The 72,089-nt window shown below is 34.4% G+C and overlaps 3 protein-coding genes across 6 annotated transcripts; all 3 read left to right on the forward strand.

The window, feature by feature from the left end:
- The first annotated feature begins 19,480 nt into the window (after positions 1-19,480).
- Positions 19,481-37,085, forward strand: LOC105035577 (uncharacterized). Of its 3 annotated transcripts, XM_019847372.3 has the most exons (15): positions 19,481-19,655; positions 19,906-20,010; positions 20,122-20,411; positions 23,842-24,016; positions 26,676-26,759; positions 26,847-27,088; positions 27,172-27,409; positions 28,107-28,186; positions 28,255-28,339; positions 31,769-31,900; positions 31,986-32,099; positions 32,954-33,001; positions 36,227-36,311; positions 36,524-36,580; positions 36,658-37,085. In XM_019847372.3, the coding sequence occupies exons 3-15, from the start codon at positions 20,191-20,193 to the stop codon at positions 36,795-36,797; spliced, it is 1,701 nt and encodes a 566-aa protein (XP_019702931.1). In that variant the 5' UTR covers positions 19,481-19,655; positions 19,906-20,010; positions 20,122-20,190; the 3' UTR covers positions 36,798-37,085. The 3 variants fall into 3 exon arrangements, with proteins under 3 accessions (XP_019702931.1, XP_010909479.1, XP_073107588.1); XM_010911177.4 differs by lacking the exon at positions 19,906-20,010 and having other exon boundaries at positions 19,482-19,655; XM_073251487.1 differs by lacking the exons at positions 19,481-19,655; positions 19,906-20,010; positions 20,122-20,411; positions 23,842-24,016 and adding an exon at positions 24,025-24,048.
- Positions 37,086-51,195: 14,110 nt separating this feature from the next.
- On the forward strand, positions 51,196-60,008 carry LOC105035578 (uncharacterized). 2 transcript variants are annotated; one of them, XM_010911181.3, is made up of 11 exons: positions 51,197-51,496; positions 51,990-52,178; positions 54,304-54,357; positions 57,167-57,277; positions 57,446-57,508; positions 57,617-57,871; positions 58,532-58,678; positions 58,773-58,800; positions 58,896-58,966; positions 59,345-59,404; positions 59,525-60,008. In XM_010911181.3, the coding sequence occupies exons 1-11, from the start codon at positions 51,287-51,289 to the stop codon at positions 59,591-59,593; spliced, it is 1,257 nt and encodes a 418-aa protein (XP_010909483.2). In that variant the 5' UTR covers positions 51,197-51,286; the 3' UTR covers positions 59,594-60,008. The 2 variants fall into 2 exon arrangements, with proteins under 2 accessions (XP_073107589.1, XP_010909483.2); XM_073251488.1 differs by lacking the exon at positions 54,304-54,357 and having other exon boundaries at positions 51,196-51,496.
- Positions 60,009-64,974: 4,966 nt separating this feature from the next.
- On the forward strand, positions 64,975-65,645 carry LOC105035579 (auxin-responsive protein SAUR77). Its single transcript, XM_010911183.3, has one exon. It carries the CDS (start codon positions 65,066-65,068, stop codon positions 65,438-65,440), a length of 375 nt encoding a protein of 124 aa, XP_010909485.1. The 5' UTR covers positions 64,975-65,065; the 3' UTR covers positions 65,441-65,645.
- The last annotated feature ends 6,444 nt before the right edge of the window (positions 65,646-72,089 follow it).

Raw genomic sequence — 72,089 nt, forward strand, 5'->3', positions numbered from 1 at the left:
AGACAAAGAATGGTGCATAAAAGGAGATTGAAAATTCAAAATTTAGAGTAATTTCTATTGTCACTTTTTTTTAACATTATGCAAATATCATTGTTTGGTTACATACTTTTAATTTAGAGATCATATAATAATGCTATACATGCAAAAATATATTCTATGTTTCATAGTACACAGATAGTATTAGTTACTTTAAGGCCAAATTTGCTGAAGAAATAGATCCAAAAAAAATATAAAAAAAAGAAAGAGGAGGTCCTATGGTCATCATTTTTATTGGCATGGCTGTTAGAGCTTACCAAGGTATTTAGCATTCTCTTACCAAATTATTAAAATAAAACTACAATCTTCATACCCAAATTAACTATGATGACTACCGCCCATAAAAAAAATATGCTTATCAACATGTTCAGCTTCAAAATTTTACATGGATATTGGCATATCAGAAATCAATGATTATCAACAAAGGTTAGTTCAAAACAAATTTAACATGACATACTTGATTAGCATAAGATTTTTTTGATAATTTTGATATATTTTTTAATAAATATATAGATTAAAAACTCTAATCATTTCAATTGTATATGCCGAACAACAACAGCAGATAATTGTTGATCCACGACATGAGGCAATCACCAATAGAAAAACAATACAAAAATTATTGCAATCAAATCCACTTGAATGCTAGGTATATCCCAAAGTTTCATTATCAATTTATATGATTATATAATACAACAAAAACTAAATTCATTTTGTTTTTAGGGTATGAAATTTAAATATAAAGTAAAATTAAAAGACATAGACACGACCTATAGATGGTGGTAAAAGTCATGTTACAGTTGTAGAGTTTCTGTCAAAATTTATAGTGACAATTTTTGGTGTAACCAATGTGGAAAAAATGAATTACCTTTAGTATCATGGTATGACTAAAACATTTGCAAAATAATTTTGACTTGATAATTTTAAACTTGATAGATTATTTCTTTAGATAAATATCATTATGCTATGACTTTGTTAGGTATAAATTGAATATTATTGTTGAGGACAATATCGGTGCAGCAAACTTCATAATATTTGAAAAAATGGCTTAACAATTGATTGGTATTCCAGCATTCAATCTTGCAATGGATTCAGAGACCGATAAATTTGTGCTTCCAGCTATTATTAAGAAGATCACCGACAATGATTACATCTGTCAAATAGTATTTGGTTTGCAAAATCAATATGATAGTAGCTTAAACTTTAAAGTTATCAAAATTTTTAAAGAAGATGAATTTAGATTCGAAAATTTAGAGGGAGGCTCTTTATCAATACATTCATCACAATTGGTGGAAGAATCTATTTTGCAACTCTCAAAAAATAAATTGATCATGATCTGCTTTCTGAAAGTAGCCCTTCCAAAAATCTTTTAGCATAATTGGAAAATATTTTTTTGTTAAATATTCTATAGTATTCATTTCTCATTTATTTACTGAAACTATTACCATTCATTATGCAGGAGGTTGTTGATAATGCCACCCTTAAAAAAATAAAAATTAAGGTGACATAATTTTTTCTAAAACTTCCATATTATTTTAGATTTTCTACAATTTATACAATAAAAAAATTATTAAAAAATAAATTTATAAGCTGCCGGTTAATTTTTTTTTATCTTTTGTTTGATTTAGTGAAGAAACTTTAGCTGATGAAGATTAAAGAAATCTTTATAAAGTTGTTGCCTGTACAAATGAAAACCCGCTGCATAGCACGAGTCACACACTAGTTCTCCATGATAGACAAAAAGAAAGAAATGAAGCTTATATATGAGCTTTAAAAAGTTATAATTGAAATGGTAAAATAATTGATTAGGAGTTGAAAATTACTTATACAGCTGAAGCCAAATGTAGATTAATTGAAGTGATTAATTGACTAAAAAAATAAAAATATGGAGGCAAATAATGGTAAAGATTACTCTTTTTTATCTTCATCTTTTATATGTAAAATTATATGTAAATTCCAAACTCATCGTTTCTTTGAGAAGCCCAGTTGCATCTGATAACAGTTCCAAAACATCAACTATTTGATAAAATAACATTATAAATTAAAATACATGTGCATTGGATAATACTGAAACATATACTATTTGTTTGCTGGATATATATCATAATCTAGAATGATGCCTAATAAATTTTTCTGCTTTTTCTTAACTTTTGTATGGTGCTTTATTTTTTAGACAACTAGCTTATAACCTCATACCATGCATGGGATGTAAAAATATTTTATTTTGTTAATTTATTAATATCTATTGTACATGGTATAAATTATAAGTTATTTGTAAGCTATTTTATTTTTAAAAATTTGGGATCTTCAGCCTTGTTTCTTTTCCAAATCTTTATTTTTTTAGATAATAGATATTATCTCTAATTTAAAAAAATTTAATATTTTTATATATTATTGTTGAAAAGTTAGAGAAATATTTGAACTTAATTGATTGATGTTGGACTCATTCAGATTCATATTTATCTATTCTTACTTTTTTTTATTTATCTTTTTCTTAAAAAAGTATATCTACAATGGTCGATTTATTTGTTTAGTCACTGCATGTGTACAATTTTTCATATGAAATTAGTCTAAATTTTAAAAAAAATTATTGTTAATATTTTATGGACATGAAAATGAAATTGATAATACAACATGATGTTTGCCATATTAACACGTTAAACTTAATTATTGTTATAAAGTATCATAATATGTTTGTCCATAGTCTCATCAAATTTGATAAGTTCAAAATCTTTTTTAATTCTGTGTTAATATTTTCTTATTCTAAATCATAATCTATTAATATACATATATGAATTATAAGTTATCTATAACTATTTTATTTTTTTTCTAAATTTGGGGTTCTCCAATCTTGTCTCTTTTTCAGACCTTCATTTTTTTGTAGATAATAAATATTATTTTTAATTTAAAAAAATTAAAATTATATATATATTATTATTGAAAAGTTAAAGAATATTTGAACTCAACTGATTTATATTAGACACATTCAGATTTACATCTGTCTATTCTTGTTTTTTTTTTATTTATTTTTTTCTTAAAAAAAGTATATCCATGAAGGTTGATTTATTTGCTTAATCACTACATGTGCATAATTTTTTTATATGAAATTAGTCTAAATTTTTTAAAAAAATTATTATTGATATTTCATGAATATGAAAATGAAATTGGTAATACAACATGATATTCACCATTATTATTATAAAATACTATAATATGTTTATCCATAGCCCTATCAAATTTGATAAGTTTAAAATCTTTTCTAATTCAATATTAACATTTTCTATTTCTAAGGCCTAACCTATTAATATTGATTTTAAAAGAAAAAAATAATAATATCCAATACTAATAAGTAGCAATAAATGCTAATGCTTTATCAAAGATCTATACATATATATGTTCCTTTGAACTTTTCTCCATCCAAGAAAATTTTATATATAATTAAATACTATATATGTGGTATATAGAGAGACTTGGCCCACTTTCCTTCTCATGAAGTTTTAATAATATCGGTAATTGATTGTAGGCCAAAAAAAATATTTTTATAATTTAAAATGGGCAGATTTGTAATTTCAAGTTTTCTAAACTTTAAAAATAAAAATTAATTATGATACATATGGATTAAGATTAAGTCTATATTAAATTGCTAAACACCATCATTAAGAGGGATGGTCCTATAATCTAAGCACAATAACTTAAGAGAAAAGCAATAATTAATGCTCTCGAATTAACAAAAATTCATTCAATTAGAATCTTAACGATCAATAATTAATCAAGGGTCTGAGAATATGAGGATTAGAAAAGATAGTTGGGCTAGCCAAACAAATGAATGGAATAGACATTAATAGAATAGTATTTAAGCTATATTAGATTTTAAAATATTTAGTCATAAAAAATATCGTAAAATATTTAAAGGCATTGTAATTCTTGACTCATCACTATGTTCACATCAAAAGGAGCAATTTAATATGTACTTGAAGGGACCTTGAAAAGAATGCCATGAGCATTTTCTATGATGGTGACAAATCAGATGGTAGGTATTATACATCATTACATGGGCCACGGATATAGAACCAAGGAAACTTATCTCTATTTTTGAACGAATTTTAGGGATTACTATTATTGGCCTTCAAATATGTACAACATGGAGAACAGTCTTGCTAATCAATCTCCACCTCAATCTCTCACTCCTTCCTTCTCCTACAATCGATCTCTACCTTCTATCCTAATCCCACCACTCTTTCGCTCGCCTCCTCTCCTTCTCGACCTCAACTTCGAGCTCCTCTCTAGCCAAAATCCCAATCCCTTCTAGATCCCCATCCAAACCCAAGAAACCTCAATTTTCTTTCCCTTCGACCTCCCTCAAAACTCTAACCTCTCGAATCTCAGGCATCATCATTTCGACATGACCCTTTCAGAACTCTAGATAGACTACTCTCCAATCTCAGATGCCTTTGTGGCCCCTCACTCCATCATCCTTGCTAAGCCCAGCCTCCCATTGCCATCATGTTGCCTTCCTCACCATTGTCTCCACCTCCTCCACCTTCCTTCTCATTGTCCTCGTCCTCTTCCTCCTCTTCTATTTCTACCACTCTCTCTACCATGCCTGCAACCATGACTGCACCTTATCTCTACCACTCCCTTACATAGTGACTTTTTGAGAGATAAGGTATAGATATTTTCTGGAAACAACTGCTCAGTGTGACACACAAGATAAGGAGTGGATTAGTTGATGTCGGCTCTTCTCTTTTGTAGATTAACTTCCACTAATTGATGGCAAGAATTCTTTATCAAATCTAAGTTACTAATATTTCCATTTTTTAGTGTTTGTTTTGTTGTAACTATGAATCATAAATTATGTAACTTTAAGGTGCAAAAGAAATATTTCAAGTTGAACTACGGTAGGTCAAATTGTAGTAGTTGAAGAGGCATATATGTTGCACCCACAATAGCTGAAGTTGCTATAATTTCAGCTTCATGAAACTTAAATTACCGAACATTCATAGCTACCAACAATGAAGCAGGCCCATAAAATTTGATAATTCTTTTTTCTACTAAAGTAGATCATTATTGATGCATATTTTTAATTCTGCTAAGGGTTAAACATATGTTGGAGTTCACGTGGTTCAAAGCAAAATGGAGTTGCAAGACAGACCATTAAGAAAGAAAATGCTTTGATGGAAGGAAGATGCAATGGCATGCAAATTGCTAAAAGAAGCTTGTTTCTGATGTAGTTTGTGTAACTGTTAAGATGCATTAGTCATATTGTATTTCCTTGTGGATTGTGCATTAACAATTTATGAGTCATGCTAATGCTTGTTGTTGTTAAAGCAAGCTTTCACTTGGTCTGAAACCGATTGTAAGATAATTTGGCTAATTATAGGCTATATCTAGAATGTGAAATGTTGATAGATAAGAGTTTGGAAGATGTGTTTTGTGAGATTTCTATTTCTTACGCAATTGAGCCCGATGCTCCATTGTTTGTAAAAGACAAAAGTCAAGCTTTAATGAAACATGCTATGGGCAATCACATTATTTGATGAAAAGATTATGTATGCATCTATATACATATTTTTTAATAGTGACTTAAGCTCTAAAATAATATATATATATATATATATTATTTATTTATATTTTTTTTTTACAGATTCAGATCAGGATATGATGGATGGTGCCAAAAAAGATAGAGATCGTCTTGCTGATGGCTTCATAAGTTGATAGACTTTTTTGCAAAGTTAACTTTTTGGCATCATTAATTTAAGTTTACTTTATTCTCTTTTTGGTATAGCAAAAGTGAGCTTAGAACTTATGTATAAAGTGCAGGAGATCAGTTAAATTTATTTATTCTATATTTTGAGTTTTAGTATTTATTTTTTTTATATTCAAAAATTTGATGGTGTATAATCTTATTTTTTGGATTTTGATGAAACTAAAAAGGTTGTTGGGTTAATTTTTTTGATACTACCACTACGTACGTTCAATTCTCTTTAATACAATGGTGAAGATTATCTTATTTGTAGTTGTTTCATCTTTTTAAAGCTATTAGTCTTCATATATTATTCAGTGATACAAGATGCTTAAATAAATTATCAATGCATCATTTCTATTTTTATTTATTATTATAGGTAATCCATATTTTAAAATTGGATAGGACAATAATGTCTTAAAGTTGATTATATATCCATATTTTATTATTGACAGTAGAGGTATATTTATACCCACACTTTGGTAACTCCTACGAATTCCAATTCGTGTGTATTTAGTTTCCACATTTAATAAAGGAAGGTGGATACTAGGTCTATACCCACATATACACTCTCATCTATATTAAATATTATGTAGATAAAGCAGGGATACACACATTGAAAGAAATAATGTGGATATAAGCTATACCCAATCGGACAAACTCACATTTAACCAAATGTATGTACTAACGTGGGTGTAGGCCTGTCCTTATATTTTTTTAGGCTTTTATCCATATATCTTTCATATGGATATATCTCAATTTTCTTATAGTGTAAAATAAAATATCAAAGTTTGTCTCTAATTCACTCTTCTATATCGAATCTCCAACTTAAGCTAGTCCTTTGAATCTGTGAAAATAGTAAAATATAGAGCAATGAGCTAGACAGTCAAGTAAGCAATGAATACTTTGACTAGATAATTCATGTGAGAATAAGAGTTATAGATATCAAAGTATAATTTGTCATTAATTGGTGCACAAACATAATCAAATTTATTTTCAAAATATGAATCAATAATGTTAGTATCTTTCAAATATATATTCATATATCAATTTTGAAACCATTCATATTCAAAAATTTGATTCAAAATAAATTCTACTTAACTCATCAATTTTTAACTATAACCATACTTATATTTTATGGTTGGATGAGAATATCACACTTATACCTCATGGCGGGGCTAGAATACCACCTTTATATCTTGTGGGAGGCTAGAAAACTATACTTATATCTTGTGACTGGATCAGAAATAGAATCATGAGCTCAGAGTGCCAATGTATAACCTCCAATTGGCAAGATTCAAAATATAGTTGGGCTAAAAGTCTAAATCCAATTCGTATCAAAATTTTTTTCATATATTTCATAATCAAATCAATATATATATATATATATATATATATATATATATATAATTTTAAATCAATAAATAGTTATAGCATTAGTTTAAGAAATATTACTTTGAAACTTCATATCAATTTTCATTCAAAAATATTTTTATGAGATTTGTAAATTACATATAAATCAATTAACAATTGATTTGATTTTCAAAATAATATTATATAAATAAAAAATTTAGAGAAGATAGATCATTACTTACCTCACATGTGCTCCAATGTATCTACATAATCCTAAAAATTTTTCTTTCAAAATCAAATATCCAAAATCATACTTTTTATCCAACTTTAATCATAATTATTTTTAAAATAAAAAATCCTAAATCTTCATTGGACTGGCTATGTGGCAGTCCACAAAATCCAATCGATTTAATTTAGGATATCAAATCGATTAATTATAAATCAAGAGTCATGTTAAGATGTAAGATACAATCGATGGTGAAATCTAATGATGCTCGATCCGATCAAGATGGAGACTGATAAACTATTTGATAGTCAATGGTCAAGATTCCTTCATCAAGATTATCAAAGCTATTAAAGGATCTTTCTAAGATCTAAAAAATTCAAAAGAGATATAATCCAAAAAGAGATATTTTAGAGAGAAAAACTTATAGAGAGAGAAAAAATTTTTAGAGAGAGAAATTAGAGAGAAAAAGTGGATAGAGAAAGTGGAGATGCAAGCTCTGAGAAAAGGAAGAGAGAAAGGAAAAAGAGAGAAACTCTTTCTTTTTTTTCTTTTTCTTTTTCTCTTTTTTTTTCTTGTTCTCTCTTTTTCTTTCTTCTTTTTTTGCTGTCTTCTTCTTTTGGTTCTATGGTGAAATAGGAGATTATTTTTTTCTTTCACCTCAAAACAATAAAGCACTGATGGTGCAACTATGGTCGGTGGTGGCTAGGGCTATGACGATGTAATTTGGAGATCTCAAATCGACAGCCGACGATGACTACCGACTTTGGAAAATCAAAACTAAGGGGCGGAACAACCAAATCGAAGCAGAGGAGGGTTTTTAAACCAATTCTCGATGATTCTTGATGGAATCCAACCGACGATGGCTTGCTAGAGATAGGAGAAGACCTTAAAAAGAAAATTAAATAACAAAAAGGAATCCATACCTCATCTCTGGAGAGGATATAAGGCCGACACGAAGAGGGCATTCGGAATAAGATGAAGGCTTTTTCTGATGAGGTTTCGTAGTCGGCCGGTGGGGCTTTCATAAGGCATTTCATCCTTATAGATAAAGAAGGAGGGGGAAGGAGTTAGACTCTCTCCCAGGCTTGTTTTTCGACTCCGATCAGGAGTCTAATGGGAGAAAAGGAGTTCAATGAAAGTCTCTATTTTTCTTTTCTTTTGATGCTTTAGGTTTCGTGTAGGGTATTACATTCCCCCCTAAAAGAAAATTTCATCTTTAAAATTTTTCTTGCACATTAAATCCTAAAAAATTTATTTTTTTTTTTGCCTCAAGTCAGTCGTCCTCTAATTTCAAAATCAAATTTTTCATCATAATAACTTTCAAATCAATTTCATTTTGATTAGCTTAAAAATAATTCTGACTACTACGCTTCTACTATGTACTCTGATTCAAATCCATCAATACACCTATGCTAAATCTAAATTTTTAAGTTATCACAATTAATATAAGTTATCATCTCAATATCCTTAATATTTATCTACTTACACTTATATCTGATTCTCTGTATTATAATTTATTCAACTTATGCTCTTATACCATATTAATTACTCTGATACCATATAAATTGTTCTGCCTCTGATCAAAAATTATAAGCTGAGGATCATGACAACCGCCATATACTCATAAAGAACTCTTTCATAAGTATGTAAGACATCTTAGTACGATATCAAAAAATAACATAGAATAAAATTTAAATAATTAATATTCAACTTAAATTTTAATAACTAAATCAAATATCTTACCAAATAATATTTCATAATCTTGTATCAAATTCAATACATTCTAATCTAAAATAAAATATCAAAGTCTACCTCTAATTTATTCTCCCATATGAAATCCTCGAGTCAAGCTACTCATCTGAATCTGCAAAAATAATAAAATATAGAATAATGAGCTAGATAGTCCAATAAACAATGAATATATTGACTAGATAATTTATGTGATAATATAAGTTATAAATATCAAAGTACAATTTATTAATAATCGATATTGAAATGTAATCAAATTTATTTTTAAAACATGAATTCAATAATGTCAATATTTTTCAAATACTCAAATACATAATCACACATTGGATTTTGAAACCATTCATATTCAAAAATTTAAGTCAAAATAAATTTTACTTAACTCTTTAACCTTTAACTATAACTATACTTATATCCTATGGTTGGATCAAAATACCACACTTATATCCTATGGTCAGGTTGGAGTACTATACTTATTATACCCTATGACGGAATTGGAATACTATATTTATATCCTATAGTAGGATCAGAATACCACACTTATACCCTGTGATCGGATCAGAAACAACATCATGAGCTCAGAGTGCTAATGCGTAACCTTTAATTAGTTGGTTCGGAATATAGTTGGATTGAGAGTCTAAATCTAATTCGTATCAAAATTTTTTTCACATATTTCATAATCAAATCAAAATATGTTATATATGATTTTAAATCAATAAATAGTTATAGCAATAGTCCATGAAATATTAGTTCAAAATTTCATATCAATTTTCATTCAAAATATATATTCATGAGATTCATAAATCACATATAAATCAATTAACAATTGATTTAATTTTTTAAATAATATTATATAAATGAAAGATCTAAAGGAGGTAGATCATTTTTTATCTCACATGTGCTTCAACGTATTCACATAATTTTATTTTTTTTTTCAAAATTTAATATCAAAAATTATATTTTTTTATCAAACTTTAATCATAATTATTTTTAAAATAAAAATTTTAAATCCTTATAAGGCTGGCTATGCGATAGTCTCCAACATTCAGTTGATTTAATTTAGGACATCAAATCGATCAATTACAAATCAAGAGTGATGCTAGGATGCTAAGATGCAATCGATGGTAAAATCTAATGATGCTCAGTCCAATCAAGATAGAGATCGACAAACTGTCTGATAGTCAACTGTCAAGATCCCCTCATCGGGATCTATCAAGACTATTACAGGATCTTTCTAAGATCCGAAAAATCTCAAAAGAGACATAATCTAAAAAGAGACACTTTTAGAGAGAGAAACTTGTAAAGAGAAAAAATAAAAATTTTTTAGAGAGAAACTACAGAAAAAGTGCAGAGAGAAAGTCAAATTTTTAGAGAGAGAAAATGGAGATGCAAACTCAGAGAAAAGGGAGAGAGAAGAGAAAAAAGAGAGAAACTCTCTCTTTTTTTTCTTTTCCTTTTTCTTTTTGTCTTTTTATTTCTTTTTCTTTCTTCTTTTTTTGCTGTCTTCTTCCTTTGGTTCTATGGTGAAATAGGTTTATTTCCCCTTTCATCTCGAAACAATAAAGCACTATCGGTGCAGCTGTGGCCAATAGTGGCTGGGACTACGACGATGCAACCTGAGGATCCCAAACTGATAGATGGTGATGACTATCGACGTCGGAAAAATCAAAACTAATAGATAGACCAACCAAACTAAAGCAAGGGAGGGATTTTTAAACTAATTTCTGGTGATTCCTGATAGAATCCGACTGGCGGTGGCTCACTAGAGGTGGGAGAAGATCTTAGAAAGAAAATTAAATAGAAAAAGAAAATCCATACCTCATTTTCGATGAGGATTTAAGGCCAACACAAAGACGGCATTTGGAAGAAGATGAAGGCTTTTTCCAGCAAGGTTCGACAGTCAGTCGGTAGGACTTTCACAAAGAATTTTGTCCCTTTAAATAAAGGAGGAGGGAGGAGTTAGACTTCCTCCCAGCCTCATTCTGCAACTCGATAAGGAGTCCGACAGGAAGAAAAGGAGTTCAACGAAAGTTTTTATTTTTTTATTTTTTATTTTTTGGTGTTTTAGGTTTCATACAGAGTATTACACTATAAACCACACTTTAGCTTGTGGTGGCAATCCATAATAATCATGCTTTAGCTCATGATGGTAAATCAGAATATTTGCACTTCAGTTTGCAACAGCAAACCAAAATATTTGCGCTTCTGCCCACATTGATAAACCAAGATGTCATGATTCGGCTCATGACTGACAATCCAAGATATTATGATTCAGCCTATGACCAATCATTCATATTATGGCTAGTCCAAATCCTCTTATATAATCAATACACCATTCAATAATTTATATTATATATCTTGCTCAATTTCAAAAAAGAAAATCAGATATCATATTTCCATCAACTGAAATATTCAACATGTAATACACATGTAATAAAGAATCTATATCCAAATAGAGCTAAAATTGTTGTGCATGGTATAAAAAATATATACATATGATCATGTAAAGAAATTCTTACTTCTATCAGTCTTAGACTCAAGTACAGCTATCGATCAATTCCTCAATATTACAAACTTGAGATTAAGGTATTCCACTCGACATCTTTTTAAGCAAATAATTTCACTTCTATGTAACTAAGATTAAACATAAAAATCATATGCGATTAAGGATGGAGAAATTGTGAAAAAAGATCTAAACATTATAGGTTCAGAACCCCTCCCATAGTTAATCAATTGATCTTGATTTACTTAAATATCTGGACCCTCCATTTGTCTATAGAATTCTAGAGAAAAAAAATCCATGAAGAGAGAAAAAATTATAGAGAGAAATTAGAGAGAGAAACTTGTAGAGAGAGAAAGTGAAGAGAAAAGATGGAGAGAAAAGAGAGTGAAGAGAAAGAAAAATTCTCTCCTCTTCTTTTTTTTTTTTTCTTTTCTTCTTTATCTTTTTCTATTGGTGGAACAAAGGACTTCCCGTACTCCTTTCTTGGAAGATGCGAGAGCTTCTCTCCAATGGTGGTGGTGGCCGGGGATATAAGACACGGGGCACAGCTGGGCGATAATAGATCGGTGTGGGACGGTAGGGAAGATCTAGGTTATTAAATAGAGTGGAGGGGAGGCCAAATCCTCTCTGAAATTGAACTCTTATTTGGTGAATAACATGATGTTCAAATCAATATTTATCCAAGGATAAAACTAAATAAATGGTATCTAAAGTTTTACGCTCCTCATTGCTCAGTCTCATGCCCCACATGCTCCTCTGGATATTTAGAAAATAGAAAAAAAGAGTGAGCTGTATATGCTCAGCAAGTTACTAGAACCTCTAATTCAATTAAATATTTTGTATGGAGAAAATAAATTTTTAGATTGTATGATTTTTCATAAAAATATTTCAATGAATATAAAAACATGTCATATCCATCAATATAGATTCAAAAAATATGTTTGGTCAAAATAAATTTTCAAAAAAATAAAAGATTGACCATCTATTCTCATTCTCTTAGTTCTATTGACTATGGCCATGATCGACCCATGACTAGCACCGAAAGAGATTAGATCCTGACTACAACATGTCATTCATTGATCATTATATTAATGATCATCCTACTAGCTTGAGATCTAGATGAAAACAATCTTTGATATCATACCAAGAAATATGCTCTCATTAATATGTGCCAACGATTAGTCTCATCTGACCATGTCTGAAAGAAAACTAGATCTTAACTACAACACATCATCGATTGGCACATGTCAGTAATTATTTCACTAAAGACCTAGAAAAAGACTAAATCCTTAATTCATGTGATCATAGTCAAACTAGAGAGCAGAGGAACCACCACACAACACATTTTTAATATAATAAAATATAATTCATGTCCAAGTAAATCATGTATATTCGATTTAATATTTTATAAATTAATTCTTCTAAAGCACACAAGGTACTTAATTTAAACAAAATATCATTGTAATAGATAAATTTCAAATTAGACTATATGCATGATAAAACATACTAGAGGTAGAGGTAACTTACAATTTTCATCCTAAAACTTCATAAAACTTCACCAACAAGAAAAATTAACTAAAATCTAAAATAATTAATCACCTTATTAGACTTCTAAAAAGTAGTAGATGACTAGATTTATCTAATAGTAGGTTTTAATCTAGACTATTGAATCTAGCCCAACATGTAGGGGTCTCAACCAACCTTTGAATCTTAATAATTTTCTAGTACATGTATTTAGATAGAGTTCATGGTTACTTATATGCAAAAGATTCAGTCATGATCAAATCTCCTCGCTATCAGGATCCATGTTTCCACTTGACCAAATTAAAATTCCTATGTTGGATCTAGTTCATCAACTAAAGAAAAAAATAACCTAATTAAAGAAGATTAGGTTCGATCCAGGTAAATCATTAGATATAGAAGTAGAGAGATAAAATTAGTCTGGGTTAGATTAGAGTTGAGGTTTTTTTCGTTGATGATCACAATGTCTGGTGTATAGATCAAAGAAGAGAAATTAATGAGCACAAAGTTAGAAATTAAATGAATAATTAATTAAAGAGAAATTAATGAGTATAAAGTTAGAAATTAAATGAATAATTAATTAATGAAGGAATAGAAAGAAAGAAAAAAAATATAAGAGGGTCATAAAGGAGAGGAAGGATCTGTACCAAAAAAAAAAAGGAGAGGAAGGGAGGGAAAAGAAAGAGAGGGAAGATAAAAGAAGAAGGAGAAGAGAAAGGCTTGGTGGTTATCAGGGGCACTCCGGTGATAGTGGTGGCCAACAAAAATAGTTGAATCCCAAAAGAAACACCATGAAATAGGATATTTGTTTGGCTAAAAATTTGGAGGGTTCGGGCTCCATTCAAGAGGAAGTGAAAGAGGGCAAAGGAAGGAGGCTTATTGGTAAGCAACGAAGATGGTGGATCTTGGTCGACGACAGTGGATTCTGATAATTCTAGGAAACACAATCAGACTGAAAAATAGAGCAATAATGGATTTTAGGGAGAGGAGGGGGGGCGGTTTTAGGCAACTTTGCTGGACTATGGTGGTGCATCGGCTATCGGAGAGGAGCAAGAAAGGAGAGGAAGATTTAGTGATGCTCAATCGCAGGGGAGTAGGGAGATTTAAAGGATTGTACCATAGAAGATTAATTTGACTTAATGGATGGATAAAAATGATTGTTCGCCGATTACAGTGGCCTCCAACAGCCGTCAACCGTTTGCACATGCTCCAGATATCCACATCGACCACCATTAGGCGGCCTTATCTCCCATGATGGGGATCGGGCAAGGATCGCAATCTTCCTTATTCCGATCCTTTTTTTTTTCAAATTTTGAATTGAAGTAGGCTGGGCTTACAACTTTAGTCCAAAATTGGCTTAGTTGGGCCGGGCTTCATAGATTGTGTTCTCTCCTCTTTGCATCTGAAGAAAGAGATAAGCATGCTAGAAAGCTTATTGCCATCTTTTTCTCTTGCTGGGATAGTTGGTAGAAGGGTGAGAAGTCCTGTGACTAGGTTCGATAAATGCATGGGTATGCCACTGGTATAGGATTAGCTGGAAAGTAGATAATGAAAGAATGATGATAAGAATAACATAGACCTAGGTGACTTGATCTTTACTCTGTATCTGGTCAGGATAATGAGAGGAAAAATGGATAGGATTGAAAGGATGGATATTAGTCCTTATCTATTATTTGGTTCAAAAAATTTTAGAATGGATAAAAAAAAAAAGTTACCCATCCATATTAATATATTTAAACAACATATTCACCTAGCTCAATTATATTTATCAATCACATGATCAAAAAGCGAGGCTAAACTTACTAGCATTCATGAATACTTTTGGGGCTCTATGAATGATAGATGATGCATATCCAATACTATCAGTTAATCATGCAAATAAAATATCTATGTATCAATTCCACTAATTTTCAAAATTACATACAAATAGCTCCTCTTTCTCTCTCTTGCATGCTCTTCCCCTATCTTGTTTTTAGTCTTGTGCATGCCTCAATCTAATTACTATTTAAGGTACATCTTTGAAACTAAACAGCAATAGCATCATCAGGTGTCAAGTTGGAAAGGGCCTAGGATTCTGAAGGATCAAACAATCTAATCTCTACACCCTACACAACACCAACCCCCCCCCCCCCCACCAAAAAAAAAAAAAATCTAATCAGTTATAGAAAAGCATTGTTAGAGAGCCAATCAACAGGCTATTGACTTTTCCACTCAGGTTGGAAGCAACCATGGAACCGACGCACTAATGAAGGTGCTCACAGGTGTCGCGGCAATTGTCAATCTCACGGTTAACTGTACGTTCCAACCTAGCTAATGTTGGAGAATCCTTTGGTTCACCGGTAGGTATAGCATAATGAAAAAAATATTAGAGAGCTTTGTAGATTTTTTTTTTTTCCTCATACGTTATATTTGACATTTTGCATAAAAAATTATCTATTATTTATTTTTACCGTACTCTCTTCCTATAGCTAGATTATTTTTTTTAGCTTAGTCATGATTCATTGGATCATTGCCTCGATATGGATCAATTTGATCACTGTGGATAGGGCTAGATTGGTCTAAGAATGAGATCTATTGCATCAAAAAATCAAATTTCATATCAAATTTTTAGAGACCATAATGTTCCCATATGATGCTTAATTAATGTGTTCTATGTTTTTGAAAATAATATAATTTTTGGATTCTATATATGGTGCCCCACTAAATTTCATATTTTGAGTTTTGAAATGAGCTAAGCAAACAAAATTTTATTTTGAAACCGACTTAAGCTTAACTCATCTTTCAATTTATAAAGAATTAAATAGAATGACTGTAAAAAAAAGTTGATGTAGAAGTTGATATCTATAAAATTTAGTTTATCATAATTATTTTTAAAAAAATTATGTTCTTGCTTAACTAGAAATGTAACTCAAATAAAGTAAGGCCCTCATTAGTATAAGAATGGGCTGTATATTTTAGTTTGTAAAAAATCAATGAAAGGATAGGGGACTTGGATCTTATTTTCACTAAATTTTTTATTTTTTAAAATTTTAAAAATATTTGAATTAAGCGGTGGAGGAAATTATTATTATTTTTTTTCTTCATCGTTGGGTCTTATACAACTAGAAGAGAGAGAAGATACAAAAAAAAAAAAAAAAAAAAAAAGCTTCAATGATTTGAAGAAGATATTTTCTAAATCATTAGTAGTGTTAATGCTTCTCCGAATGAAAAACTTTTCGATGAACAGGGCTTGGATGCCTTGGTATTAAAGCAATATGTCCTTTTAGTTTATATTGTAGTTGTGGCTTTTTAAAATCTTTCATATGCACTGCACATGTCAGATATTTGTGATATTTGAATGTCCAAGAATGATGCAACCAAATTACGAATATGAATCCTTTAGTAACTGAAAAAGCCATAGCAACTTGACTTTTAAAACATATTAATTCCTCTTCTCTCTCTCTCTCTTTTAAGAATTTTTAGCCAATTTCCTCATAGAATAGTATCCAAGAGATTTGAACTATGTGTTATACTGACCACAGCTAGAAGTGTCCGAAGCAAGCTTAATCCCCCCTTTTCCATGGCATACCATGGACCCTTTTCCCCGTTCAATCATGGTTGGTTAGCCATGACCACCTATTATTGCGGCCAATTCTCTCATCATCCGATCGTCTGAAATACACATCTGCAAGAAAATCCTCACTGATCGGAGATGCCTCCGACGGAGATCCTCCGACGGTCAAGTCAGAGAGGAGACTAGGCAACAGTGAAAAATCATAGGCTCAACGAGAGAGAGAGAGAGCTTGAGAGCTTAAGAGCTTTTCCAGAGCTTACCAAAACTGTTGCCTTATCCGTATTATAGTGGAATGCGGTATAGTCCCACCATTAATGGTGCAGACAACTGAAGGTTGTCAAATCGCCGGAGGCTATCAAATCGACGTCGGTTGTCAGGTCACAGGATTAACCATATCCCTGAAAGGACAATACCCAGGATGGTCGCACAGCATGTCCTTGACAGGACAACAGCCCATAGCGGTTGTACGGCGTTTGTGCGGACTGGCTGACTATATGTCGGTATTCGGCTGCCGGAATGTCGGTGATGACTCGAAAACACCGTCGGCTGATCTGGTGTCTTGTGAAATCGGACATCGGCTGCCACCCCGACAGTGAGTCGGTGATATGGAAACTGACCGTTCGACCGGTTGGAAACAGTATTGGTCTGTTTGGCTGGCATGCCTTCGACGAATATCGTCGGCAGTCATTATCGGAGTTGGATCCGATCGATGGGTAGAGTCGGACGACGGTGGACCGTTTCAAAGATAAATCGGTATATAGGGATCAGTCGATATATCTCAACACCTACCAGACAAAATTTTATATATGCCAGGCCTATCAAAAACCAAATGTTTACGGTGCCCAAAGCAATGATCAAATTGAACTCTATATTTATTACCTAGAATCAGTGTGTCTGCTTTTTAACAACATTGGCCTACCAAAAGATAGCCTAATGAACTTTACCGAAAAAAGATAGCCTAATGAAGGCCATTATGTCAACCATCATTGCTCAAACCATGCACGTTATCATAACTCACTCCCTGGAGTCCTCATAATTGCACTCTTATCCAGCTATTATCATTATTAACTTCAATAATACACATTCAAACAATCTAACACCACCTCTTTCGTAAACTTAATTAATACAAAGTATGAACTGGCTGGTGTTTTTCAATCAAAGAAAAAGGTTGGGTCCCACACTCATCTGCAAGTGGTCCAATAAAGCACACTTTGTGATGTGATCCTTATTTACACGAATTTTAGTGCAGATCCAATAGGCACCGGAGCATCAACCTAATACGACTCCTTTTCATCAATGCACATTGTAAGTGGGTTTTTGATGTTGCCAAGTGGAGGCGTGTGGGCTGTCCGATTCGTAGGGCCCTGTAACGTGGGGCTAATTAGTTGTTCCCTCTCATCCAGAAGCGCGTCAGGACCACCCCGAGTGCCGGCTTTTCCGGCATGGACGACGCGACGTGTCCGCACGTTCGCCGACTCCAGCCGTCCTCCAACGCGCAGCCACGTGTCCGCCGGCAAGGGTATACCCAATCCCCGAGGGGCGCCGCCACGACCTCGCATCGCGGGCATAAATGCCCGAGAGAGTTCTGTGCTCCGTCTCCCCCGTATTAACTCACAATGTCCTCTGAACCGTCCCAAGATGAGCACCGAAATCGTGTGAGACGCCAAAAAGCCGGCCTTTTGCCCAGTCGTGGAGACTTTCGGCGACGCGGAGTAGTATTCCTTTTCAACTCTTAAGAGCCGCCCAGCTGGAGCCCGCTCTCTCGCCAACGCGCTTTAAATTTCCTCAAAATTACCAAATTACCCTTACGTTATCCATCAGTTCGGATCCGCTAACTCCCGGTGAAGGTACCTCTTCCCGCATAATTCCGAACAGTTCCTCCTTAGGAGGCCCAAATTGTTCACCAAACACTTCTCCCCTCCAGGCAAGGCGGGGGCCACTGCGAATTCGTGACTTCTGGCTTTTTGCAACCAAGTACTCGTGAGTCGGGCCAATACCTCTCGTCTACGTGCTTTTCTAACCCCCCGAAAGAGAGGGCATTTGGGATCAGCCTTGGGCTCCGTACGGCAAAATTCTTTACGCACCCTGCGATGCAGAAAATCCGGCTTCTGTCTCATCCAATTGTCCGAATAATCATCATTTTTCAATATATATTTAATATTTATAAAATAATTTTTTATTTAAAAATTTTATATAATAAAAATATTTTTATTTTTTAAAAATATAATATATTTATATAATATTTTATATTATATAAAATATTATATTTTTTTAAAAAATAAAAATATTTTCACCATTTAAAATTCTCAAACGAAAAAAATAATCTGCAAACATTAAATACACACCAAAAATAATTAAATAAAAATATTTTTTTATATTATAATATTTTAAATTATATTATTTATAAAATATTATAATTTTTTTAAAAATTAAAAATATTTTTATGATATAAATTTTTAAATAAAAAATTAATTTATAAATATTAAATATATATTAAAAAAAATAAACATATGAATAAATGGGATGAGATGGTCCTCTTTATATTGGATTTGGATTTTCTGTGCAGCGCGGTGCACAAAGAATTTTTCTTGGGCACCAATAGCTAACTCGATCCGGTCCCTCAAAGTGAAAGGGTATTTTAGCGATTTTACTTGAACGAAAATAATGGCAATGTTTATTTGACAGTTTTAATACGTAGCTCTCGCTTCGGAAAGTTCTGAAGGAAAGTATGCGGTGTGTGGGATTAAAATAGGGAGTGGGAATAGAAGTTCGCTTTAGAGAGCGACCGGGGGTATAATTTGGCTTATCTTTTGTCGACCGCGTTCTAAGAGAAAGGTGGGGAGGAGGCGGTACAAGGCGTAGTTGCGGAGAGTCAAAGCGACGGTACTTCAGCTCGAACCGGTGGCCGATAGAGATTGAAAGGGGTAAAAAAAAAAAAGAAAAGAAACTCCCGATTGTCGACGATTTCGAGGTCCAGGTAGGGTTAATTTCTGTTCTTCTGCTGTTCGTACGATCTGTATTGGTGTTCTCGTCGCCGAATTTGCTTTGGGATTGTCGTAAATCCCGTTGGTTATTGTTTTCTTTTCCATCTTCTTGTTTTTCTAGGGTTTGATTTGTTTCAGAGGAGGCGAATTTGCGATTGTTGCCCATTTCTAAGTATTTTGTTCCAGATTTCTCGGTTCTTGTTTTGGAACTTGACTGTTCTTTTGCGATAATTCCGTTTCCAGATCGCAAAAGAAAACGGGACATATGTTGGGAAATTTAGTGTGAAATCTGGAGTTTTAGGTGTTGGTCCTGCTTAGAAATGCGATTTCGCGCTGGTATTAGATCAGGTTCGAGTTTTTGTCTTTTATGCATTAGAAGTCATGGGTAGTTTGATGTGCGTTTTTGTTGGTATTTGATTACTGTTCGCGCTGGTTTGAATGCAAGTTATTGTTTCTCAGCTGTATAGGTTAATATTTTGATCGCATACAAGAAATTGTGGTTTTGGTAACGATGGTGTTGTGATTGAGATGGATTCTGCGAGGAGCTGGTTCCAAAGGTTCCAACCTAGGGATAAGTCGAAGCCTAGGCCCACAAAGAAGATGGATATGGACAGTGGGAAAGATTTGCAGAAGCCTCCAGTCGATGATGCACCTTCAAGCGCTACAAAACAAAGGGTTGCTGCTGCAAAGCAGTACATTGAGAATCATTACAAGACACAAATGAAGTCATTGCAAGATCGAAAAGAGAGGTGAATTCCCTTTGCTGCTTCTTTCTTTCTTTTCTTTTCCCCCCTCCTTTTCCTTCATGGTTTAAGGGTTTTGTACTTAAGAATTGAATTACATGATGCACAAAAACAACAGAAGCTCATTGAAAGGAGTCTGATATACGTGAAAGTACTGATTATTCAATTTTGCATTATGTCATTTTTTTGCCTATTTATTGATCTCTATGATGGTTATATGGTTATCTTTCTGTACTGGGTCCTGTGAGTTCCTTTGGTTCAGGCAGACCATATTGTTGGAGGGTGCGCGTATTCTACCATCCTTCTCTTTTGATAAAATTAAGATATTATGCGAATTCATGTTTTTTTGTAAGTCAAACATAAATACTTTTATGACACTAGTTGTTTGGTTGCACATTGAAGTTTCATGAAAGTTCTAATCATGAAATTGGATGTGTCGAAATCATGTTTCTCTTTAGATCATCTTATGTCTTTCCACTTTATACCTTCTCATTTTAATGACCAGATACCTTGTAAAAGAGTCTCGATTTTAAAACTACAAGCAGAAAATATAGGAAAATGGCAAAATCATGCTTCTGAAATACGAACTTTCAAACTCCTCCCATTATCTTCGGAATATTCCATGTGTTTGACTGCTTTTTGGGTTCAGGTAGATTTGGTCTTCTTATGGAAGCGTAGGCTTGTGATTTTCCTATTGCCGTTGTTGTTATTTGTTTTGTTTAGTATGAGAGAATTCTCAGTACAAATATGGAAAAAATGTCATATGAAACGGCAAAATAGTTAAAATCCTTCAAAAGATGCATGGTATGTTCTATACCACAAAATGGAGACTAAGTTTCTACTTCAGAACCTCCTACCGTGCAAGGTGGACTTTGAGATTTGGAAGTGGGTTATGTCATATACCGCTTAACACATGATGGCACTTTCTCATCTCAAAATCCACCATTGATGGGAGGTGGTTCTGAATTGAAAACTTTATTCCTCTTCTCAGCTAACCTAAACCACATCCTTATACACAACCCTTTTTTTTGGCTGATTTTTGCTTTTATGGTAGTTGTTTTCATCTCATGGAAGCTCAAACTAGGCACTTGTTTATTGCCTTGCTATTTATTTTGATTGGTGAGTGAGGACATTTAGTATAATGGTAAATAAGTATATGTTGACTAAAAATTTATTGCTGTTAGTCAATTTATTTTATGAATCTTAAGGACATCATTGATGGATAATGCTCTAGAAGCAACTCTCTATCTTTTCTTTGCAGCTATAAGTTAATTTGGGAATAGGGGACTTCATGTCACTGCTAGAGATGTGATAGGCAGATGATGTTGCGTAGGAAAGAGAGTTGGAGTTTTCCAAGTTATAATAGACTTCCATATTGTGACTAAGCTTCCAGGTGAGTCAGTTGTTTGTTGGATTGTTAATGAGAATTTTCTTTTCTACCAATGACCCTCTTCCTCCCTCCATCCTTGCACATGTGTGTTTCCATGCACATGAGCTTCCTGAAGTCAAACTGTATGGTGTGGTTGACTTAATATTTTTGGCCCAACGGTGGTCTTCTAGCAGAGGAGATATTCAGTCTTATGTAAAGTCTTTTTTTCTTCCTATGGATTTGGGCCAGCCCACTCCAAAACCAATTCTGGATGGTTATGGATATTAGGCCTAGCTCAGCTTGTCAGTCTATTATCTAACTGATTTTATTCGCTCAATCTACGAATCTAATGGGATTTTCAGCCCATTCATTTAAATAGATCCTTAAGGTCTTAAATCTTGTGGGATAGGGCCGTCTTAGTTTCTTAGTGGAAAAGGACAGTATGCCATCCCGATGTCTTGCAGGACATCCTACCATGTTTTGAAACCATGTTTGGTGTACATTCTATGGAAAGAAGTTATGAAGGGATTGGAGTTTCCTTCCGTGCTAGGGCATCGCTTGCAATCATTCTATTTTTTTTTTTCTGGTCATTTGGATTGTTGATGACTGATGTCTTGAAGGATAGATGAGTTGGAGAGATAAGGGAGAATAGGTGTAAAGTATGCCTTGTCTTGCTTTGAAACTCTTGAATGTATAGCAAGAGAATACAAAAGGAAGTTGAAAAGACGTGCTTTGCCTAGAACTGAAGTTTACCCAACGCTTGCAGTTCATTGCCCATAATCCATATATATTTGTGTGATGGAAGTAGAGAGTAAAAGACACAGGTGCTTTACGGGAGAACTCAGTCCATGAATCTTGCATGTGTATGGGTGCCTGCATGTGGGGTTTGAGTGGAAGGACTTGATGTCAAGAGGTTAGTGCGAAAAGGTTCTTTGTGGATTCTAACTTTAACTATCCAACAGGGCAAACTTGTGATAGCTTGGAGATCTGTCTCAATGCTGATTTGACACCTTTTAGTGCGTGTTGTACGTATCCCATCTATCATAGTTTTTTAACTCTTATTCTCCATTAATTTGGTAACAATCTCCATTCTTCTGTATAATAACTTCTATAAAAGTAAATGTTATCTGAATGTCGTATCTCTGGACTATTTATTTTGATTGATGCCTTATATTACTTTCTTTCCATGTAGATTGCATTCTATATACTTTGTCTAGTTGTACTAGCTTTTAAATCTTTATTCTTCAAAGCTGTCTTTTATTAGTTATCATTAGCATTAAACCCTGATTTTTTCTTATTGTTATGTATTCAGTATCTTCTTCAAAATATCAACAGTTAGTTTGCTTATGGCAAGTTAAGACATATAAAGCTTAAATGTGACATTTAGTGTATTTTCATTATTATTGCAAAAAATAAAGGAGATAAGTTGTTTTTCTGCAAGTACTCTTTTTTCTCATTGAGAAGGTAGTCTTCATCATTGACTCTTTGGTAATTCAGCTACATTGCCCAATAAATTGCTTTTATTTTCTTGACTTTCATTTTCTATCTTCTTATAGATTGATATTGAGAGCTTACTAAGGTTATGCTAGTGATAGTTTGTTTGGTTCTGTACATCATCATTATGTTACGAATGGATCACTAAATATAAGTCACTTGAATAAAGTGGTGACTCAAGCTCTTCAATGAAGATAGATCACTCACAGGTGTATATATATGATGTAATGGATCCCATTACTTGCCAACATGTTTAATGCATCGTGAAACCTAGACCATCATTGTTTGTATGATTTTAATTAAAAATGGTTTTGTAAAGCGCTCATTTCCATTTTTTTGCATTTTAAAAATTTATATATTTCTCGAAGCTACTTTGCCAAATGATTTCATTATTTTTATTTGAATCCTTTAAGGTGCTGCCGTAGTATAGTATTTATATGTTCAACTTTTATTTCTAATAATGATAATTTAACTGACATTATCATCTTTATCTTCATCACTGAGTACACCACACCCCCAAAATATGTCTGGGTTAACTTGAGTAATTTTTGCTTTTCTGTGTGGTGATCTTAGACGCTGGATTTTGGAGAGGAAGCTTGCTGATGCTGATGTTTCTGAGGAAGAGCAAAACAATTTCCTTAAGCGTTTAGAGAAGAAGGAAACTGAATACATGCGTCTTCAAAGGCACAAGATGGGAGTGGATGATTTTGAACTGCTGACCATTATTGGAAGGGGGGCATTTGGAGAGGTCGCCATCTGCCTAGACTTCCTGCTCTTGTGGTTACTTCTTCTCATATTTTGTGTTGAATATAATCATATTTCAATTTTGATGTTATGAAATAATTCACTGTCTTCTAACAATCTGTTCTAGAAAAGATCGTTTTAATCGAGCATGATACCATATTACTGAGATATTCTTGTTGATATCGACAATTTACAATTTGATATATTTCTGCCACTATATTTCTTTTATCTGCCCGTGCTTTCTTTCCTTTTTTTTATTTGTGATAAGCATTGTCTGTGTTGTTTGCATCAAGATTACTTACCTTTCATGAGTTTAAAATTCTATGATGGATCCAGCTTCACCTTTTTGTGTAACTGTCCTGTAGTGGATGTTACACTATCATTCTGTTCAAAATGCTATTTTTTTTCTTTTTTTTTTTAATGTACAGTATTTTATTAGGAAGTATCAACTTTGTAGATTCTTGTGTATTGTAAATCTCATAGGGCGGTTATGCCTGGTTATGTTGACATGGCAACTATACCTTCCTATAATGCTGCTGTTTATGTTTTAGGTTTTTCTCCCCTTTATAGACAGTTATTATATTAGTATCTCTTTATGTAGTTACTTGTTTTGATGTTTACATCTCTCTTGATATGATGGATTTAGATTGTAAATACCCACTTATTTTGGTGGAGTATCGAAATTTTCTTTGTAGGATATAATTTTCTAGCACCAAGCATGTGCATTTTTATGTGAGATGTAAGATTGGTGATTTCATAGTTAAGGTCCAATTTCCACTTTCTTTATTTTTTTTAAAAATGAACTTGAATGGATCAATAGGATTCCATGAGTCTAATGGATGGAGCCCATTGGAGAGTTTGAACGCTTAGGGCAAAAGTGGGGTGGCTCCACAAGAACCCAAACAATGCACATTTTTAAAAGCAGATTTGAGGGCTCCTGGTGGAGTCCAATCCCTGAGCATCGGCATTATAGTAATAGAGATGATAGAATCCAGCATATGCAAGATCATGTGTGGGCATTTGTGATTGAATTAGAAAATGACTCACTGTGCAAGTTCTGCGTCATGCAAATGAAATAGTATGTTTTTAATAGAGGGGCAGTAGAGGGGGAGCTACAATTTTTCCCCTCTGGTGAGAGGTGTTCGTTTGATGTGGAGTGAGGACCTTATTTTGATGATGTATGATGGTTTGGTAGAATATTTATTTTAGGTTTACTGGATAAATTTTCTCTTATTTTTGAATGGTAGACCTCTTATGTTTCTTTTAAGGAATTAGCAGGTAGCCCAAAAGAGTGTGCTACAAAAGAGAGAGTATACATATGAATGAGAAGTTGGATAAAAGGAAAAAATTGCAAAATGAAAGGACAGGGGGGGGGGGTGCGTGGCGCAGAGAATCCACGAGATTGAGTGCGAGTGCGACTTGGCCTCTAAAGAAAGGAAACAATTTCACGTTTACTGAACAGTGGAGTGCATGGATCTTGTTTTATTTTTATTTTTCATTTTTGGAAAAATGGAAGCCTTTGCGACATCCTTTTGATGTGTATGGGGATGTTGGCCCCACCAATTCAAGAGATTTAGGCTCTGAGGCTGGCTTCAAAGCCTTTCTTGTTATATAATGATCTAAATCATTTATTTGAACAGGTTGGACATCAGCCTAAAATTACAACATGGGTCTGTGCTATCAAGATGATCTAACTTTCCCCTGCTTATAGAGTAGCTAAGTGTTGAATTTGATTAATCAAATTAATGAAAGTAGGGATCTATGATCCTATCATTTTATTACACAAACTTTTATATATAAGTGCACCATTTTAAATGTGGTGTATATGGCTTGCATATGTATGCATTATGTATGTGGTCCTTGTACCTACATTCTGCTACTTATGCAGTTGGGCTGCATATGGGTTGAAAATGGTTTGCTTAGCAGTTAGCATTCTACAGGCATGTACATTAGGATCAACATTGTGCAGCTGTATGCAACTACATATGGAGCCCTTTTAGCATTGTATGGCTGCATATATGGTCACTCATATACAAACCAATGCAATTGCAGCCGGTTGAAAGGCTAATGCATGGGTTGGATGTGGGTTTTGAGCAGGCCAGATACGTGTGTGTTTATTAGTTTAAGTTATTGCCAACAAGAACCAAGTACTATAAGCACTAATCATGACATGCTGTTGTTTTTCATATTTCTATTACTTATAACAAATATTGATCTAATTATTGTTTATACTAATTGTGAGGTGTAATTGTTATAAATATTTCGGTTAGTGATATGTGGTCCCTTTACGGCCACATACCCCAGCCACCTCTTAAAAGATTGGGGTATGACATATTAAATGGACATACTTGGTACGGTTGGTAGCATATAGGCTTTTGGAAAATAACCTATTTATGTGATTTCTATTTATAACAGTCCTCCATAGACATGTTCAACAATTCTTTGGTTATAATTTATGAGATCGATTTTGAGTTACATGAGTTATTTTGCTCTTTTTGTTTCTAATGCTGTATACTTTTATTGAGCCCTTTTAGTTCGCAAATTGAAAGATTAATCAACATAGGTTGTAAATTAGGGTCTGGAGTTTGATACCTTATACTGATTCGGAGAAAAAAATAGACTTTGCTGAGTGAAATTTCTTATCATTTGATGCAATCAAGCAGGTGAGACTTTGTAGAGAGAAGATCACTAGGAATGTTTATGCAATGAAAAAGCTTAAAAAATCTGAAATGCTTCGGAGGGGTCAGGTATCATTAACGGGTCAGCTGTTTCCCTTTTTTTTTTTTTTTTTTCAATTACCTTGATAATCTGCTGACTTATGTTTGTATTGTAAGGTGGAACATGTGAAAGCTGAAAGAAATCTTCTTGCAGAGGTTGACAGTGCTTACATTGTCAAGCTCTACTGCTCTTTTCAAGATGAAGAGTTTTTGTATCTTATCATGGAGTATCTTCCTGGTGGAGACATGATGACTTTACTTATGCGCAAGGACACATTGACAGAAGATGAGGCCAGGTTTTATGTTGCAGAGACGGTTTTAGCTATTGAGTCTATTCACAAACACAACTACATTCATAGGTATTCTTTTTGCGGTTCCATGTTATGGGTTTGCAACTTGTAAGAAGTTATACCGGTAGAAATTATTGTGCCTGCCTTTCCAGGGATATAAAGCCAGACAATTTATTGTTGGATCGAAATGGCCATATGAAGCTTTCAGATTTTGGGTTGTGCAAGCCTCTTGATAGCAGTAGTTTTCCAAATCTGAATGAGCCTGAATATGCAATGGGAAGAAATATCAAGCCTCCATTAGAGAGTAATAAGCAGCTGAGCACCTCTCCCGCACCCAAGCGTACACAGCAGGAACAGTTATTACATTGGCAGAAAAATAGGCGGTTATTGGTGAGTCATTTTTTTTAATTACTTCATGCTCTCCTGTAGCACCTAATGGTTTTAGTTGTACATGTAATATATCTAATGCTAAATTTGGGTATATCTCATGATTTGCATTAGGCTGTTTTACTTCTATGCCCCTGCAAAATGGCTTATTGCGTATTACCCATTTTTATGAGAAGAGGAAAAAAAATGCTACAAACAGTAGGTTATGTGAAAATGCATTAATAGGAATCTGTGATAAGCATAACCAAGAATGCCTTGCCCTATCTATTTTGATTGTTTCAGTAAATACTAATTCCTATTTCACCAGTTATAAGTTAACTAGCACAAACTGAAGGCCAAAGTTACTCTTCTATCAAGTATCTAGGCATTCTAGTAAGAGAACCATCGGTGTACTTTTCTTGTGCACAAAAAAGATGTTCTTCCAATTTTATCTTCAAACCTTGCTTGAAAGTTAAAACCTGGTCTACAAGTTCTTATTTGTACCAGCCGACATGTTCCTTGGTTCTTCCTGGTATAGGATATTATAGTTGATAGAATTATCATTTAAATGCGTACATTTGTGGACAGGATATTTTGACAAATGACAACCCTTTTGTATTTTCATGCTCGCACTTCATGTTTCATCATATTTCTTTGACAACCACGGGTGGGTATTAGCTGTAGTTCTAACATTTGTTAACATGTTCTTTTGTGATTACAGGCTTATTCAACTGTCGGTACCCCTGATTACATTGCTCCAGAAGTTTTATTGAAGAAAGGATATGGGATGGAGTGTGATTGGTTAGTTGTCTATTTTATTCAATGCTTGAACTTCCTATCGGTTTCCTGACTGTACATATATCTGTTAGGTGGTCACTTGGAGCAATTATGTATGAGATGCTTGTGGGTTACCCGCCATTTTATTCTGAAAATCCAATGTCAACCTGTAAAAAGGTATCCAAGTCAAGTTTACTAATTGCTTTGTTAGCTTTCTGGGTAATATGATTATTTGGGAATTTAGTACTGTTGTTTTAACTCATTATTTTTACTGCCGAACTCATATCATGGTGTATTTTCATGTGGGGACCACTGTTGGTTATTGTTCTAGTACTTCCTGACCATTACATTAATTCCTATAAACTCCCTGTAGCTCAAACTAGAACTGCAAATGAAAATCGTGCATGAAGTTTAATTTTGATGACACAAATTCGGGAGCATGAATCATTTTTCAAATATACCCTATCAACATTAAACTTAGCCTCACATGTCCATATTGACATGGCCTTCCATCAGTTGTCATGATAGATTTCCTTCTTTGACACTTGATAGTGGGAGTTGGGACCACCATCAACACATTTAACTTGCTCAATAGTCCATTATTCACCTGTTAAAAGATGCCTATAATTAACCTCATAACCGCCTTAAGGCACTTATAAAATCTGGGCCTCCATATTGGTCCCTTGGCATAGCAATTCATTTTTGTGTTTTTCTTCAATATCTGTCTATTTACTGAACAAGATATCCATCCTTTTGTGTAAAATGATGACAACTGTAAAATTTCTTCCTTTTGTGTGCTTTTACTGCACATTTGAAAACCATTCCAACACACTCCTGTTTCATAGATGCCATACCACAATCACCATGTTTACCCCGAATTTTTCAAATTTTTACCTTGTATCCCCAATTTTGCACCCATATTCTTTATTTGACTGCTTTGCACTGAGTTGTAGACAAAAAAATCGCATTAACGCCTTGTACCCTCTTTTCCTACAATGGCATACACCTACCCCTAGCTTATATGACAATTTCCTGCACCAACCTTAGCACTTAAATCTAGAAACAACACCATTCTTTTGTTGCTCTCACATTTCCCTTGACAAGTTAAATGTAATCACTCTTAGTATTTGTCATGATACACTTTCATATACCTTTCACTACCTCTGCCTAGTTTAAGCAACTCTCATGACCTGGTCTCAATCTTCCAATGTAAAAGAAACTAATCCTAGCCATTATTCTAAAGGGCTTTAATAGGCAGGTTGGTGGCCTAGTGGCTCTCTAGCACCTAGGTGCTATGCAAGCACCCAGATTTCAAAGTGCCTTGAAAGTAATAAACTATAAAAGCAAATAAATAGAGGAAAAGAGCCTGAATGATTTTAATACAACAAATGAAACATACCATGTCAAATAAGATGTAGTAAATCAATGACAATTATTGACTTGGAAATATTCAATCCTAACTTCTAAATCAATCTCAAGTTCTCAACATTCAGACTCAAAAATGATGGAGAATGTTAGGCTGGGCACTTAGGCAGCCTGTCTAGGCTGCCAGGGCTGTCCTTTAAGACAGTGATCCTAGCCAATGTCTACAGCTGCAACTCTAAACCCATGTCAATTATACAGTCTTCCCTCTTCCTACACTTTAAATGACTAGAACTACCTAGCAAAATATTTGTCCTATAACACATTGCACAACCACTTTATTGAAGAACTCCAATTCTAATGCCTGGCATTAATAACCCACTGATTGTACTAAAGATAATCTTACATTCTCTCTCATAGTCTATAAATAACCCCATCATCCTCGTCCTTCTTTCTCATGTTTGAGAAACTCATAGGAGAGAAACCACCTTAATGCAAAGTATCCTTTGGCTTCCCCTCTTTCTTTAGCTTAGCAATTATTTATTGTCTACTCTCTCTCCGCTCTGAACTCCAGAGAAGATGCTCAAAAAAAAAGTAAATAGTGCATCAAAATTCTAATAATAGTAAAATCCTTGGCAAGCTAACTATAACTCTATATATCTGTGGAAAATCTGAAAAAATAAGAGAGCTCCCTCGATCCAGAGATCCTTCATGAGGCAGAAAATTCCTTCTAAAATCTTAGCTTCTCTGGGTAGGTTCTCCATTTGCCTCATCATGGTAAATAATTTCTCTAGTCTTCATAAGATATAAGCGGAAATCCATTTCTTCAGTGGAGTGTACCACTAAAAGGGCTTTTCTTATATCCATAGGATATAAGAAAGATGCATGTCGTTATCTAGAATTCCTATGCAGGGCCAATTTGAGAAATCCTGTAGGATATGGTGGAATAGGCTAGAGAGAGAGAGAGGGGGGGGGCGGGGGCAGAAGGAAGGGAGGAAGTGGGAGAGGGAGATAGATAGTGCCGGGATCCTGCAGGGATCAGGCCCCATCTTCCTCCCCCTCTCTCGGCCTATCTCACCAGATTTTTCCAAACAGACCTGTAAAAGGCATTTTATAGAACATGACTTATTCATTTTGAGTTTATCTATCTCTTTATGATTTAGTTGACTTGATTTTCATGATTTCATTGCTGGTGCTTCTCCATGACTAATATCTTTTCACCTTTTTTTCCCCCTACAAGAATGCCTACTTTGGAGGCACTTACTCTAGGCCAAGTTGATCTCTTTTGGAAGCTTATATATCTTGTTCTCATAGTTACATGAATCTATCCTTCTCCTATGAGTTTCCAGTATCATGTGCATGTATCTAGTGACCCTACTTGCTAACACTTCAGTGGTGAACCATAAGATGCCTCTCTGCAAAATTGAAATTCCGCCTGAGGTGACTATTTTGAGAACCATTGTTTGGCATTCAGTTTTCTACTCTCAAAATCAAGATTCTAAATACCAATACCGAACCCTATGCCATTTTTCTATTGGAATGGTGCGGTATGAGTACTGATTTTATGTATCGAGACTGATAGCTTCAAACAAAAAAAAAAAAAGAGAGAGAAGGAAAAAAAAAAAAAGAAAACTGTAGGTATGCAGTGGTACATCTGTAAGGTACCATCGGTACACACCAGTGTGGCTAGTGGGAATTTGGTATGCAAGGTTTCAGCATCTTGGCATCTATGCCAAGGCCGGTTTCTTGATGGTACAATTCGTTAGTAGTCATATCATCCCGTTCTGGCGGTTTTTTAATCCATGCTCAAAATCAAGACTTCTATTAGGAAAGTACCCTAAAATGTAAGATAATGTAGATTTGGTATTTTCCGAAAAGCTTGGAGAAGTGATATCAAATTAACATATGAAATTCACCAGTGATGTAATTTTGTTGCTCCAGAGTATATTAAATTAATATGGTGCTTGCAATAGCATATGTAAGTTGTGCATGAGAATGCTTTGGTCAGTTTTGCGGGGAAAGATATACCTGATCAATGACAAATGTCCAGGGATTAGAATTCAAATGTTCTAGAGCTTGTAGCAATTGATTTAGACTTTACGCAGGGTCCATGAATGTGAAGACTCTCTTGATTTTCAATCTCAATCTCCATCTCCATCTCCTGCAATAGTTGGGTACATAGATAGAGTTTACTATCTGAGCCTGGCTTGTTATCCTATTGTTTGCCCACTTTGTGTCTTGCAGATTGTAAATTGGAGAAATTACTTAAAATTCCCTGAAGAGGCAAAGCTTTCACCTGAAGCTAAAGATCTCGTCAGCAGACTTCTGTGCAATGTAGAGCAAAGGCTTGGAACCAAAGGAGCCCATGAAATAAAGGTTTGCATTTATCAACATATCTATTCCTATTAGCTTTCTTTACTGTCTGGTGCAAGGTTGATACCAGGATAATGGTCTACTTTAGGCGCATCCATGGTTTAAAGGCATCCAGTGGGATAAACTGTATCAGATGAAAGCTGCTTTTATACCAGAGGTTAAAGATGAGTTGGATACTCAGAACTTCGAGAAGTTTGAGGAGGTAAGGCATTCTTCATGTCGGCTGAATGTGTTTTTTTTTTTTATTAAAGAAAAAAGTCTATGTATCCTCATGTATTATGAATTACATACACAACCCATTATTAAACTCTTGACACATTACATCTTTAATACCTTCAATATTTTTTTTCTGTTTGGGATGCTTGCCTACTGTGTATTTGGGGCCTATCATTTTGCCTTTGTTACTTTGAATAGAAATTGCTTCCTTTCTGTGTATGCATTCTTTGCTTTTGCTTTTCAATTTCATTCACCAAGTTTTCCAACGTTCCCTTCTGCATTTTTATTCTTTCCTGCTGCTAAGAGTTGTTTCATATTCGGTGTTTTTAACCTCCAGAATGGTCGATTCTAGAAAATTTATGCAGTAGTGTGTCTTGTTAGTAGCATTTCATGGAATGAAATGCAAGTTGCCTGACTTATCATTTATTGTTGGTAGGGCAGGAGAATGCCTGCATGATCATGTTTAATCAGTTGTGATGGCCTAATGACCTTTGAGTGTTGTAATAACTCTCAGTTTGGACTTTGTATATCAGTGGTATAATTAGGTTTAGAACTTTTACACCAAAGTGACGAAACTCTGGGTTTGCAAGTATATTTGTAGTTCTTTCATACTCAAAATTTTGATTTACGGATTTTAGTTCCCTGGTCTTGTAATGTAAACAAGTGTAAAATGATTAAGACAATGATCATAAATTTTTTTAGAAAATGTCTCTTCTATTTTTATGTTTCTTGTAATTTTTTATTTAATTCAAAAAAATAAAACCAGTATTTTGGCATCTTCTAAGAGCATAGATTTTAGTTTGTTCTGCCTAATTATAATTTGTTAATATCATGGTTCAGACTGCAGCACCGATGCAAACTTCATCAAAGTCTGGCCCATGGAGAAAGGTATGTTCCACTTATTTTGCTTTGATGATGTATACAGGACATGTTTGAGTTATACTAGTCATTGCACAATTCTTGTCCTTTTTATCAGTTTCCGTGAAGTGTTTATAGGTGGCCATATTTTGAAAAATTGAATGCCATTTTATTGAGATTTCTTGTTTCTCAAACTATGTTTTTCTCCCCGTTACCTCATAAGGCACGGGGTTTGAATCTAGCAGATACTAAAAGCTTTCTGAGAACCATTCATATTGCTCTTAGGCATGAAGAATTTATTAACTGTAGCTTACTCTTAATAACATAGGAACAGTATTAGTAACATTAATATGTTTTTTCTATATATACATATATATATATGTATGTATATACATATATATGTATCTACACACACACACACACACACATATACATACATATGTATGTATGTATGTATGGATGTATGTATGTATACATACACACACATATATATATATATGTATGTATGTATGGATGGATGTATGTATATATACACATATATGTACGTACGTATGTGTGTGTATATAAATGACAAAACTAAATCCATTTTACTTTGAATCGTTATCTTATATTTCTTTTTACATGTATGTATGTATGTACATATATACATATACATACATATGTATGTATGTATGTATGGATGTATGTATGTATACATACACATATATATATGTATGTATGTATGGATGGATGTATGTATATATACACATATATGTACGTACGTATGTGTGTGTGTGTATATAAATGACAAAACTAAATCCATTTTACTTTGAATCGTTATCTTATATTTCTTTCACTGTTTGATCTGATTCAGAATCATGCCCTCAATCATATTAATATTGGTTAGGTCCTTTGTCATTGTCTGTATGTTCTTTTAGATTTTCCATCATCCCTCTAGCCCTTTAGATGTTCCATCATCTTCATTCATGTTTAAACCTTGCTATATCTTGGGATTGTTTCATGGTTAAATGTTCTTTGTTTGGAAAAATTTTGAACATGGTTGAGATTAAGAACAGTTGTGGATAATTTGCACTTCCATGTGGAAGATCATACTTCTATTGGTGGACTGGCATTTGGTAGATGATAGAAAGGCCTGCTGGCTTGGAGATAAAGATCTTTAGTTGATGACACACGTCATATTGGGATATCATGTCCTTTATTGCATGCCTCAGTTGCGAGCCTGTGTAACACGTGAATTTGGCTTGAATCTAGCACTTGACTGTATTTGCATAGCTTGAGTTTTGAACTTGATGCTTTTTACATGTGATTAAACCAGTTAGAGTGAGGGTGACCTTGTTGAAACTTCATTTGACTTTTACTGATGCCATAAGATTGTCATTTCTAGATGAATTGACTATGTACTGGTGAGGAAAATTTGAGGATTGGCTGGATTGATAATTCAAACGTTACCCATCAAAGAAAAGACAAGATGAGCTTCACCTACCAAGGGTTTACTTTGGACATTCCATTTGCTTCTGCTTGTTCAGATAGGTGGGCCATTGTGCTCCGTCTCCCTGTTAGCAGAGATAGATGACTTTTGATGGCTTACTACAGTAATCAAGCTTGTTCATTGCAAATTCAAACAATTGATGTCAGTTGGAGTTTGGCAAAGTAGGCATCACCTCTGAGATTATGGTAGGAAAAGTTATACTCTAATTACAACTACAAAGACTGTTATTTTCAAGTCTGATACAGAGCATGTTTCTAGAAATGGAAATCTGGGACAACCAAGTTTAAGAGTACATAGTGTAAGGTTATTCTGCTCATATTTCAGTTAGCGGCTTTGTTGTTCCATAGATCATACCAAGGTGATAGTTTGGCTCCCTTGCTTGTAGTTGGCAGTTTATACTCTGGAAGTATTTACAACTTGGTGAGGTTTTCCCTTTGGTATATTGGCATTTGGTGCCACCACACTGACCCTTGGCATTGTTTTTTGGTGGGAGACCACAAGTGGGAGGGTGAGTTTGGTAGTTAGGCATTGGTTCCTTTAACATTCTCAGAGATACTGATATAAAGATCTTCTTAAGAAACCTCCAAGGAAAAGGAATTTTGAATTCTTCTATTTTAAAGAGGTTAAAAAGAAAGGTACACCTGGTACCGGTCCCATACCGGTGCCACCTTTTTACTGTTATGCCCAATATGGGGGCTGGTTTGGTATGTGCATCATATTGCCTGATTTGGTATGTTGTGGCGTACCTCATTGAAAAGAACTTAGCATGGAGGTGAACAAGAAGATATACCGGACCGAGGATTTTTTGATGCAGTGTATGGTTTTTGAGCCCTGTTGTTGTTTTGTCTTTTGTGTGCTGTCTGTTGATATTGCGTGCTTGGCCTCTATTGTTGGTAAGGCACTTCCTTTGTTCTTCTCTGTTCACCTAGTAGTCCTCCCTCTAATTCATTTCTTATGCAATCCCTACTTCCCCCTACAAGGAACAAGTGTCTGTCACATGGATTTTATTCCCTCAATCCAGTATGGGGATGGGGTTAGCTTGTAGACAATGAGCCTATATTCCTTGATTTTGAATAAGATGGTGGCGATTTGTTGGGTTTTGAAGAGCACGCTGGATATGTTAGATGCTGGGTTATAGAATGATCTTATCTTGAGGTCTTTCTTCAATTTCGTCACTGTTGCCTATACTCTTTTATATAGTTGAAGTTTGCACATGACATTGAGTTGTAGCGTATAATAACAATAGTAAATTGAATGAATATAAATACATTTAAAAGAAAATTATTTAGAGTTACGTGCTTATAAATGTGAATATGTTAGCAATAATAAGAGGCAACATGAAATCAAAATAAAACAATAAAAGGAATAAAAAGTCTGTAGTTACATCGTTCAGCTTCTCATGTTACCACTAATTATGTTTTGAAGTGAATTAGTAGCAATATTTGACAGTTAATGCAGAAGGGCATGACATTCCCTAATCAAGCAAAGGTGCTATTAGGAACAAAATGGTGACTTATAGGGACTTTGAAATTAGACAAAGTCTTAGGATTGTTAGGGATACTTTACATGCAAAAAATAGATAACCTGATTAAGTTTTGTAGGACATTTGTGTTAATAATTTGCTATCTAGGATTTAGGATTTTTTTTTTTTTAATTGACAAGCAATGGTGTAGGTTGTAGTAGTCTGATTTTGTAATATTTTAGTGTTATTAAGCTTTCTTCGTTGGTTACACTGAACTAAATATTTCTTTCTTCCTTTTTCGCAGATGCTGAATTCCAAAGATGTGAACTTTGTGGGTTATACTTACAAAAACTTTGAAATTGTGAATGATCATCAAGTTCCAGGCACTGGTTGTCCTCTCTCTCCCTCCTTTCCCCCCCCCACAAAACCAGCACCGTCACTTCTCCCCCCAACCCCCACCCACAAACCAAAAAAAAAAAGAAAAAAAAGAAAAAGGATAAATGACAAAAAAATGACACTCAAGATCTCATTTCATAACATCTTCAAATTACTATGTTTTATTGCCTTGAAATAATCTTATTTTAATCATTTTAATTTTCAGTTGAGTTGAAGAAAAAGTGTAACAAGCCAAAGAGGCCGACCATCAAATCATTGTTTGGTAATGATCACCATTATAATTCTCACTTGGTACTTGTTTTCATTACTAGATCCCTTGCTGAATGCATGTAGTTGCAGAGTCAGATACGTCCGATCAGCCAGCCAAGGGAAGCTTTCTCAACCTGTTGCCAACTCAATTAGAGGTGTCTGAAAGCCTTGAACCGTCTCCTCATTCCAGCATTTCTTCTCCAGATCAATCTCAATCTCGACATAGATAGTGAAAAGAGTTTCACAAGCTAATTGTTAATAGTCAAAGCAAATTAAAAGGAAATGAATTTCCTGTTTTGTTATACTGTCCAGTGAGTTTTTGTAACCCAGTTCATTCCATATGCTTTCGTGTTGAACCTTCCATCCCTCTTCCATTACCCTGGAGTCAGGGAAGGTGAGGTATTGGTTTGGTTAATTGTGCAATTGCTGTTTAAGGGTGGAATTAGATTCTTTAATTCTTGTAATTTGGATCTTTTAACTGATGGAGAAAGCTTAATATCGTTCGTATTTAGACTCTATATTAGTTGCAGTTGTAAGTGGATGTGAAAAGGGCAATCACTTTCTTTTGGGTAGCACTTTCAAGGAAGCAGTGTACAAGGAGCAGTGTATGAAACATTATTTGAAGGAGAAATTTGAAGATGCACTGAATCGGTGTTGAAGTTGTATTTAGTCGGACAAGTCGATGGCCGCTAATATTAGTTCTCTTTAATTGGCTCATCTGTTCTTTTGGCATATCTGTTCTCTGCTGTTGGCCGAGGACTTGAGCTGCATCTGTTTTGCTATTTTTTTAAACTATTAAGTCATTTAAATCAAAAATTTATTTTATTAATCATGATCTACTTATGTTAAATATTTCGGAAATTGAAAATCAGTATATGCTAGCGCTTAAATCATAGCAACATGTTGTCTTGTATCATTAAAACCATCTATTTTTACACCAACGCCAAGCTGATGCAATAGCTTGGAAGGATGCGTCATTGATTGTCAGTAGTTAAAATCTTTTACTAGAAAATTAGCATTATTTGTTTTCTCTATACCCATGTGCGTGCATTTTGGTGTGCTCATGTGTGTGCATGTAAAATTGCGTTAGTTCTGTTATTATCAACTATTTCTGATGAACAAAATAGTTGTTATACTGCGCGAGAAGTAGTAGTTATGTACTTTATATATATATATATATATATATATATTTGCAAACGCATAGAGAAAATAAAGAGATCGGAGGAGGGGAATAAAAAAAAAAAAAAAAAGAGAGATCTGGGCGATATCAAGGGATCCTCTCTAGCCTGATGGGTGTGAACACAGGATTTTTTTTATAATAATTATTTAAAAATTTAAAACCAAAAATCTAATTCCAAATAGATGGGAAAGGCTGACATGCCCCCCTCTTAGCTCAGGAGTGTCGTAAGTTAGTACTTGGATATGTTAAGGGCGAATTTACATCCAACCTAATAAAAAAAAGGTCTGAGACTAGTCTTACACAGTAAACTTCAAAATCCTCATCATGGCAGTCTATTATAAAATAAAATATAAAAAAGGGGGCCCCATCCATCTTATCTTATTCTTGAAGTGCCCTGGTCTTTGAAAAAGAAAATAAGAAAGAAAGATGATACAAATTTTGTTTGTTTCTCTAAAGTCAAGTCGGAAAACTTCTACCTTCCATATTTCTTCTAATCATAATGTCCAATACATAATAAGTACTCTCATGAGAAACCTACTAGATATTTATTGAGTCTTCAGATTATTTTTTGAGAAACAATTACTTTCTGAGAATAGAAGAAATTCTTAAAAATATTAATATGTTAACTTCAAGTCTAGACATAAGCATACTTTCTCTTTAATTAACAAAAAAAATGAAACTTCTATAATTTACAAAGATTTTCAAACCATAAATTCTAGCCAATCCTCTCTCTAATCTTCTTTCTTTCTTAAATGCCAACACTTTTGCACTGCACAAATCATAATTCTTTTTCATGCGCATGGCATGTACCTATATATTGAATAGTAGTATTTTTTTAGTCCATATGTAATGCAAGTGGAGAAAATTCCTAGGCATTTGATTTTGGTGTAGTTATAAAATATATTACCACATGAGAGAATATATGAGAGAGAGAAATAAGTGGAGTTTTGGGTTGACATTGTGAATTTTTTGTTTTTCTGTTGAAGGGCGAGAGTCGGCTAAATTTAGGGGTTTTGAAAATTCAGATTTGGTAAAAAAGTCTACTATATGATAGGATTGAGAGTCCAAAGAGAACGAGTTGCTAGGTTCAAGTAAATATTTACATATTGATGGTTAGTTCCAACTAATTCTCTCTTTTTCAGTATTGGGCTGCCAAGTTCAATAGGATTTTGATTTTTTCTCTCCCTAAAATATCCATTCACTTTAAATAAATCATAAATCAACTCCCACTCTTTGACGTATCCAATTTAAACCCTCTTGCGAGTAAGGGCCTGTTGTAGTAAAAAGAAAAAAAAAATCTTCTCTATTTCCTTTTGATTCTGGGGTAAAGTTTCTTACAAAGAGTTTTCTTACTTGCCTATATTTTCCTTCTATTCTTCTTCCTCTTGTAGGAATCTAGATGACACTCATCTATATTACAATGCTTATAGATGGCTTCATGTCAGCGAGTTGCATCATGATGTTGCCATCTATAAATTCTTTTTAAATTTTACTATTGGATTAGATTGCCCATGCATAACCACACTAAGCAAGCCTCTATTTCTACATGTAGAGTATTAATGAAAAATGATCCGATCAAGAAGAAGAAAGATTTTCTTCAATTTGCTCAACTTGAATGTCTCAAAAAAATTGAAGAATATAGAAGAATTATGAAAGTAGAGCTTAAATCTTATTTTCTTTTATTGATTGATTCTCCATACAAATTGAGGTATATAGCCTCATACAAATTGAGGTATATAGCCTCTGTTTATAAGAGTGAGGTTATCTCTTGCATAATCTGAATAGAAATTTTCTTCCTAATTTTTGAAATAATTTTCTAATTTCTAAAAGAATATCTATTTTTGAACATTTGGGTTAGATTTCTCTTCCTAATATGAATAGGATTAAGTCTCTAAACAAATGATTAATATAAAAAAATCATGAAAAATATTTAATTCTTATACTCGACTTCTATATTAATTTTATCTTTTATTGCTTTACCTAATACTTCACATATTGGAAGATAACTTTTGATAAAAGTCTCCTCCTCTCAAAGAAAAAATTTCGATTGGACCAGCCAACTTCAAGTCTCAAATGATGGAATTTTGGCTCGATTTAGGCCCTCAGAAAATTGGTCCAAAGTTGTAGATCTCAAAAAAGATATCTATTAAAAAAATAAAGATCATTTCAATCAGATATCGTATGACCAAGTTATACCTCTCAAAGTTCAGCATACGATTCTACTTCCTCATACGATGGATTTTGTTTTTAGATTCTGTGCAGTCTTATTAGTAGTGGTTAACACGATCTATGTCTAATCTAATAATCTTTATGGATATCTCTAGTGGTTAAAGTGGTTCAAATCGAGCCTATTAATCCTTCTAGATACTCATAGTGGCCAAAGTGATCTACATTAAGTCTGTGATCCTTCTGAATATTAGTAGTGATCAAAGTAGTTTATATCAAATTTGATGATCCTCCTGAATTTCTGTAGTAACTAAAATATTCCACATCAAATTTGATGATCCACTTGGATCACAAAAGTCTAATTTTGGAGGACTAATATAAATGCTAGATCATTAGGGCGACATTGGAAAGTGATAGGGTGGTAATAAAGAGTATATTGCAACGTGATGTTGGCCATACAAGTTTATCTTGCTTTGTAACTTGATTTGGTTATGCCATATAGAGGTTAAGATCAAGAAGGATGACGAAGCCATCTTCTTAGTTCTGGATAGAAAGCATGCACCTTCTCAATTACTATCTTGGTTTCAAGCTTTTTCTGAAAAAATATGAGATATAACTTTTGTTGATTTAGAGTTCATAACTTTTTATCAAAAAAAAGCTAATTATTTATATTTTTTTATAATTGTTTGTTGCCTCAGCTTTGGACAAAGATATTTATGAAGAGAATTCAAGTAGCAACAAAGATATGTATAGTTAAACTTTATTAATGAGGGAGATATTGAAATCCACCCCCTCTTCCCTCTTTTTTTCTCCCGAGCATATAGAATGGTATTTTTCTAATCTTTAGAAGTTAACAAAGCCACCAATCTAACTCTAAGTCCACCATTTTGAAGTTTCTAACTTGAGCACAGGTTTGGTTGACTTAGGCTCAATCAGGTTAAGTTGGGCTTGGTTGACTTAGGCAAAAATGAAATACAAAGATATTTTAATCAATTCAGATTTTAACTTCAAATAAAATGCAATTATGGATCTTGCATAAAAAATTATTTAATTATTAATTTTGAATTTTTTTTTCTAGAATATACATTTAATGGTTCTCGAACAATTTTCTTGGATTGGAGTATAAGAAGAGTGGTTGTCTAAATAAAGTTATATTGGATATTATTGCATCTAAATATGCATTAGCATTATAAATTTGTGTGCCACCCTTCTTGTACTTAAACCTAGGAGAAAAATCATTCAGGGATTTGAGTTAAAATTAAATTGATGCTAGTTAACTCAAACTTTATGTGTGTCTCTATGTCAAATATCCAATATATATATATATATATATATTAACTAAATATGCATTAAGGGAAAATCATCCAAGATTTGAGTTAAAAATAGATTTGATGATAAGACTAACTCAAAAGCGAATCATGCATATAAAGTTTGGATCAAGTTACACTTTTTCTAAATAGGATGATGGAGAGCCCCATGTTGATGATTCAAGTTATTACATGCGATCTATTACTTCTACAAAAATTACTTATACATAAAAAATAATATGATTTTGAGACCCCTAGCCTATGTATCGAGTAGTCAAAATTTGAATAGTTTAAATAACATAAAACAAATTTTTTGACTACTTGATATATAATCTAGGAGTCTCTAAATTACATAATTTTTTATGTATAAATAGATTAGAGATACCAGATCACATCTAATGATTTGAATTATCGATATGAGATCCAATCATCCTATTTTTTTAGAAAAAAATATAACTCAATCAAAACTGACATCTCAAATTGGAGGAAATCAATTGCATTACTAAATAAATAAAAATCAACAACATCTTAGGAAATATTATAATGTTTAGCAAATAATGAATTATAAGGCGTTAATCAATCATGCATCACACCTCCTCAAACAATAGCAAGCATTGATGAAAATAGGCCAATGCATAATTGAACTAGAGAACAACCTTAGATATACTTAGAAGATCAAAGGCACAACACTCCGTACAATGAACAATAGAGATGGGAATAGAAACGAAGGCTCAACTATAACTGGAAAGTCTTATTGCACTCTCTTATAAAGCCTGTATTGAAGCCATGATAGGCATAGTAACCTGTTTCCTTGGCACACACATTAGTGACTACTGCTATTGGTGCCTAATCTGGCTTCTGGGTGGTAGCTTTGAGGTAGTTGAATGCCGCTATCGAACCAATCAGAAGTGGATGGCTAAACTAGCAAGTCCCTTGCCAGAATTATTTTTGATGAGGCCCCTTCGATGTTCAGGTCAGTCATCAGGGGATAGTAGAAAGAAGAGAAAGAGAGGAGCTTCAAACCATACTGGAGGGTTCTCATTGTCTTCTATTTATAGATGGGGGCAGCTGGTCTTCTATACAAAAGAGGTAGGAGTGGTTGAGAAAATCATGCTACTTCTGCCATACATGGTCGAGGTTAGCAGTCATCGGATGGATTTGGAATGTATCCCAAATGTGAATTGGATATAGTAACAATCTGATACATAATGACCACTGAGAATCTTGGTCTGCTATTTTGGCTCAGCAAGCATCTAGGAAAGTAGGTCGGTGGATGAATGAGACACGATGAACATCGATCATACATGAGATAAACTCACATTTTGTATTAGATGCCCCTCACTCTTGAGTTCAAGCTAAAATGTAGCTCAGATGAAGAGAGTAAGAAGTTGACAAATTATTTGATAGATAGGGTCAGACCATTTTGCTCATTTATTGTAGGGATGCATGATGAGGCTCGACTGAGTGAAGCGAACCGTTGTCTATCTTAGCACACTATCAGTGGCGATCCATAAGAGCTCGATTCAACCAACCTCGAGGCAACACTATTGGCCATCAAACGGGGCTAGCCAAATTAGTGTTAGATCTGAGCCGCTTCTGCTTTCTATAAATAGGGGTCTGTTCACTTTTGCTCCCACTTTTTTTGTTATGCTGACACTTTGATGATTTTTGGCTAGGATGCGGTGGTTCTAGAGCTCTTCCAATGATCCTTTTAGCACTCCTCTGATGATCAAGCTCTGGTAATTGTCAGCTTTTCTAAGGTTGATCCATTTAGCTCAACTCCCAATCCCCCTTTGTTCTAGCTTTAACTTTCCTTTCTTTTCTTCTTTTGTTAATTCTTTACCTCGGGATGAGTGGTATCACAAGCTAGGTGGGAAGCTGGTTAATCGACTAGGACCTCCCTCAGAGTCATGAGACCATGTCTTCCTCAGGGTACGAGTCTGAAGAATTGAAGATTAGGGCTGAAGAAGCCTTCGGTCCCAAATACTTGTAATCGGTCCTTGGCCCAAAGGATTTAGAGCTGACTCATCTTCAATTCTGAGTTCCACTTGAATACCGTTGGGAAGCCCTAGGCCACTTCATGAAGTCCAAGGTCGTGAGGTTGGAGATGACCGAGGTTTAGTAGATGGTGAATGTAGTTGAGGAGAGGGTCAAGAAAAAGGCTCAGGTCATCCTAACTGAGGTTGGGACCAATATTAGGTGCCTGAAAGAGGTGCTCAAATCAATCGAGGAACAATTGACATTGGCCCATGAGAAGACTTGGATGATCAAGGAAAGGGCTACCAAGGCAAAAGCCAAGGGGACCGAGTAGGCCCACAAGGCATTGGAGGACTTCTGAGCTTTAAAGGAGCTCGCCAATGGGAAGGCTGAGTTTGTGGCAGAGTTCTACAACCTCAGACTCCAAGAGTATCGGACCTAGGTCGTGAGCATTATTCTGATCTCGACCTCTCCTTCCTAGGTGATGAGGACTCCCTCTACATGCTCCTGAACCCAACCCCCAAAGAGCTTAGTGTCTTTTGTGTCGATGAGTTGGCCGCCACTGCCACCAAAGAAGCCATAATTCAAGTTGGAGAACCCACCACTCTAGCCAAGGTCTAGACTTAGGCTTTTTCTTTTTCTTTTTTGTTTTTGTAACTATAGTTCGATAGTATTGAATTGATTTTGTAGTCAGCTAGGCCGACCTCTTATGTACATATTTTGAAACAAGTTTTTCCTTATCAACATCCTTGTGTTGATTTTCTTCTTCTCTTTCTTCCTTTCTTTATTTCTCTTTATTTATTTTTTTTTAAATAAATACCAAACTAATTTGGTAGTCAGCTTTGCCGACCTTTTGAGGGGATATCGAGCGAACCTATTGGGACTCAAGTTCTTGAAGTGCTTGACCTCGGCCTCGCATGTTACTTTCCTCTGTTGTTTTTGTCACTTGGGTGATGCTTAGCGTATTACCAAGTTTCTAATCTCGATTTTTGTTTATAGACAACTAAGGTGGTCGGAAGGAGGGTACATTTTCATTGATGACTTGAGATACATCAAGTTTCATCGGGGGCTTTTCTTTTAGCTCACCAGGGCTGTAGATTTGTTTTGGTATGAATTATTATATTTTTAAAGTCCTCTTAAAGGATTATGCCTTGCTTTTTGGTCGGCTAATGCCTTCGGTTCAGCTCATTTTGATATAAGGAGCTGTGCTTTTGAAGATCATCTTATGGGATTGTTTCTTGCTTCTCGGTTGATCGAGATTTTTGGCTCGACTTATTTTGATATGAGGAGCTATGTCTCTGAGGGTCATCTTATGGGGTTACCCCTCATTTCTAGATCATCGAGATTTTGAGCCCAGCTCATTTTGATACGAGGAGTTATGCTTTCGAGAGTCCTTTTAAGAGATTACCCCTTGTTTCTCGATCGATCGAGATTTTGAGCTCGGCTCATTTTGATACAAGAAACTATACCTCCGAGGGTTTTTTTAAGGGGCTATCCTTCACTTCTCAATCAGTGGAGGTTTTGAGCTTATCTTTCCGAGGCATGGATTCCTATGCAATTTTGACCTGCAAGACTTGAATGCAATAAAAAGCTTTTTCTTTGCTAAATGAATGATAGAGAACGGATATTACATCATTGGTAAGATATTCAAAAGTTTTCCTAATTTGAAGTTCAAGGTAATGGGTTTCTATCCAACCACTTAAGTCGGTAGGTCTCAGTTGCATGACTTCGTTGATCTGGTATGGTCTTTTTCAATTTGAGGCTAATTTTTCTTGCTTGGTCGAGGCACTTTGTCTCTTTGCAGAACTAGGTTACTAACTCGAAACACCTTCTCTTTGACGTAAGAATTATAGTAACGAGCCACCCTATATTGGTATGCAACCATCCATATCTGAGCTCACTCTTTAGTTTCTTCGAGCAGGTCTAAATTCATCTGAAGGTACTTTGAGTTGTTTTGCTTATTGAAGTTCTCTATCCAAGGTGAAAGAATGCCGACCTCTAGTAGGATAATGACTTCTATTCTGAAGGCAAGATTGCAAGACATCTCTCTAATGGAAATCCGTTGAGTGGTTCAGTACGCCTATAGCATATTGTCGAGTTCTTTCATCACAATTTTTTTGGCTCGGTCCAACTTTATCTTCAAGCCTTTTAGGAGAGTTAAGTTAGTCACCTTTGCTTCTCCATTGGTTTGATGGTGGCCAATCGAGGTTAGCAATATGTGATGCCAAACTCTCTATAGAAGTTGCCAAACTGAGCATTATTAAACTATTGACCGTTATCTGTGATAATAACTTAAAGCAAGTTAAATCGGCAAATGATGGCCTTGCATACGAAGTCTCATATTGTGGCATCCATAATGTGTCATCTTTCTTAACCCTAGTTCATTGGGTACCCCCACCTCGTGATGTGGTGAAGGTGAATTTGGATGCTTCCATCAAAGAATGCTATAGCAAGGTATGCTATTTGCAACATTATAAGGCAGCTTATAGAGGCAGGATGTGGTAATTTTTTCAAAATCTATTTCAGTTGTGGAGCTTCACGTTGCATAGGAGTGATCAGTGGTGGTAATGCTTTTCTTTTTTGTTGGTAGAATGACAATACTTTCTTTAATGTAAGAAAATATGGCTTGAAGGAGACCAAGCTATAATTATAAGCTGGATTAATAACCACCAGAAGCTAGATTAATGGACCTTTTTCTATTGAGGGCTATTGTTAGGTTCTCTTCATTGTAACTTATAGCAAAATATATTTATAGACAGGCTAATATGCATTTGATTGGACGGATGATAGAGGTATTAATACTGAATTTTATCTTGAGTCTCGTCGATCATTCGAGTTTTGTTTACTTTTTAAGCTGATACCTCTGGGGTAGACATGTTCAAATCCTAGGCGGTCCGACTTGCCTAAGCTTGGAGCATTTCAAATAGCTTGTGTCTGATTTTTATGCTTGGCAGGCCATGTCGAGCCTGATATTAGAGCCCACCTATTAAATAGGTTGGACTCAGGTTCGCCTTAACCAGGCATGAGTCCCCTCCTCCTTTTTAATTAGAAGATGAGTAATTTTTTGTGCACTATGTGCAGTGCAATAAAATTAACGTAGAACATACTGCTCAATCACATTGGAGCATGTAGTATACTTAATGATGGGATAGATATTTAATGCCACTCAATTTTTTTTCTCTCCAATTTTCAGTGATAAAAATATCTTTTTCTTCGTAGAATAAAGAAAGAACAATGTTATTACTTCCAAATATCTTGTATGACTTTCTATGAATATATATGATATCCTGAATAATATATATGACTTTCTATGTCTTTATGATATCCTGAACAATATATATCACTTTCTGTGAATATATATGATATCCTAAACAATATATATGACTTCTTGTGAACATATATGACATCCTGAATAATATGCATGGCTTCCTAATATCTTATATGATTTTCTGTGCATATATATGATATCCTGAATAATATATATGACTTTCTATGTATATATATGACATCCTGAACGATATATGTGGCTTCCTAACACCTTATATGACTTTTTTTAAATATATATAATATCTTGAATAATTTATATAATTTTTTATAAATATATATGATATCTTGAATAATATATATAGTTTTTTAATATCTTATATGATTTTTCGTTAATGTATATGATATCTTGAATAATATATATAATTTTTTGATGTCTTATATGACTTCAGAAAGTCATATATATTATTTGACTTCCTAATATCTTATATGATTTTCTGAAATCATATAAGACATCAAAAAATTATATATATTATTCAAGATATCATATATATTGATAAAAAATTATATATATTATTCAGGATGTCATGTATATTGATAGGAAGTCATATAAAATATTAAGAAGCCATATATATTATTTCGGATGTCCTATATATTCATAAAAAAATATATATATTATTTCGGATGTCATATATATTTATAAAAAATCATATAAGATATTAGGAAGCTATATATATTATTCATGATATCATATATATTCATAAAAAATCATATATATTATTCAGAACGTCATATATATTCACAAGAAGTAGTATTGTCAAAATGGACTGGCCCGACCCGACCTAGCCTATAAGGACCTAAAATTTGATGGATGGGCCGAACTAGGCCCAGCTAAAAAATGAGACACTATAGCTGGCCCAGCCCAATCCTTTAAGGGTCGTGGGCTAGGTCGGACCAGCCTATGGGCCTTGAACCTCAAATGACTGATAAAAAAATCAATAATCTGATAAAAAAATCAACATATCCTCAATTGAAAGTTAAAACATCATCAATTCAAGCATCTAAAATTCAAAAATTCAACCCAAACATTAATAAAATAGAAATTAAAAGTTTCAAACATCACCAATTCAATAATTCATCACACCAAATCATGTAAAATACTAAAATTTAATATCCACAATAAATCATATTTCACTATCTTCATTGGGCTTTTCCTCAAGCTGCACGATATTTGAATCTGCTTTTGATATACTTATCTCAAGATGATTCTCTTTATCTAAAATTTACAAAATAAAAGAATTAAATAATCAATCTCATTGAAAAATAAAAATTAATTATTAATTAAAATATTAAAATAAATCTAAAGAACATAAAAAAAATACCATTTGGAGCAAAGCCATGCAACCAATTTCGCATGCCAATAAGAGTTTGGATATTTTCAGAAAAGAGAGAGCTTCTATACTTGTTCAAAATACAACCTCCAATATTAAAGACAGATTCAGATGCTATTGTAGTAATTGGAATGTTAAGCACATCACGTGCCATAACTGAAAGATCAGAAAATTGTGTAGTATCCTTCCAATACTTGAGTACCTCCAAATTACTAAAGCAGTCATAATCAAGTGTTCGCTCTTCTAAATAAAGATCCAATTCAAATTTGCCATCATTAGATTTAGTTGCACTCTTATATTTCTTGAACTCTTAAAAAATTTTAAACATATTTACAACAAAAAAGAGAAACAGATGAGATATCAGACATCAAATAACATATAGCTGAAAAAGAATTTAAATTTCAAAATAATAAGTTTTAAAGAATGTTTAAAACTTACACTCAAAACTTTTGTATCTTTGGTTTTAGCTCCTTCACTTGACCTAGATAAAATATTGGATTGAGAATCACTTGCACTTGCACTTGATGATGCACTGGACTTGCTTGCATATTGTTCATAGAGCTTGTACAATTTTATTTTTGACAAAATCTCTTTTCTCTTCAGCAATAGAAGGATCAATCTTTGAGTAACAAAATTTTAAAAATTCAAGTTTCATGCGTGGGTCTAGAATAGCTCCAAATGCAAATACTACACTATACTCCTTCCAATATTTATCAAACTTTTCTTTTATTCTTTGAGTCATGTCCCTGATAATCCCATCTTCACAATACAAATTATCATTCAACATACATTCAATTTTTCAAACTTGCAAAAAATATAAGTTGGAGGTCGGATAAGATGAGCCAGAGATCTTATTAGTAGTCTCATAAAATGGTTCCAAAAATTCATATTTTTTTTCCTCTCCTCCATTCATCATTTGTTGGACAATATTTGAAATTTCTATCAACCAATTGGAGACTAGCAAAAGTCTTTTCATATTTGAGTGCACTATCAAGCATCAAATATATTGCATTCCATCTGGTTGATACATCTAACCTTAAACCAATTCCTACATCAAGACCCATTTGCTTAACACATTCTTGAAATTTTTTATCCTCCCATCTGATCCCCTCACATATTTGACACTCTCTCTGATTTTATACAGGGATTCACTAGCCACCTTCAAGCCTTCTTGAACAATAAGATTCAGTATGTGAGTAAAGCAATGCACATGAAAGAATTCTCCATCACATAATAAGCTATTTTGCAAACGAAGATGACCTTTCAAAATATCTACCATGTTGTCATTAGATGAAGAATTATCTAAGGTAATAGAAATTTTTTTTTTCTCTATACCCCATTTTTTCAAGTAATTAAATATAGTTGAAGCCAATTCAACTCCAGTGTGGGGAGGTTCCATGCAAGTAAAATTGAGAATTTTACTATTTAATTTTCAATTTTCATCAACAAAATGAGCAGTTAAACAAATATAACCCTCAATAGTGCATGCTGTCCATACATCAAAAGTCAAACATATTCTATTAGGAATCTTAGCCATAGCTTATTTAAGCTTCTCTTTCTTTCTCAAATGAATTTTTTGAACATCAGCCACAGCAGTATTCCTAGAATTTATCACCATATCTGGATTTATATACTTTGTCCAAGCTCTAATCTTATCATATTCAACAAAATTATAAGACAAGTCATATTTAATGATAGCTTCGTAAGTATTACATGAGAAATCATTTGATCTATTTTTCTAGATCTTATTTTTCCTATTTGATCAATGATCATTTCTCCCACATTATGATATTCAACCATTTTATAACTTTGCAAATGATGATGCAAATGTGAAGTTCCATAATTTGAACCACCAGGTTTAGGATCAACTTTATACTCATGCTTGTAACCATTACATGTTGCTCTTTCAATTCCATCTTTTACTTTACCAATTTTTGCGAAAAAAATTCAAACATCTAATGTTCCTATTTTCTGTTTCTTATTCATTGATCCAGAAATATTAGATTCAATTCTAGTTTCGATTGAAATTTCTGATGATTGAGATTCCATAATTTTTCAAAAATCCTCCATAAAAATCATAAAATATAATAAACAAAAGGATAATATCATTGATTCAGTCTATGATAGCTAATGAAATAGTTATTTAATTAATAATTTAATATTAATTTAACATCCTCTGTTAAAGCAGTAAAGCAGAGGGAGAGTCGGAGAGAGAGCTTCATCACACCGAGCGAGCCTGAGAGGGAGAGAGGGCCTGGATTTTGGTCCTGGAGCTTGAAGCAAGATGGAGAGAGACCGAGAGAGGTAGGGAGCTTGAGAGGGAGATGGCAGAGAGCCTGAGAACTCTAGTCCTGAAGCCTGACTCAGAGCTAGCAGCACTGACGATAAAGGAGGAGGAGGAGGATCGCCTGGAGGTTGGATGGAGGGGCGTCCGTCGGTGGAAGGGAGGAGGGGCCCGGAGGAGGAGGGGGATCATCCGGAGGTTGGATAGAGGGGCGTCTGTCGGTGGAAGGGAGGAGAAGGCCGGCAATGTGGGGCTTCGTGATCGGATTCGAAGGCCGGAGGCGACGGTATCGATGATGAGAAGGAGGAGGGGACGAAAGGGAGAGGAACCGATGGAGGCGGTCGTACTGCTGCTCGGCAGAGGTGATCGTCCTACGGCGATGTGGGGGCAGTGGGGTGGCAGCGGCGGCTGGCGATGTGGGACAGTGGGGCGGCGGCGGTGGCTGGTGATGTGGGGCAACGGGGCTCAGGATTAAAAAACTAATAGGGTTCCAGCCTCCCAGCGCCAGGGATTAGAATTTGAAACGTAATAGGGTTTTTTTTTAAGATTTTTTTTTAAATTTCCATGGCCCACTTGGGCTAGCCCGGCCCAATCCATATTAGCCCTTGGGCTGATGTGGGGCGGACCAAACAGGCTCGATTGTTATTTGGACTATTCATATGGCAGTCCAGTCCATCTCATTTACAGGGTTAGGCCGGACTGGTCCTATGGGCCAAGTCCATTTTGATAGCCCTAACAGGAAGTCATACAAGACATTAAGAAGCCATATATATTGTTTTGAATATTATAAAGACACAAAAAATCATGTATATTATTCAGAACGTCATATATATTTATGAAAAATAATATAAGATATTAAGAAATAATAATATTATTTTTTTATTCTATAAAAAAAATATTTTTATCATTAAAAATTTTAAAAAAATTAATAATATTAAATATTTTTTTATTATTAAATATATTATATATTTTAATATAAACAATGCTTCTTATTAATTTTATTGCGTTGCATGCGGTACATAAAGACCAGCTTACATGATTCATAAGTCACAGACGGATTATTCTTCACGTGAACTGCACGTGCCCTCTATCTTCCATTTTTCTGTTTTTCGTCGCCTTCCCGCTGCGCGAGCTAAGGGGGGTGGCAGAGATGGCGGTGGCTAGGGTTTTGGGCTCCGCTCTCCTAGGTTTTAGGAGGAGCCCCTCCTCCGTCTCCTCGTACTCCTCGTGCTCCTCCCCTCTTCTTCTACAGTGGCAATGGAGGCGGCTCTACTCCTCGGGCCCGAGGCTCAGCATGAGCCTCAAGGCCGGCATCGTCGGCCTCCCCAATGTCGGCAAGTCCACCCTCTTCAATGCCGTCGTATGCTCTCCAAGTCTTAAATTTCGCATCTCCCCCTATTTTTAGCTGAAGTGAAGCGAGAAAAACAGCTCCTTTATGTTAAAACCTCGATGAAGGTTTTAAATTTCCGTGAAATTGGATGATTATAGTTCCTTATTTGAATAACTCTATTACTTGATCTTGTCAGTAGGTAGTTTTCTGATGACACCCTTGATTACAATGATGTGTTTGATGTTTTGACGCTGAGATATATCTGTATCATTTCTTAGTTTCCTGTGGAGGATTTCTCACTTTGTCTAAAAATAGATATTCCATTGCAAGTACTGTGCCTTACTAATAGTCTTTGTGCTTACTATCTTGATGTCTCTCACTAGCCCAAATTTTACGCTATCTGGAATTAGAAAAGTGTTTATGCTTGATGCTATCATATCCTTAATCAAATCCTACTTTACAATTGATGTATCATAGGCTTTTTGAGGAAGAAGTTAGATTGTTTGAAGATCCTAATTTTTAGGTTGAGAATGGAAAAGCCCAGGCCGCGAATTTTCCTTTCTGTACAATCGAGCCAAATGTTGGCATTGTTCCTGTACCAGATCCACGACTGAATGTGCTTGCGGAGCTCAGCAAATCTCAAAGAGTTGTTCCAGCATCTATTGAGTTTGTTGATATTGCCGGTCTTGTCAAAGGAGCCAGTCAAGGAGAGGTAACTTTGTTGCTGTCATGATATTTAGGCCTATGTATTCTTGGTTTTATAGTGGCTTTGTTCACTGTTCTGTTCATGCATTAGTATATTCTGTCATGTGCATTTTGGTCTTCAAGTTCTGAGGACAAAGCATAACATACGTTGATAAGGGCATCTTCCCATCCCACCCTGCAGTATATGTGAAGAAACCTAACATCTGTTGGAAACTCTGACGTCATAATCTAATGTTAGACTGAGAGAGATCTGATATTATGGTTGTCTACTTAAACCGGATACTAGTAGGTTATATAAGTCCTGTTGATAAATTAGTGTATATTATTGCTGCATTAGAAACTGTTTCTTAATGTCACTTACAATATCATACGACATAATTATCCTAAATAGTTATTTAATGAAAAAGGAAAAAATACCTCTTTGAAAGTGTACTTTATAAGACTTTATGTTCTAATGGAAATGGCCACACTATGAACAGAATCATAATCAGCATACCTTTTCATATAGTCTTGGCCTAAGGTAATGCCTGTCCCATAAGGAAATCCTTAGGTTAATGTTCCTACTTTGATTAATACTTTCTTTTCTCTAACTCCTGTTTGACTAACATTTCAGAAGTTCAGCCTCACATGGAAGCCCTGATGAGAAGAAACTGTTTTTGGGTTCTTTTCAAGAATGAGTCACCATAATTCCCTACCATGGGCAAAACACCATTTTTTCCCACCAATATTTTTTGCTTGACTTTTACAGTTGCTCTCTAAGGTCTTGCTTGATGTGTAAGATTATTGTTTGTTAAAGGAACAATTAAACTCATTACGATAACATTCTATTGAGATGTTAGGCAGCAGTTGGAATGATACAATAATAATTTTAATGTATTGATTAAGTATCCATGGAGTGCTTCAACCCTTAATTTACTTAGGATGTTGTGGGAATCACATTCTACCGGGAGTTGGCATTATTGACGTTGCTTCCCTTGGAGTTAGTGTTATTAGTTGTCTTGTTTGTGGGATCAAAAAGGAAAAAGGGCAACTTCCCCTTTTGCATTCCTTTGATTCTTGCATACAAAATCTTTGCATGGCTTGCTTGCAATATTATACTATTTGATTACTATGTCAGTTAAAGTTTAGAATTCAACCTTCTTGTAGAAGAAGAGAAAAAAAGAAAAATATTGCTTGTAATCTTCTTGGTCCTTTCGGTTAGTATCCCCTCATTCCTTTCCTACATTTAACTCAAAAATTTCCAAAGTAATTAATTTCCATATCTCCTTTGCTACTTTCTTCAACTTACTATCACTTCTAACGACATTCTAAAAGATATAAGATCAACCCGACTCATACTCAGCACTTAGGGAATTATTCCAAAACTTCAGGTGAAAAGCTGATGATCTGCACCAGCCTTGTGTTGTTTGCACATAATGCTTATGAAGATCCTACGGAATTCTCGTGAATACTTTTTTTTTTTGTTTGTTTGAGAATCATTTTTTGTAGGCAACAAGAAAATATAGTTCTGCTTAAGCTGGCTGTCTGATAAAGAATATTACTTCTAAAAGATACGTTCAATGTGAACCCCTCATTTTGAGGCTTCCTTTAGTTTTATCTTTAGAACATGCCCCTAGCATCATTAATTTTTTGGATGCTTGATTTGGAAGGCCCTGTAACTGAATTTCTGCAACTGGTCCGGTGATGATGGGCCAGAGATTAGCTGTTTGGAGTTGGAATGTCTATACCACTCCTATCAAACAACTTCAGAGTTGATTTCTGTATGGTGGAATATCTTCCTTGAATATCACAGTTTCACATTTTTCCAGCTTGTATGAGTTTGAGCATGTGGGAAACTTTGCTCTTTATCAATTCTAGCATACCTCTTATGGGGTCTAGAGCATTTGGTGCATATTTCATGGATATGTTATTAGAATGAAGCATCACTGCAACTTAAAATTGATTGGTTATTCAATCAATATGCTGTGACATATCATGTTATCTGTTGGTCTTCTGTTGTATCTGTTAAACTACAGTATAGTAACATATTTTTTTTACCCATTTAAGAGTAATAGTGCTAAATTATATGCATAACCAAACCTCATTCTATTTTTGATTTGTTTTTGTTGTTTGACCATGTCTTGGCACTCCAGGGATTGGGGAATAAATTTCTTTCACACATCCGTGAAGTGGATTCCATCCTTCAGGTTCCAAATTTTTTTAATCTATGCATATTTCATGTGTTGCTTGTTTCTTTAATTACACAATTTAGCAACTCTTTGAATTTTTTTTTCTCTCAGTTTGTTTTTGCGAATTGATGCTTGTAGTCATGATGACAATTTATGCAAAGGTGGGGAGACAGTTCACTGCAAGGTTTTAAGTGTTGGCCAAATTGATAAGTTTTAGCTGAAGTCATTGAACTGTTTGAATAGAAAATACACCAAGGTAGATATTTAGGTTAGGCACATGATCAGATAAAGTCCACTAATTTACATGGCTTTTTATTGTGTTGTTGAGGATGGAATTCTTTAAATCAAGCATGGCAATATCCAATGTTGGAATATGATTTTCTGTTTTTCAACTTTCTATAACAGTTCATTTGATAATTAAGTTACAATATCGCAACTTACTGGACGTTCCTAAGAAATCCAAGCTGCATCCTATCTTTCTGTTTGCTCTTGCCCATTTATGGCTGTAAAGCTCTTCCCCTAAAGTGCGATGAGCAATCAATTTATTTCTGTGGCTAAGCTTGATGACTTGGCTCTAAGATTTTTCAACGCACCTGTGCTTAGAGGATAAGCATGGGACTTAGTATCTTTTTCTCTCTCTATACAAAAATTTTAAAATACTGCTTGTATAATTTTGTAATGATACTTCATTGCTTCTAGTTTCTTCTTGTCATGCATGCTGATAACATAAATTTAAACAACAATTTTATGGTCTTTCTTTTATTATAACATAAGATATGCTTTGTTCACTTAACTAAATATTATTTTAATTCAACTGCTAATTAAAAATGCTTTTTATTTAGTAGTTGTGACAAATAAATTATTTCTATTATTCTTTGTGATAATGGTAAGTACCAGCTGTTAGTTATAGCTGTTGCTTTGTTCTTGAATAACACATGAAGGGTTGAGATTGGCAATATTCTATAATATTAAGTAACTTGCCTCCCCTGACATTGGATCCTAGCTCAACATCTGATAGGAGAAAATACTAGTATACTTGATTTACATTATGTTATATTAACTTCAGCCTAAAATTGTCAAAACTACAGAATAAAGAACTATAGCACTATATACTCTAAATTGTTGCACAAACTTTTCTTAGCTTCTTTCTGGTATTCTTCTCTTTTTTTTTTTTCCCTTCATATTTTAAAATTTTTTCTTGATATTGTGACCAAATCTCCTATACTTAGAGTGAAATGCCTGAAACTGTTGAAATTACCGAAGTCAAAACTCTATAGACTTGGCCAAAGCTGAAAGCTTTTAGACCTTAGTTCATTGTTAGATATGAAAAGTAGAGTGACTATGATGGTTATGATCCTTAATGAAATAAAAGGAATGTGGTGATGAGCTGTTCAACTACCCACATAAGTAGTTATTACTTATGTTGGAGCGAAACCATATAGTTTTCACCATTTATCTGAATATAGGCTGAATTTGCTAGATTATTTAAGTTACTCCACATTTCCCTTATGATGGCATTTAGGTGTTTTGGTCCTACTATTTCTCGAACCTTCCAGAACATGATGTAGCTTCCCTCCTTATTGTTACAACTTTGGACCTTTTGTCAACATCCTCAATCATTGTTGTTGGTTTTCCCCATCTTATGCCTTGAGAGGTGAGAACTGCTCTTCCTCTATCTACTAAATGGCCTATGCACCATCTTGTTCTTCCCATCTGTAATCAGTGTGTGTAAAGTTTCTTTATTGCCAATATTCATTTGATCCACAAAACCTTCCCAACCAGTGGACCATGTACATGTAATATATATGTATATGTAGATATGGACATGTATATGTGCACATGCAAATAGGTGAATACACATGCACATATATGTACAAACTTATGCACATATAGGTGTGCATTTATTGCTTTTATGATACTTACATGATAACTATGATAGAGACTAATCAAGTGTTGTTAATATTAAGAAGAAAAGCTTATCATAAATTTGACCTGCCCCAAACCCAATCTTGACCCAAAACACCAAAAGCATGAGGTTGAACTTTGATCTAAACCAACCAAACACATCATCACCATTGGGTCTTGAATATAGAAATTCTAGTATATTTTGAAACGATGCAACCTAATTAAGTGGGTTGGGCTTTTTATTTAGATGTTAGGTCCAAATTTTAGTGGGGATGGATCGGATCAAGTAAACCCCCAAGCGGCATGACTCGTTTGCAGTCCTATTGAGTTCCTTGTGGGATTGCTCTTCATCAATCAACCCTATACCTATTGCCATATGGAACATTGGCTTCTAAGCTTTAATGTGGAGGAACGTTGGTTTCTAACTTTTAATGTGGACTGACTCACTTATAACTCGTGCCTTAGGACTTAAATATGAGTACTTTATTAGACAATTCGTCATTCCTCAGTTGTCTATGTCTCATTCAAGTCTATGGAAAGCTGGAACAGTCTCTTTGCAGTTGTATGTGCTCAAATGTTGTAAATAATAAGGTAAGCTTCCTATAGGCTAAATGGTCTTTTAAGTTTCATGGTTGAGTCTTCTCTTGTCCAGTTTTCTTGCAGCCATGGGCTGGTTGTATAACATGATTTAAGCTTCAGGCATCATAACCCAGTTTTAAAAGCTGACCCATGCAGATGGGTCAACGCTTATAGGTTGTGGTATTTTAATATTTACTAATTCATCACAAATTTCCTCATGTTTATCATCTGGTTATGAACATGCTCATGCCGATACTCCAATCTAGGTATGCATGAATAGTTGCAAAGTTATCCTGAGAAATTGTCTTTTTTCTTTTTTCTTTTTTAACAAAATGTTTCTCAGGTTGTACGCTGCTTTGAGGATAATGATGTCATCCATGTGAATGGGATAATTGATCCAAAATCAGATATTGATGTCATCAACTTAGAACTAGTTTTTGCAGATCTCGACCAGGTATGCAAGTAAGGTAATTATGATTGTTATTGTTATTTATAGTACCGTTTTATGGTTGGAGCTCTTAAAACTTGATTGGCTCTAAGGCAATACTGTTGCCTATATGTTTATGCACCAAGAATAGGGAAAACTAACAGGACTAAGTTGTGCCTTTTATAAGAAATGCAGATAGAGAAACGTCTAGAGAAGCTTAAAAAAGGCAAAGCAAAAGACTCACAGTCGAAACTGAAGGTAGTTTATGCATATGGATTTTTATTGGCATTCTAACTTATCTGCTTTATCAATAATTTTATTCAACATGGCCTTTCCATTCACCTGTTTGGCTTCCCTAAACCTCAGGAGGAAGCAGAGAAGTCAGCTTTGGAGAAAATTCAGAAGACACTTATGGATGGAAGACCTGCCAGATCTGTTCCACTAACAGACTTCGAAAAGGATTCTATACGTCATCTCTGCTTACTGACCATGAAACCTGTCATATATGTAGCTAATGTGGCTGAGTCTGATCTTGCGGAACCCAATAGCAATCCTCATGTCAGGGAAGTGATAGACCTTGCATCAGACTTGCAATCTGGCCTGGTGACAGTATCAGCACAGGCAAGTCACTTATGCTGCTCTGCATTAGTTTTGACTAACCCAACTAATATATGGATTGCTATTGGCTTCCAGAGACATGCCTACATCATTGTTACATGGGATTTTACATCTTGTTAGCCTTCTTGGCTTCTGAGAAATAAAATTCTGATCATTTTTGTAAAATACAATGAATTTGTCCGTGTGTCCTGAAACTTAATCTATTCATTATGATTGCAAATATTGTAAATTGATATTGCTTCACAAATTTTCTGGTACATCTCCATCTTTCTTCCGTATGGATTCCTCACAACCTTACGTTTATTTATTTATTTAAAGGAGCATGTTCATGCTTCCATCCGTGAGATCTAGCAGCCTAGGAGATATTCATGTGATCATTGCTTTACTTGAACTGGATCTTTGACAAATTTGATGTTTTGTCTATGAAACTGATGATGAAAAGAAATATTACTTTACAAATTTTCTGGTACAACTCCATCTTTCTTCCGTATGGATTCCTCACAACCTTACGTTTATTTATTTATTTAAAGGAGCATGTTCATGCTTCCATCCGTGAGATCTAGCAGCCTAGGAGATATTCATGTGATCATAGATTTACTTGAACTGGATCTTTGACAAATTTGATGTTTTGTCTATGAAACTGATGATGAAAAGAAATATCAGGTTGAATCTGAGCTTACTGAACTTCCAATGGAAGAGAGAACTGAGTATTTAAAATCTCTTGGAGTAAATGAAAGTGGACTGGGAAATTTGATTAGGGCAACATATAAACTTTTGGGTTTGCGAACTTACTTTACGTCTGGAGAGAAGGTGAAGCATTGAACTTGAGTTGGTATCTGATTATTTTCCTTGGTATCTTATTGATCAAACCATCTTGATGTGCTTCTTTTGCTTTTTCCACCAGGAAACAAAAGCATGGACAATACTTGCCGGTTGGTGTTGTATCCCTATTATTTAATAGATACATAAGGTCAGTTATATTGGTTGACAAATTACTTATGCTTGTACTGTCATTCTCATAACATAGGCATGACAGCACCTCAAGCTGCTGGTGTTATCCATTCAGACTTTGAGAAAGGCTTCATTCGAGCAGAGACTGTAAGTACAATTCGGTATCATTTAGATTGTTATGCTGAATTAAGCTTACAGATGCAGTGGCATCTGAGAAAATACAAGTAGGCCTTAGTGCACCCATGTTAATAGTAAAAGCCCTTGATTGTTACCAAAGTTTTAATAGCAATCAATAGCCAGTTTGAACTAAGTAATTTCAAAAGGGTGGCAAGGCATGTTACTTGTTTTCTTGAAATATCATAAGAAAAATTAACCCTATGAGTTCTTTTGTACCTCGGAGAATCGCAGTATATTTCTGTATGTGATCACCAACTTAATATTTTGAGTTAATATGGAGTGTATCGATAACCTTAGTTTATCCATTTAACTGATCAACTCATGAAAGGAGTGGGATAAATTTTGCAGGTTGCTTATAATGATTTTGTTGCAGCTGGTTCTCTGGCAGCAGCAAGGGAGAAAGGACTTGTAAGTTTCATGTTTATTGTTCATTAATCAGGATGCATAGTACTGACTAATGAGATAATAAGAATGACTGGAACGCCTGGAATTCAAATCTTAAGCTTCGGCTGTTTTCTCTCAATGCAGTTGAGGTCAGAGGGAAAAGATTATGTTGTGCAGGAAGGAGATGTGATGCTTTTCCGATTCAACGTATAATGACACCATTTTAACTTGAGCAAGCTTTATTTGGTCATTATATCTTTTCGCAGCTTTTGTGAATTTAACATGAGCTGCTTTTGATATGCATCGACTGCAAAGCAGTGTTCATTATAGGAATTTGTTTATTGGAGACCCAACATATTCTTTGACATATCGGAGACTGATCATGAATGTTTGAGAAAATCCAGGATTAGTTGCAATAGGGTGTACACCTCCTTCTGTAGGAGAGCATCTCCCTATGTAGATGGGTGAGGCCTTTGCTTACATTTCATTGAGAAAATTCTTGTAATAACAATTCACCCTCGTTGTGTTTGTAAATTTAGTCAAGGATTTGTCTTTTGTGGACCATAGAACGAACTCACCAAAACCTGTCATGTTCTGAGGATGCTATAATTGTTGCTCTTGCACTTAATTCTTGGCAAATCATATGTTCCTCTGTGGGGTCATGAAGATTTGTTTTTAGTATACATTATGCAGTGGAATCTTATCTTCAAATCCTCACTCTCTTTTGTGCAAGTCCTTTCTTTTGGACATAGACATGGTCGATGTTTTTGCTTCAAAGCTAAACTCTGTCAGGAATGTTTTTTCTTTGGAGTTAAGCGTGAAATGGACACCATTGACTAACAAACCATACCCATGTGTTAGCCCACAAAAATTGCAGGCCAAACCACCATGAGTCACTATCCCTGAAGCCACCATTCTGATTCTTATCCAGCTTGTGATGTTGACAGGTGTAATCGCCGACATGCTTTCGATATTGCTAGGGAAAGAAAACTTAGAAAAGATCCAAGGCTCTTTCTTCCAACCCCTCACTGGTGCAGTTTGGTTATCTTATCCAACTTGTTGGTTGTCCCGATGTTGTTAAATCAAGTCATTTGTTGGTTCCATATTCCTTTTGAAATGCATAGTACTGCTGGGTTCTGGCGGCGAAAGGGGGTATCTAGATGTTTAAAATTTTTATTCATAATACCTAATGTATCAAAATCCTAATGTCCAGGTCATTTTGATAATAGCAATCAAAGTATGATTCAAGAGAAGCTATAGAAAGCATACGTATTAAAATCTGATTTGGTAATGATTATTTCTATAAGGCGCTCAAACATTGGTCTTCTAATGGTGATCCACATAGGATCTTGATCAAGACACAAGCTTCTTAATATCTCTCTTGGCTAACTTGGGCAGCACAACACTCCTCTAGTGTTTGCTTACACTTCCTCCTCTCTTGGCTATCATTTCTCTATCTTTCTTATCTTCTTGTCTTCCTTAATTTTCTTTCTAAGTTTTTGTCCTAAAATCAAATTTATCCTTAAGATTTTTGGACTTGTCCTAACAAGAAAAAGAAGAGATTAATTGGATAATATGAAGAGAATGTCAGAAAGAAGAGATCAGACTTGGAATAAAAAACATCGGCAACTTGCACGTAGACCTGCAAATGAGTTGGGTCGGATCGGGTCCTGAGTGATCCCGACCCGATCTGGTTTCTTGATCGGATGTTGATATTGGACTCATACCCATCCCGATAAAAAATTACATTGAGTCGAATCCATGGTCAAATTTATTGACCCATTGGATCATTCGGGTCGGGTCGGATCCATATATAATCTGGCTCCAATCTATGAAATGCGGATCCGGTTTGGATCGGATCAGATCACGGGTTTAATTTATTTGAAACCTACCATCAGTAAATACTAATACTAGATGGCAATTAAGAAAGACCCCTTTTTTTTTTTTTTTCCCTCCAATTCTCCAATTGTAATTTCTAATAATTAATTGTATTGGATAGCAGAGGAAAACAAGCGATTTTTGAGAAGAGTAAAGATTTCAGAAGTCCACACAAAAGAAGAAAAGTAAAAAAATAATATGAATTTTATATAGTGATATAATTGTTTCAATCTAAAACATCATACAAGAGGAATACTTGTACATAATTAAAAATGAGATTGCATATACTGTGGATGACACAACATCTGTGCACATTAGAGTATGCTCTAAAATTTCTTAAAATCAACAAAACGAATTGGAATTCAAGAAGCCTTTTTGCTTTTGTACCTCATGACATAGTAAATATAAATCAGAAGTTTTAAAAAAACTGAGCCCAGTAAGAAGTCAGAAGAAGTAATCGAGATGTCTTTCATTTAAATTATCAGAAATCCATCCAATCTTTTCTCCTCGGATTGTTATAGATGTTACAACAGTCAGAATAAAAGAACTGAAGGGTTTAAAAAAATTTTAGTTTTGGAGATTTTTAGTTTGAAAATTGGATGGGGAAGACCGAATGGTTTGAAAAATTTTGGTCCAAGCCTAAACCCCTATTTGGGTGAGTTACTCTAATTAGGTTCGGGTCTTATGTTTGGATTCGGATCAGATCGGGTCAGGTCAGGTCATCTATCTTAAGATCAAATTATCCCAAAAATCTCCACGGGTCGGGTCGGATCCAAATTCAAAAAATCCAGACTCGATCCGAAAAAGAGAACGGGTCTAATTTTTGAACTCGATCCTGCTTCATGGGTCTTTTAAATGGATTCGGGTTGGGTCTAACTGGGTCGGGTCGGGGCGGATCATGAATCAACCCGACCCATTTGCAGCCTTACTTGCACGCTATTTATAATTAGCGTAGAGGTGCTTATCCAACTGGTGCCACCCATTCCTCACGCCCCTTCATATTTTTTGATGTTTATCCACGCCATTTAATTTGGAATTTTGTGAAAATGCGCCTTCTTTTGGAAGGACTCTTCATGGCTTAGCATAGAAATAAAATACTGATGTTTTTCATCGATGTTTTTTGAAGAGTCGTGGGGCTTCACTTTGGCGCCACTCTTCTCCACCCTTGATTAGCGCTTTATAGCCATCCAAAGGCCATTATTGGAGGCACCAATCTGCTCATGGCGTGGATGAAAAATCAGAAATAAATGTGGCGTGCAAACTTGGTTATGAGTCCATAACCATATGGACTCTTTAGTCCATATCCATTCATGGCACCAAAACTAGATTGACCCAATCCATTTAGGCCAAATCAAATAGGAGAAATTCAATTAGGTGCCATCATTTGGCTAATCTAAATTAGATCCAACCAAATCATGAGTCTATTTAACTCAATTCAGCCCAAATCAAAACCAAAATCGAAATCGATTCGATTTTAGGAGCTAGGATTTGCAACATGTGCTAGTATGTTAATCCTGCAAACTCAATTTAATCTAATTAGATCCTTGATCAGTCTCTTTTGTGTGTGATCCATTGAGTTCTACATCTAGCCAGCAGTAGATCTAGGTGCAAGTTGACCAAATTTAATTAGAACCTTTCTCATCGATTTAGGTCCAAAACGAGCTGACTTGAGTTTAACAATTAGAACCCTATCTAGATCGAATTAAATCCTTTAATTTAATCAAATCTACAAGTCAAGCTTGACGTCTAGCAACGTATCATGACTATCCAGAAGATGTGAAATTTGATAAAATACCAAATATACCTTTCAATGGTAAGTTACCGTGCAATTCAATCCTTCAATCATCCTGCATCCCGAATATATTTTATGAGTATGGAATCTTATCAAACTCAATACATATTCTTGTCGATTCTCCATCAATTAATGATAACTTTAATAAAGCATTAGAATTCTTATTTAATTTTCATTCTGCTTTGGTCAAAGTCTTCTCGAGTTATCTAGAGATGAGAATACATAGGATATCATCTCCTCTTACTAGGAGTGTTCGATTTCTTGTTGACCTACTCATACCCTCTATACATATTCTACCATATCTAGAACACTCCGTTCATGACTTAATGCCATACTTGAGGATGAACCAAAATATGGATTCATGTGCACAAGGCTCTATGGTGGTCTTGGATCCAAGAACCACTTGCACAACTTTCACTTAGAGAATTATCTTTTGACATGCATGTAGGACTCCATAAGATATTCTTTGTCGATGGATCAATTCAGTGAACTCATTCTTTAATGAGCACTCACATTTTTGTATTAGTATCCCCCATAAGTGGCTTGTGAGATTAGTTACCCTTTCTATCAAGCATACATAGGACGTGTTAGTCCTTCAGGAACATCAATCCTCGACTCAATATTTCTACGATCAGAAATATTTAAAACTAGAATTTTAGGGCTGTATGTCTCACAAGCATGATCCATTTATGTCCCCTAAAACTATTGTCCTAATCTTTGAGGTTCATCATAATTTTTAACATAGAAAGATGTAATTGAAATGATGAATCAAAATGCCTCATTTTGTTCGTATCAGAACAAATGTTATTACATAAGTTGAAAGAATATACAGAAAAATTTCATTACATTATTCTTGTGATTGGTTTATAGAATACTTATTCTTTCACTTTTCTTAAAACCAATTATTTGTGAAGTGCTCAAATTTTAATTGTGTTTTTAATCACTGACCATGTTGGTGATGCGGAGACATCTTAATCATCCCCAACCATAATTAGGGTTTCACAGAGTTTGTGTTGGTGGACACGTATGATGCATGTATTATGAGATGTTGCACAGCTTGATTCTTGACCCCGTGTGTTTCAACATTTTGTTAAATACATGTATTTAGGCTCCACCTTTCTTCCAAGAAAAAGGCATTTCTTATGACCATTCCAGTGGCATCCTATGCACATCATATGCTAGTGTTTTTGTTCAGCTTAAAGATGTTCTGTCTTCTGATTTTGTTGGATAATTATTAAAAAAAAAATTTCTTATGATGGAATCAGGTTCAGATCAGCGAAGACAAATCCAATAATAAATGAATTGTTTATGAGGCTCATCATTCCCTTGATAATTATTAAAAACATGTTAGAAAAATCGAGACCTAAGGCCACCTAAATGCAAGGCTAATTCATCATCATGGAGGCCTTCCAACAGGAGATGGACAACACCATCATTCATGTGCCGGATGGCCATGTGCGGTCTTCGCTAGAGAACAAGCCGTGGCCCGGGTCTGACCCTGACCCACCAACCCCCAAGCAATAGATGCAAACCTGCCGAAGTGGGTCCCGCCCCAAATGGGCACCGATTGGAGGTGTTGCTGGCACCCACCATTCCCCAAATTTCCGGCTTCATCATGTGCTTCTGATATTGACCATATTTCTGAGCCTCCGGTTGTCCTCTAATAAGCCTCAAATTTGAACCATGGTTTCAGCTAAAGCTTAGTTTGGCCATTAAGGAACGATGGGGTCTCGGTTTGAGCCCCATTTTGGTTAGCTTGTTTCTTTCTGAGCTAGATTGGAGGTTAATTATGGGCCCAATGCTAATGGAACTTGCACCCGTTTGGGTTAGTTTTGTACTCTTGCAGCCAATGGGCCACCCATACTTTGGTTACGTGAATAAAACGATACGGCACCTACCATTGCAATTTAAAGACTTGGAAGTGTACACTAAGCCATGCTTGTGTCCCTTCTAAGCTACAAGGATCTCTCTTCTCCATCTCTCTGTTGTCTCTCTTCCATCTCACTGTTTCGAGGATGAAGAAGATGAATTTGCTACTAAGGAAGTGCAGGAGCCTCTCAAGGCTAGGGAGGTCTTCATCTTATAGCAGTCTGAGGTCCAAATCCACTAGAGATGAGGACTTGTGGGAAGGTGTCACGATCAATGAAGATGAGGTGGTGGTGTTCGTGGGGAGCTCGAGGAGGCGGTACATGATAAGCTCGAAGCACTTGAGCCACCCGCTAATGAGCACGATCATCGACCGATCGAAGCATAATGCCAAGGACAAGATAGCAGTCAAATGCGAAGTCGTGCTCTTCGACCACCTCTTGTGGATGTTGGAGAATGCTGATCCGGAGATGGTCGGAGATGGTGCTTCATTGGAGGAATTAGCTCAGCTATATGTGTATTGAGATCCAAGATTATTACGAGCAGATATATTAATTAATTGTTTAACATGTTATGTATTCTAACTTGTGAGAATCACTGTTGTGGTGATTCTATCAGTTGGGGTCAACATTTGTTCATGGATTGCGTATTGAATTTGGTAGCAGCATTGCCATTGGCAATATAATTTATGAAATAAAACTATGAAGCCTGGCCTTCATATTAGTTTTTTATTCGTTTCATTGTGGAACCTTAATATTATTTTTATATGGTTTTCATTCTTTTTGGAGACAACCATAAAGAAAGAAAAGGAAAGATAGGGATCAATTGCTGTTGCTATTAGTCATTCCGTTCGTCAGAGAGAGAGAAAGAGAGAGAGAGAGGAGGAGGAGGAGGAGAAGGAAAAAAAAAGGAAGTGATCAAGTGAGACGGACACCCTAACAAAATATCCAACATTGACACACAAAATAAAATGCGTCGTTTTTTCCCAAATTTTTATATTAACCGAGTCATCGCTAATATTACATCCTAACAATGTGGAACATTCACCTGCGGTGGTGGGTATTTTTCAGTTGTTAGATGATATTAGTTATCTCTCTCTCTCTCTCTCTTTAATGGAGTTAGATGATATTAGTCATCCATTATTGCTACTTGTAATATTAATAAATCCTGATCACTTATCTTTTTCTTAAAATAGAGAGAGAGGAGGAATTTACCTTCTGATTATTGTGTGGAGATCCACACCGTCCATGCTTTTACTCATGTGCGTAATATATGCCTGGTACTACAAACCAAAGTGTCATTTGAGTAAAGAGTTTTAATCCCTTTCCATAGAAATGCAGCTCCTTTCTCAATCTTTTGCTCCTTGAGATGATCCTATAAAAAAGACGAATGACATAATTAAATATGGAGTCCACAAAATCTTATTCTTGCCTCAGTTATCTGATATGTAGTCATCCAAAATCAATTAGAGCATCCTGACAAGAAAAACAAGTAGTTTTCCAATTGTTTTCAAGAAAACCTTCAGGTAGGTACCTTTTATTGAGCATTTTGTTCAAGAAGTAAAATACTTAAAAGCCTCTTTGAAAGAAAAAGAGAAAAATCCCACTTTATTCCCATTATTTTCAGTTTGACTGAGTCATATCTAACATTATATTCCTAAAAAACATCTATGTTAGTAGTCATTTGTTGGTCGTTAGATGCTACCACTTATCCATTGTTAATACTTGTGATACTAATATTATATCCTGGTCACTTGTCTTTTGTTTAAAATAGAGAAAGAAGAGGAATTTACCTTCTGAAAATAACAGCAGATTATTATGTGGAGATCACAACAGTCCATGCTTTTACTAATTTGAACAACGTATGCCTGGTGCTACAAAATCAAAATATCATCTGTTTTTATTTAAATGTATGAAGACAGAGAAAACTAGCACTCCAACTTGAGTGGCCTGAAGACCCAAAACGAAAAAACTGTTCAGGTTCATACTCCAATCCCTGAAACATATCTGACCCAAATCCAGCAAAAAGCTTCAACATCAGCTAGGCTCAAGAAAGTTCTCAAAGACAGGTCAGGCTTGGGCCAGGTAGCCTAGGCCTAATTTGGGGCAGGTTAGACTCAGGCTTGGCATAAAACCAGTGGAAACAATTAATAGATTCTTTGTGGCCTCTTACACAGTGGCTGCTCCAAATTGCAAGGACAATGCAATTCAGGTGGAGTTGGCCATGCAGTGCCAAAGATGGGAACTGATTGGTTCCACAATTGGGGATCTTTGCAAAGATTAAAGGCAGCTTTCCTTTGTTTGATAGGCTAATTAATTGACTTAGCAACTGGGGGGTCTATTGGAGACAGAATCTTTAAGTATATGACTTATGCTTGAAGTGGGTACAAATAAGTATCTGCCTCAAAGATTATTGAGTTTTAGCTAAAGGCCTGTTTTGGTTTCCTATAGCTAGGCATCATAACTAGAATTCAAGCTTGGAGATGCCCACTTCTCGGTTTGTCCAAAGTGGAGTTTACCTGAGTTCCCACTATAAGCCCATTCTTTGATGGATAAATATCATGGACAAGTTGGATAACTTTTTCATTACCAAAACTCGCCTATATTCTTATATTTTTTTAGATGGATAAGTTATTTTTTGATAGATAGTATTTATTCACGAAATAGGAAAAACATTTATCCATCTAAGAGGTCAGTAATGAAAGAAACACAATAAGATGGCTAAAAATCTCACTTGATTCGTTGGAAATTCTTTGAGTATGTATTGAATATATACAGCTTGTATATATCAAAAACAAGAAAAATATTTCAGCAATAATTCAAATTCAAAATTTGAATTTAAATTTGAATAGAGAAAAGTAGAAAAAAATAAGAAAAGGATTACAATAATACTTTGAATTCAAAAATTGAATTTTAAATTGAGAGAATTTATGATATGTTATTATCTCCCTCAAGCTGAGCATTCGATTGAGTGTGAATTTGGATTGTAAAAATCAGGCTTGGTTGGAGTGAAGATGTCAGTGACTTGATTTGCAGAAGAGATGAATTTGATATATAAAAGCTTACGATCTATCAATTCTCGGACATAGTGATAGTCGATCTTGATATATTTGGTTCTCGCATGGAATATTAGAGAGATGGTAGAAATATTATCACACCAGATTAAAAAAACTGAATGGCAAAGAATATGCAATTCACATAATAGAGAGCATAACCATTATAGTTCAATAGCAGTTTGAGTAAGATATTGATACTCTATTTTAGTAGATGATTGAGCAACTATTGTTTACTTTTTAACACTCTAAAAAATAAGATTAGATTCAAAAAAAATACAAAAATCACTTGTGCAATATCTATTAATGTGGCTATCGACCCAATCTGCATCTAAGTACATAACTAGATTTAATGGGCCTAGTCATAGCTGAAGTTCAAAAATGATGGTGCCTTTGAGAAACCAAAATATGTATTTAACTACTACCATATGAGCCTCTGTTGGATGTTGTAAAATTGACAAACCTGATTGACTGAGAGAGTTATATCTAGCAGTGTTAAGGTTATATACTAGAGGGCTCCGACAATACTCCAATAAAATGAAGAATCATCAAGAGGAGGCAATCCACATGATCCAACTTTTTAGTAGAGCAAGGACTTAAACATGATTTGCACCCAAATATGTTGGTGCATTGTGACAAGTCTAGAATATTTTTGGATTGATGTAAGAATATTTCATTACTTAATCAATCCACTTGGATGCTAAAAAAGTATGATAATAAGCCCATATTTTTCATCTTAAATGAATTAGCAAGTTTCGTAATAATCTTATAAAGAGCAATATTATTATTGCTAGTAAGAATAATATCATCAATATAAAGATGAAGATATAATATAATGTTTGCATGATGATATATAAATAGTGAATGATTGAATTGTAAAATACCAAACTCCAACTCTACAAATTTTGAGCTGAACTTTTTATACCAAGCACAAGAAGCTTGCCAGAGTTTGCCTCTGACCCAAGATTGTAAGTCGGACATCATGGCAACTATTACATACTCAAGAACTCTCTCTACAAGCATGCAAAGCATTCCAAATATAATATCAATACATCATAGTAAAATTCATAATAAATTAAGTTCAAAATTTAACTAACTAAAATTAATTTTAATCTTTCATAAAATTTCAATAATATTCCAAAGATCTTACATAGATTAAACCTTAAATAATAATTTTATAAAATATAATAATAAATATGTGTCTACATTCAATTGATATTATCAACTCTTGTTTTTAAGCTCACTCCCAAAGCAGTACCCATGTCATTAATTAAGAATTTGAATCTAAAAAGAAAGAAGAGGTAATGAGTTTGATAGCCCAGTAAGTAATGAATATCTCAACTAAATATTTCGATATATTCATAAAATATATTCTTCGAAAATAAATATCATAAATAAACATAATAATATATATTCTATCCTAATTAATGTAAAATAATTTTTTTAAATATTTATATACCATATAATTATAAATTTAATTCAAATTAAAATATATATATAACTCAACAACCTTTGACTACGATCAATGTTTAACCTCCATTGGTATGATCCACTAAATACTAGTGCACAATTCCTATTAGCAGGATCTATTGAATACTAGTGCACAACCCCCATTGATAGGGTCTAACCCTCACTAGCAAAGTCCATTTAGTATCAACATATCATCCCTATTTGTAGGATCCACTAAGTACCAATGCACAACTCCAATTGATAGGATCCATTGAGTGCTAATATTTAACCCCCATTGGCATGATCTACTGAGTACCAATATTTAACTCCCATTGATAGAGTCCATTGAGTACCAATATTTAACCTCCATTGATGGGGTCCTCTGAAACATAGATAGGCTGAAAGCACAAATCTGATCCATATCAAAATATTTTTATGATATAACATATAGATATCATAATTCTATTGAATATATACATATTCCATAATAAATTAATAAACTATAATATTTTAGAAATCTCAAATTTGTAAATCACTTTCTGTTTAAAATACAGTTTCATGAATCATGCATAAATTTAAAGATAAATTATTTGCTTTCAAAATAAATTATGAAATATCTCGAAAAGATGATTCATACTTATTTTTATAGAATACTAAACAAATAGATTCAATCAATTCTGACAGCATCCTTCAGAATCTATTATTACAAATATATTTTTTTATTAGTTTTCAGCCATAATCAATAAAAATCCTAAGTTCTAACACTCTCATAAGGCTAACAAAAGCTATAGCACTCAACATTCCATGTAGTTGAATCAAGATAATTTTATCAGATCATGACTACAATAGAAAATAGATAGTTCAATGGATGTCGAGGGTGATCAAATCTATTAGTGCTCCATAAAAGTCAAAGCGATAGTTTGAACACCGATTGATGGTCAGGGATCAATTTAATTAAGTAATTTCATCTAATCAGGATCACTAAAAATATAATGATTTATTAGAAATTAGTAAGGATCAGATCTTGTGATACTTGATAAAAGTTCACATGGTGTGGATATATTATCCAACTAATAGATCAGTTCAAAATCCTCTTTTTGGAATCAATTCACATTCAAAGCAATAGATCAGATTCACTAGATTCATACATCACGTATAGAACATATTAGAGAAAAGAGAAATCAATAAGGTGGAACATAACTGATCAAGCAAAACTATTCGATATCTTGATCGATACGATCAAGATGATCTAATCAAATAATGATTGATTTAGTATATAGATGGTTAAATAAAAAATATAGATAATCAAAGCTAATGGTATCAAGGTCTTACCAAGGTAGGTGTTGGCATACTGTCCAACGATTACGGATCAGAACTCTTTATTAAGATTAAAACAGAATCATTAATAGAGAATCTTTTATGAGATCAATCATAGAAAAAAAATACATAAAGAGATAGAACTGATCTAAAGAGAAAAAATTCATAGAGAGACAAGTAGAGAGAGAATGTGGAACTTTCTAAAGAGAGAAAATAGGGATGCAAACTAAGAGCGAAAGAAGAGAGAGAAGGGAGAGATACTCTCTCTCCCTTTTCTCTTTCTTTTTTTCTTCTTTTTTTCTTTTTTTTTCTTCCTTCTTCTTTCATGGAACAGGGGATCCTTTGATCTCCTTAGTTCTCGGCATGAGGGGGTACCACAGTGGTGCCTTCCATAGCCAGAAGGCAAACCATGGCTGTGAGACCCATGGATCTTGGTCTGGTGACTGGCAATGGTAAATGTCATTGATAAATCAAGAATAAACATGGAAGAAATAGGAGATTCAATAATCAGAACTTTCTTGAAATTTCTGGCAAAAATTTTCGCTAAAATTCAAGCTTAGGGACAATAGGAGCTTAAAGGGAAAATGATTAGAGGGACTTACTTGGTCTCCAATGAGAATTGATCTAATTTTTGATAGCCAAAATAAGATTAAACTATCGGTATATCAAAAAGAAAAGAAGGAGAAAGGGGCAGCGAACGGTGACCAAACTCTGGGGAAGAATCAAAAGGGTTGAGGCCTTTAAATAGAGCTTTATGGGAGAATTTGAGTTTGATTTAAACTAAATTTTTGAGTGGAGTTGGAATTCTCAATTGGAGAAGAACTCCTTCGGGAGTTCTCACATATTTTCCTCAACTTTTTTCAGCACATGCATAGCATGTGCTGGCCTTAAGAACCCCTTCTCTCAATTTTTTTTTAAAATTTTGGATCTGTCTTAAGATCCATGCCATGGGACTAGGTATTACAGTGCATCTGACAGATATGAGTAGATTTTGATGGATTAATATAACCAGAAGACTGAGATATAAATATCATTTTCTGAAGGCATCATATAAAAAAACATACTCTATATCAAGTTGATGGAGTGATCAATTATGAGTTAAAGCTATTATAAGAATAGTTTTAATTATAGTATCCTTAACCATAGAATTGAATATCCCAACAAAATCAACTCCAGGTTGTTGTTGAAAGCCTTTGGCAACCAAGTGAGTTTTATATTTATCGATGGATCAATCCAGATTGCATTTAATTAGAAACATCCACTTGTACCCAATAATGTTCATGTTTGGTTGAATAAGGATGAGAGTCCAAATTTGTTGATTTCGGAGAGACATAAATTCGAGATCATTGCATGTC

Source organism: Elaeis guineensis, chromosome 2 (genome assembly GCF_000442705.2).
Source record: "Elaeis guineensis isolate ETL-2024a chromosome 2, EG11, whole genome shotgun sequence".
NCBI classification, from domain to species: domain Eukaryota; kingdom Viridiplantae; phylum Streptophyta; class Magnoliopsida; order Arecales; family Arecaceae; genus Elaeis; species Elaeis guineensis.

Excerpts from the sequence above, each read along its gene's own strand:
- LOC105035577 (XM_019847372.3), top strand. The coding sequence starts at position 20,191 with ATGGATTCTGCGAGGAGCTGGTTCCAAAGGTTCCAACCTAGGGATAAG. Across the intron at positions 20,412-23,841 it reads TTGCAAGATCGAAAAGAGAG|ACGCTGGATTTTGGAGAGGA; the intron begins GTGAATTCCCTT and ends TGGTGATCTTAG. Across the intron at positions 26,760-26,846 it reads AAATGCTTCGGAGGGGTCAG|GTGGAACATGTGAAAGCTGA; the intron begins GTATCATTAACG and ends TTGTATTGTAAG.
- LOC105035578 (XM_010911181.3), top strand. The coding sequence starts at position 51,287 with ATGGCGGTGGCTAGGGTTTTGGGCTCCGCTCTCCTAGGTTTTAGGAGG. Across the intron at positions 51,497-51,989 it reads CCACCCTCTTCAATGCCGTC|GTTGAGAATGGAAAAGCCCA; the intron begins GTATGCTCTCCA and ends CCTAATTTTTAG. Across the intron at positions 57,509-57,616 it reads ACTCACAGTCGAAACTGAAG|GAGGAAGCAGAGAAGTCAGC; the intron begins GTAGTTTATGCA and ends CCTAAACCTCAG.
- LOC105035579 (XM_010911183.3), top strand. The coding sequence starts at position 65,066 with ATGAAGAAGATGAATTTGCTACTAAGGAAGTGCAGGAGCCTCTCAAGG.